Source organism: Leptonychotes weddellii, chromosome X (assembly GCF_054177405.1).
Source record: "Leptonychotes weddellii isolate Sample4059 chromosome X, ASM5417740v2, whole genome shotgun sequence".
In the NCBI taxonomy this organism is placed as follows: Eukaryota; Metazoa; Chordata; class Mammalia; order Carnivora; family Phocidae; genus Leptonychotes; species Leptonychotes weddellii.
Window position 1 is genome coordinate 90,599,878 of NC_138385.1, and position 71,865 is coordinate 90,671,742.

At 44.3% G+C, this 71,865-nt stretch overlaps 1 protein-coding gene, 1 long non-coding RNA gene and 1 other non-coding gene across 3 annotated transcripts in view; 1 reads left to right on the forward strand and 2 right to left on the reverse strand.

Annotated features, from left to right (window-relative positions):
- Positions 1–1,297: 1,297 nt before the first annotated feature.
- On the reverse strand, positions 1,298–50,911 carry SMS (spermine synthase). Its single transcript, XM_081809055.1, has 11 exons — positions 50,515–50,911; positions 29,633–29,753; positions 26,224–26,314; positions 25,263–25,327; positions 19,568–19,743; positions 18,219–18,375; positions 17,431–17,518; positions 9,515–9,629; positions 8,644–8,723; positions 3,264–3,379; positions 1,298–1,824 (listed from the first exon to the last, which is right to left on the reverse strand). Exons 1-11 carry the CDS (start codon positions 50,894–50,896, stop codon positions 1,785–1,787), a joined length of 1,431 nt encoding a protein of 476 aa, XP_081665181.1. The 5' UTR covers positions 50,897–50,911; the 3' UTR covers positions 1,298–1,784.
- On the forward strand, positions 10,086–10,192 carry LOC115939327 (U6 spliceosomal RNA). Its single transcript, XR_004074158.1, has one exon. It is a non-coding gene; the product is annotated as a U6 spliceosomal RNA (small nuclear RNA).
- An 18,431-nt stretch (positions 50,912–69,342) lies between the features above and the next one.
- Positions 69,343–71,865, reverse strand: part of LOC115939322 (uncharacterized) — a 13,630-nt gene continuing 11,107 nt past the window's right edge. Inside the window, exon 3 of the long non-coding RNA XR_004074154.2 lies at positions 69,343–71,492. This is a non-coding gene — a long non-coding RNA (uncharacterized LOC115939322). The remainder of the gene's footprint in view (positions 71,493–71,865) is intronic.

Genomic DNA, 71,865 nt, shown 5'->3' on the forward strand with positions numbered 1-71,865 from the left:
TCTCTCAAATAAATAAATAAAATCTTAAAAAAAAAAAAAATTAAAGAATATCCATTAGAGAGGCGCCTGGATGCCTCAGTAGGTAGAGCATGCAATTCTTTATCTTGGGGTCATGAGTTCAAGCCCCACGTTGGTGGAAATTACTTAAAAATAAAATCTTAGGGGCGCCTGGGTGGCTCAGTCGTTAGGCGTCTGCCTTCAGCTCAGGTCATGATCCCAGGGTCCTGGGATCGAGCCCCGAATCGGGCTCCCTGCTCAGCCGAGACCCTGCTTCTCCCTCTCCCACTCCCCCTGCTTGTGTTCCCTCTCTCTCTGTCAAATAAATAAATAAAATCTTAAAAAAAAAATCTTTAAATGAACAAACAAACAAAAGATACCCCACCGGGGCGCCTGGGTGGCTCAGTCGTTAAGCTTCTGCCTTCGGCTCAAGTCATGATCCCAGGGTCCTGGGATCGAGCCCCACATCGGGCTCCCTGCTCAGTGGGGAGCCTGCTTCTCTCTCTCCCACTCCCCCTGCTTGTGTTCCCTCTCTCGCTGTGTCTCTGTCAAATAAAAAATAAAATCTTTAAAAAATAAATAAAATAAAATCTTAAAAAAAAATGAAAACAATGATTAAAAAAAAGAACATCTGTCAGACAAACCTATCTTGGGAAGAAGGATGTTCTGGGTTGACTCTAATTCTATCTCAAAACACACACTATTTCCATTTTTAATGCTTTGCTTACTGCAAATTCACCATAAATGAACTCAATCCCTTGATACAGCATAAACCTATTATGAAAACAATATAAGCAGTGATGTCTACTAATCGGAGTCAGTTACATCTCCACCCACGAATACACTACACCAAGCCCTTCCTTAGGGGAGTTTACACTCTCTTGTTGCGTGTCTCTCCACAAACTAGCATCCTATCTCTGTGCATCTAAAAATCTTAAAAAGTTTCACTGCAGCAATCCAAAATGATCTTTATTTCCACATCTAATACACCACTAAGAGTGGGAATAGAAATAAGCTTCTGACTTTCAACTTTACAGTAAGGCCAAATCTTTTCCTATCCTCGGGTCAATTTTATAATGAAGAACTGATGAATGTAATAGGTTGTGTATCATTTACCACGGTGGTAAATGAAGTCATTACTACTGTTCAAAAAAGGCCGAAAGGCCATCCCGTTATAAAGAGATAAATGGCACTGAGTGATAGAATAGAACTAAAAAAAGACCAGTAGACACCTTTGTTCTGTGAGATCAGCAGTGAGAAAGTAGGGACCTGGCTGAAATAAAACAACAAACACATGAAATTTCTCATTTATAATTTTAATCGAAGCATTGCTATTCATTTTTTTCTTAACTCTTTCTTATAAGCACCAAATTTTAATAGCTAAGTCAATTTTGGGGGAAAGAAACACCATCCAAGAACTTCCCTCCAGAACAAAACAATGATGTTCATTCCTCCAAACAACCAAATTCAAAGTCTACCAAAACAAAAACAAAAAGCCCACACACACACACACAAAAGTAACAAAAATCACATTCTAGGGGTTCAGTGCATTTAGCAGCCTTCGCTGTGCTGTCTAATCATCCTTCAGCTGACTTTCAAAAAAATTAACACCCTAGCGCATCAAAATATACATTTTCCATTTGTTTTGTTTAAATTAAAAATAATAATTAAAAAAAGAAAACTTGAAGGAAATCACAATCAATTGCCTGACTCATTTCGATGTCATGTACAGCATGTGAAGGTCAGGAAGGCTATTTGCAGCACACGTGATTAGGAGAGATTGGTCTTCAAGGTTTAGCTTTCTTCCAAACAGTGTAAAATACCCACCTGGACAGGGAGTCAAGGAATAAGAGCAGGTAATTCAAAGAAGAACAGGCAGCACTTAAAATTTGTTTGCTGGCCTACAAATTGGAGGACGGATGAGTTTCATGGTTCGAAGCATTGCGGCAATGAGCATTAAGGCCTCTTAACAAGGCCACTTTACGGCCTGAACGCCTCTCACCTGCGACCAGGACGTCAGTGGGGTGAAGGGAGCAAAGTGGAGAAAAGGCTAAAGGCATACAAATATTCCCTCCGGTAATGCTACTGCGTCCTAGGTTTTAAGATGTTTTAGGGAATCAGTAGGACAAGGAAGGGTGGGAGGGAGGTGAGAGATTGGGAGGGTGGGGGAGGGCAAGAGGGGTGGGAAAATGAGAGGGAAGGTGAGAGAGGAGGAGAAAAAGACGGAAGGATGGAGGGGACCCAGAGGGCAGAAGCCTTTTCTCCAATTGTTATCAAATGATTTCTACAGTCTCTCAATATATAAACAGATCTGACTGTAAAAAATGCTCCAAAAGGAGGCCATGATGAAGGTGGACGGCTGGAGAGTGAGGGGGAGGTCAAGGATCTCCTCAGGCCATGGAAGAAAATGGCTGCCCCACAGACAGACCGCTCCCCTCCTTCCAGGGGGATCTAGGGGGCTTCCTAGGGCCTGTGTCTCTGTCAGAGGCTGCCGGGGGCTTGCAGGCAAGGACTTCCCTGAGGGCCTAGTAGTCACAGGATCCTAGACAGCAACGCAGACTGCCGTGACAGGAAACTGGACTTGGCCACCTCAGATAAGGAAGTTTTTATATCTGTTGACCAGAGTCCGCCTTTTAGGAGAAAGAAAAGCATTTTAAATTTCCACTGACAATCCTCATTCTGGTTTTTCTCTGGGTTCCTTTATTTCTCTGGACTAACTTCACTAAGGGGAACTAATGAAGAACACCAACATTAACTCTGCAATCCCCAGCATTATTTTTAGCTCGTGGTTTCTAGTGCAAATCAGGATCAAGTGAAGTGTAGAAACTAATATTAAAGTGGGGTTAATTTTAATATAAAAGCAGAATGAGCATATTCATTCTTTTTGCCTGCTGCAGCTCAGGGGTGCTTTCAACTAGGGCTTCAGAAGCTTTAGATGCACATCAGTCTCCAGGCAGGCCAGTTAAGATGGCTGCCCAAGCCTTGGCTCCAGCCTCTGATGGGTGGGGCTTGAGAACCAGCAGGGTTTACTCAGTAGAACTACCTGGGGAGCTATGGTAGGCCATGCCCCAGAAGCTGAGGGTGGGACCCAGGAATCAGTATTGTTTTAAAGTTTCAGGAAATTCCAATGTGCAGCCACATTGGAATACCATGGCCTTATGGAGTAAAGAGCGAATCCCATTTATTATTGGATTCAAATGTTGAAGTGGCATGGGATTTACTTGGGTGTTGTGATCTGACAACACAGTGTTTTGGTCTAAGGATACAATTCCAAGTATGAAGGAACACAGACGATCTCCTTTGAGAATTCCACAGGACAATACAGGCGCCCGAGCTGTTCTTCATAGAGCGACAAGGCTTCTGTCAAATTGACACAGTTACCCTAAATCAAAGAAAGAAAAGCAAACAATGGGATTCTCGAGTCTCACTGAGGGCCCCCCGCTCATTTGAAGGTCTCTAATAAACGAAAACAATTTTAGCTTTAGATGAAAGTTCATCTTTGAAAATGAGATAAGGCTTCTGTACTTTGACAAATTGCATCCAATTCTACTTATAGATCCATTAGCTCATTATTCTTCTACCTCATTTACCAAGCCATTTCAAATTATTCAGAGTATGAAGTGACAGAAAGCAGGGAGACCACTTTCTCACTAGTAACGCAGTCATTTTATCAACACCACACAATTAGCAAAGGTTCATACACATCGCCATTCAAAATGTTTGCCCAGTCGTCACCACGGTGTTGAGAATGAAGTATCAGAACGATAATGTTCTCGATTTCCAGAAGGGCTTAAAACTACAACCCTAATCTAAGACAATGACACAGAACTATATTCCCATCTCCATGCTTTCCCCCAGATATGTGATTTGCAGGCTTATGAGAACAAGTTTATTCAGAATATATGGACTAAGGCTAGCCCGCAATTCCACTCCTTATCAAACATCTTCTCCTGACTTCATTGTTCTAATTTTTCTCCCTTTCTTGCCACCACTTTTTCAGCTCCCCCCAGCAGCCAGGAGCGGTCAGGGAGAGACAGCGAAGTCAGGTGGGGGGGGGGGGGTGACCGGGAATGTTTCCGCTTCCGGACAACCAAGGATAAACAGAGTGACCCGCCTCTTCGCTTACTTCCTGCCTAGAACCTAGAGGGGACATTGGAAGCTGCAGCAGCCGCTCTGTGACCATGAAGGAAAAATGGGTTAATGAAATGCAGGCCAAGAACCGAGCAGAGCTATGGGTGCAGCATCGGCGTAGCTCCAGGGCAGTGGTGCTGCGGCTTTTTTATTTTTGTAAAGTCATCTCTCCGCCCAACGTGGGGCTCAAACTCAGGTCCCCAAGATCAAGAGTCCCACGTTCCACTGACTGAGCCAGCCGGGCGCCCCTAAAGCGAAGCTTCTTAATCTGTAATGTGCATGTGAATCACAAGTGATTTTCATTCCGTAGGTGTGGGGTAGGGCTTATCATTTTAGCACAATTTCCCCCAAGGGCTTTTCATAATGGGTACTTAATACCACCTATTTCCCTTTTAACCTCTGAAGTTCTTAACATTATGAAGACTACTGAATATATGTGCTGATTCTATTTCTTCTTAACAACTTCACTATCAATGAGCCTCAGAACAGCCAAGTACAATGTAAAATGAAAATCATTTACAAATGAAGGCATCCTGTGATGTAAGCATCCCCACGGAGGGCATTTCAAAACCAACCAACCAACCAGCCACAGGCAAGTGGGCAAAAAGAACTATTCTGAGAGCTACCCTCAGTGGTTTTAACTTAGCACATTCGCTCAGCATGACATCGTCCTTCAGTGCCAGCCTGTTTAGTAACCCATCATCTAGGGTCCTGCAGTGGGATTTGGCCAAAGTGCCCTTGGCCAGTATATAATTTCATTTCAAGATCAAGTTCACCATGAGAGTATATAAACACCACATGTGTAATTTAAGGTTCACAAATAGAAAACACTGCCTGGATGTTTTTAGAACACATCACCACTGGGGAAGCTATAGAATGGAAAATGCCACCTAGGTGCACAGTTCAATGGTTTCTCTTGCCATCTTAAAATTGACACCACACTCTCTTTATTGAGGTCATATGGGAGGACGTCATTACTGAGAATGTGGTAAGGATATAGGAAAGTTTCAATTTGTTCTTCCTCAACATTGTCAAAAAGCAGTTTAAGAAAAGAAAGGAAAACTCACCACAAATGGAGACCTACCCAAAAAAAGTAATGATACATTTTACTTTCCTGTGTTTTTAAATGGAAATACATTTCTTTCTTTTCTTAAGAAAGACATATTGGATCTTTGCTGCCGTAACGGTGCGCATGAATGTCCTGGCAGATGTTCTCAAGAGCACTAACAATGCCGAGAAGAGAGGCAAACGCCAGGTACTTAATAAGCCAGGCTCCAAAGTCAATGTCTGGTTTCTCACTGTGATGTGCATGTGAATCACAAGTGATTTTCATTCCGTAGGTGTGGGGTAGGGCTTATCATTTTAGCACGGTTACATTGGTGAATCTGAAATCACTGATGATCACAGAGCTGGGAACACTGTTGTGAACCTCACAGGCAGGTGAAACAAGTGTGGAGTCATCAGCCCCAGATCTGATGTACAACTCAAAGATCTAGAAAAATGGCAGAAGAATCTGTACTGACACCCTTAGCTGGTGAGAACACACAGGAGGGAAAATCCTGGGATTCTTTTTCTAGGGATGGAATACATACATGCAAATAAAATGTCTCAATGGACCAAAAAAAAAAAAAAAAAAGACACTGGAGATGCAGAACAAAAACCCAATAGCAGAGAATTAAATACCTCTTAAGGATGGGAAGGGAATCACTGGAGGGGAAGGCATTCTAAGAGGTGAATACCAATTCAGTAGTTTGGTCAAAGTTTTCCTTGCCCCATGTTACGTGTGGGTAGGTGACACTTGCTTTTTTACTTTATAGATTTCTGTACTGTTTTTATCTTTTATTATTATTTTTTTTAGAGAGAGCATGGGGGTGGATGGCGCAGAGGGAGAGGGAGGGAGAGAATCCCAAGTAGGTTCTACACCCATTGCGCAGCCCGACGTGGAGCTCAACCTGAGTCAAAATCAAGAGTAAGACACATGGGGTGCTTGGGTGGCACAGTCGGTTAAGCATCCGACTCTTGACTTAGGCTCAGGTCATGTTCTCAGGGTCGTAAAATCGAGCCCTGCGCCAGGCTCTGTGCGCAGCAGGGAGCCTGCTTGAGATTCTCTCCCTCTCCCTCTGCCCCTCCCACTCGTGCTCTTTCTCTCTCAAAAAATAAATCTTAAAAAAAAAAAAAAAAAAAAGAGTCGACACTTAACCGACTGAGCCACCCAGGCACCTGTTTTTATCTTTTAAATTTTACAGTTAGCAGCATAAGATTTCTGTAATGTAAAAAAAAAATAACAGGTCCAGAAGAATACATTCTTAACAAGTTCAAAAGCAAGGTAAACAATATGATGATTTAGGAAATTACACATATGTGAAACATCTATAAACAAAAGTACAGGGGCGCCTGGGTGGCTCAGTCGTTAAGTGTCTGCCTTCGGCTCAGGTCATGATCCCAGGGTCCTGGGATCGAGCCCCGCATCGGGCTCCCTGCTCCGCGGGAAGCTTGCTTCTCCCTCTTCCACTCCCCCCTGCTGTGTTTCTTCTCTCTCTGTGTCTCTCTCTGTCAAATAAATAAATAAAATCTTTAAAAAAAAAAGAAAAGTACAAGGGGGCTCCTGGCTGGCTCACTCAGGAGAGTGTGTGACTCTTGATCTTGCAGTCATGAGTTTGAGCCCCACATTGGGCACAGAGTTTACTTAAAAAAAAAAGAAAGAAAAAGAAGAATACGGGAATAAAAAAGAAATGGGTTACCTTCTGGAAGGTGAACAGGAATTAGGGAGGAATGTGGATATGCCAAGCGAGGGTACTAGTAACGTCCACTTCTCAAGTGAGGGGGGTTGGTATTTAGCATAATCATTTACAAGAATGCCACATACATAATTTTGTATCAAAGAACCTCTAGGGTTTTTTTAGTGGGAAGTGGGGAAGAGAAGGGAGGGAGGTCAAGTCCCAGGACTTGAATCTCTTGAAAGCCGATCTTCCTTGGATTCAAACCCACCGGGCCCACCAGAGCCAGCTCAATTCCCACCCGCTCCACAGCGCAGCTCTTCGAAGCCCTCCCCATATAGACTTCCTATAAAGCATGGGTCTGCAAACTTCTGTCAAGGACCAGACTGAAATTGTTTAGGCTATGCAGATCACACAGTCCCCACCACAACTACTCAATGCTGCCCCTATAGCATGAGAGCAGCCAAAGGTAAAATGTCATGAATGGGTGTGGTTGTCTGCCAAGAAAATCTTATCAAAACAAGCAGTAGGGGAGATTTGGCCCATAGTTTGCAGACCCCTGCTTTCTAGAATGTGTTAAAAAAAAAAATCATTTCTAAACATCAGGCCAAAAAAATCCATTCATAAACAGTTGTTGGTTTCCCTCGAAGCTTCCCAATATTTTCACCAAGTGCAAGGTCTAGGATTAATCACCATGGGGGGGGTGGTGTCTTCGTGCAGGGAGAAAAGAAGGAAAACAGGATGGACTGAAGACCAAATCAAGGTGTCTCTTAGAGTTGCCAAGTTGTTTTCAGCATTATTAATCTCAGATCCCATCAACTCCCCCGGGCCTGCATTAAAATGCCTCCTTGGAAGAATAAAGTTAAGACCTCTCTACTAGTTTTTGACATTAAATATACTAATGCTTTTTAAAGGGGTGGGGGAGGTCTACTGAAAGCACTTTAAGAATTACAGGGACCGGGCTGCCTGGGTGGCTCAGTCGTTGGCGTCTGCCTTGGCTCAGGTCATGATCCCAGGGTCCTGCGACTGAGCCCAGCATCGGGCTCCCTGCTCCACGGGAAGCCTGCTTCTCCCTCTCTCCCTCTGCCTGCCACTCTGCCTACTTGTGCTCTCTCTCTCTCTCTCTGTCAAATAAATAAATGAAATCTTTTAAAAAAAACAAAACAAGAAGAATTACAGGGACCATAGTGCAATACCACCCAAGTAAGTGTTTATCTTCTGCTTATGAATCAAGGGATTGTTGTACCAAGTAAAGAGACTCAGATCATCTTCAGAATTTTCTTCGGGCTTTAGTAGGTTATATATATGTAATATATATTTTACATAACAAGATATACAAACTTTAAGCTTTCTTTTAAATTTTAAGAATCCCATAGAGAATGAGAAAGAAACAATTTGCTTCCATCTGGTGGTAGGAGCTCATACTACAGGCAAAGCAGTTTATGAAACTTATGTTGATAAATTGGCTTTCCAATGAAGAATCTCCTAGAGGGTTAGAAGAGCGAGAAGTCAAAAAAAAAACCCCAATCCCAATCTGTGTCTCCATCTGGTGGCAGCAGCGCATACTACAGCCAGAGCCCAAGGTTGCTCAATTGGACAGTGGGCACGGGGGACACGCACGGACTCATGAATTCCCAAGAGATGACAGGTCAGCTATTTATAAACTACTGCTTGAAAGAACATAATTCAGTTACGACGTTCTATCCTTAACAGATATAAATTTCAATAAAATACATGCAAATTTCAAAATATGCAATTTTCATTGAGAGTTTTGGGAAAAAACAATTAAGTAGTCTACCTGTGTAAAGTATTTCCCATCCTGTTTCAGTACTTTCATTGAGAGGTCAAGAATCAGTCTGAGAAACTCCCATGTGGAATCTGGATGTTAAAAAAAAATTTTAAGTTATATAAAATATAGGTTTGCATTCATCAGAAACAACATCTAAAAAGTCAAATATACACAACAATACCCAAAAAAGAAAGAAATAGCCAAGAGCTTAAGACCCAATATTCAAGAGCTTATTCATGAAAATTTACTGTCGTTTTTGGGTGTCCTGCACACACGTGCACATAAGCAAGGTCAAAAGCAAATATTCATGTGCTTAGCACTGCTTTAACGATACCAATAAAGATTTGACCAAAAAGGCAGTGGTTGAAATCTGAAAGACAACAGCTTAAGGGGGAAGCAGCAACATCCCAAGAGAGAAACACCAAGAGTCATCACGTGGGGACTCAGTCTGCCAGCTCAGCAGGAAGGCAAGATTACAGAAAAAAACACTAACACCGAAATGCCACACCAGCAGTTGATTTGGAGCATGTGGTTTGAGAATGGGGAATTATCGCTGGTGTTGCAGAGAAAGCTCACCAGTTTGTCCCAGTACAGGTTAAAAATCACATAAAAGAAATAAATTCTCAAACAAGCTAATTTCTCAATGATGTAATTGTGAGTCATTTTATTTAATGTTTCTCTCCAACAACTGAGTAAATTTGCTCATTCAGTGACTGAAATCCAGCCATCTTTTCCACTGTGGGCCTCAGCTGACCGACCTTGAAAAAATTAAGGAACCAATTAAGGAGACAAGCTCTAAGATCCTTCCATTCTCACAATGCGCCAAGTAAAACATTTTCATGAACATTATCTTGGTTATATAAGAAAAAACAGAACCTACCTTCTTCTGGAGATGTGGAGATTGGAACGGCTGTCAAATCATTAATCACATAATCAAACTCTCTCCCTTCTTTGGCGTACCTCTTCAGTACTGGAATACAGTCTTCTATTAGAACCTTCCAAAGAGAAGAGGAATAGATGCACGTGAGCTGACGCATGTGGGTGGAAATATTTAAAGCCTCGTAGGGGAGGGAGGAAAATGCAAACTGCTGCTGGGATCCAAACAAAAATGACTTCCATCCATGCCTCTTAACAGCTACAATTCAGTGCCTGCTAGAGGCTTTGTCTGCCTTCTCATTTAATCTAAGCAACAAATCTACAGGTACTATCAGTATCCACAGTGTACAAATGGAAAAACCAAGTTGAGAGGTTACGTAGGGGCGCCTGGGTGGCTCAGTCGGTTGAGGGTCTGACTCTTGATTTCGGCTCAGGTAATGATCTCAGGGTTGTGGGATCGAGCCTCACCTCGGCCTCCGTGCTGAGAGAGGCATGAAGCCTGCTTAAGAGTCTCTCTCTTCCCTCTACCCCTCCACCCCTCCCCCTCTCTTAAAAAAAAAAAGAGAGATTATGTAGTGTTTTCTTTGGCTGCACACATACTAAAATTGGAATGATACAGGGAAGATGAGCATGGCCTCTGCACAAGGATGAAACACAAATTCCTGAAGCATTCCATACTTTTGAGAGACAGAGTGAGGGAGGGAGAAAGGGAGGGAAAGGGGGGAGGGGTTATGTAGCTTGCCCAAAGGCACCCAATAAGAAACAAAGCCAAGAAGTACGCCTAGATCTATATGAAGGCCAAGTTCACACTTTTAACTCTAATCTGTATTGCCTCTCCTACTACCATCTCTATTTTCCTCTACTTTTAGTTTTTCTTTTATGCTAGGCACTGAATGACTTCATTGTCTATTGATTTTTTGCATCTCACCTCGAACTATTAACCTACAGTTTTTCATTTTTTTAACCATTTTGAGTACTGTTGGTAATACAACCGTGTAAGAAATACCAACTCCCACAATCACAATTACTAACGAGTACAGCAGTTAAGAGTTGGAATTCTCGAACAGATCCTGTGCAGTAAACACATTTATCCTTGAACAACATGGGTTTGAACTGTCTGGGTCCACTTATTCGCAGTTGTTTTTTTTTTTTTTCTCCTAATACAGTACAACATTGTAAAAGTATTTTCTCTTCCTTATGATTTTCTTAATCACATTTTCTTTTCTCTAGCTTACTTTATTGTACGAATACAGTACATAACACATATAAAATACAAAATGTGTTAATTTGACTATGTTCTTGGTAACACCTCCAGTCAACACTATGTTACTAGTTAAGTTTTGGGGGAGTCAAAAGTTATATGCAGGTTTTTGACTGTGTGGGGGGTCAGCACCCCAAACCCCCATGTTGTTCAAGGGTCAACTGTATAGGAACTCAGTTTGGGGCTTGCCTTAATCTTTGAAGTACTGAAGCTACATGCTGGGGACCCATCTGGCTGTAGGCAACGAACTAGCAGGAGTTACTCTCCTTGTCTTTTACTTTTCTAGTTACAAAATACACTCATGAAAAACAAATTCATAGAAGTCAGAAGTTTGTCAAAATTCCCTAAAATAACCTATTCTAGAATTTTTCCTCTGAATGTTCTTACACAGATCCTCACTCACAATTTTAAGAACCTGATCTTACAGCCCTACTGTTTTAGAACCTGCTTCACTTAATGCATCATCTAAGTACAACCACAAAACGATCTAGAAGACACTAATCAATCCTGTGGGATATGCTCAGTGTTCTCCTATGCTCATATACTCTTACCAACACACATTCTCACATAAACACATATGCTGTTCTTTTTTAGAACTAGGATCACACACATTCTGAACTTAAAAATTTTCATCTAACATCGTTCTAGGTAAGGATAGATTTTTTTTGAAGGGTAATGGTATTTTTTTAAATTATATCATTCCATAAAAAATGTACTACTCTTTAGCCTCCTCATAGGCCAGACATTCAAACACTGGGTTGCTGAGACCAAAGGCATGTCCATTTTAGTTTTTATAGTTTAGATGGCAATTCACACTCCCAACTAGCAATGCATGCAAGCACCTGTTGCCTGGATATTGTCCCTCTTTCTATTTTGTCAGGTCCCTTGCTAATGTTTTCACACGAACTTGCTGGGCCACTAACAGGGGTGAGCATCTTGTTATAAGTTTATAGGATATTTGATTTTTGTCTTCTGAGAAATACCTTTATTTCCTTCATGTCCTTTATTATTTTTCTATATAGTTATCTTATTTTTTAAATCTTAAATTGTAGGGGCTCTCTGTATTATTAAAGGGATTAAATCCCTGTCGTGTTTGTTACCAGTTTTTCAGCTTCGTTTATGGGATTAGGTTGTTGTTGTAGTTTCTGGGTTTCTTGTCTTTAAAAGATTTTCCAACTCCAAGGTTAAATATGTTAAATTTACCTAAAATGTATTAGTTTTTGTATCCAGAGCTTAAGCCATCTGAGATTAATTTTTCTATGGCTTCTAGGGTCATGTTAACTTTGTTCTCATGGAGATGGACAGCCCATTGTGTTGGCATCACCTATGAAATCAACTCAATCTCCTTTTCCCAAGCAAACTGAAATATACCTTAGGCCATCTATTACTTGTACGAATACACACTCAGACATGTTCAAAATCTCTGTGCCATTCCTCTTATATGTGCATTCCTGTGTCAACATCACACTCCCTATTTGATTACTATGCTTTAACAGTAAATTACTAAACAACAGGGCAAATTTCCCTGCACTATGATTTTTAAAAAAAATTTTTTCTTGGAGGGGCACCTGGGTGGCTCAGTCGATTAAGTGTCTGCCTTTGGCTCAGGTCATGATCCCAGAGTTCCAGGATTGGAATCCCAGGATCCAGCCCTACATCAGGCTGCCCATTCAGCAGGGAGTCTGCTTCTCCCTCTGACCCTCCCGTCTCGTGCTCTCTCTCTCACCCTCTCAAATCAATAAAATCTTTTTTTTTAAGATTTTATTTGTCAGAAAGAGAGAGAGCACAAGCAGGGGGAGTGGCAGGCAGAGGGAGAAGCAGGCTCCCCCACTGAGCAGGGGGCCCGATGCGGGGCTCAATCCCAGGACCCCGGGATCATGACCTGAGATTAAGGCAGGTGTTTAACCGACTGAGCCACCCAGGTGTCCCAATAAATAAAATATTAAAAAAATTTTTTTTCTTGGCTATTCTTAAGTATTTATTGTTACAAATGAAACTGAAAATCATTTGATCTAATTCTAAAAACCTCCTTGGGATTCTGACTGGAATTACTTGTAATTAGGAAGTTATAGACATTGTTCTGGTATTCTCATCCTAGAAATGTAACATGTCTCTCCATATATTCCAACTATAGTTGTGGTCTTTCAGTAAGATCTCGACATAATTCTTGTAAGATCTTGACATAATTCTTATCAGTCCCACAATACCATTCTTACTTAAATATATTCCTAGGTATTTAACAATTGGTCATTTTATTCCTAAATGTGAAGCCTGAAAGTACAAAAATCCTAGAAGAGAACACAGGCAGTAACATCTCTGACATCAGTCATAGCAACATTTTTCTGGATATGTCTCCCAAGGCAAGGGAAATAAAAGCAAAAATAAACTACTGGGACTACATCAAAATAAAAAGCTTCTGTACAGCAAAGGAAACAATCAACAAAACTAAAAGACAACCTACGGAATGGGAGAAGATATATTTGCAAATGACATATCTGATAAAGGGTTAGTATCCAAAATATATAAACGTCTTACACAACTCAACACCCAAAATACAAATAATCCAACTTAAAAATGGGCAGAAGACATGAACAGACATTTTTCCAAAGACGACATCCAGACGGCCAACAGAGATAGCCAAGAGACACATGGAAAGATGCTCAACATCACTCATCATCAGGGAAATGCAAATCAAAGCTACAATGAGGTATCACCTCACACCTGTCAGAATGGCTAAAATCAACAGAAGAAACAACAGATGTTGGCAAGGATGCAGAGAAAGGGGAACTCTCTTACGCTATTGGTGGGAATGCAAACAGCAGCAGCCACTATGGAAAACAGTATGGAAGTTCCTCAAAAAGTTAAAAATAGAACTACCCTATGACCCAGCAATTGCGCTACCGGGTATTTACCCAAAGAATACAAGAACATTACTAATTCAAAGGGATACGTGCACCCCAATGTTTATGGCAGCATTACTTACAATAGCCAAGATATGGAAGCAGCCCAAGTGTCCATCAACTGATGAATGGATAAAGAAGTGGCGTTTATGTGTGCGTGCGTGCGTGCACACACACACACACACCGGAATATTATTCAGCCATTAAAAAAGAATGAAATCTTGCCATTTGTAACGACGTGGATGGAGCTAGAGAGTATTATGCTAAGTGAAATAGTAAGTGAGAGAAAGACAAATACCGTAAGATTTCACTCATACTTGAACAATCAGATGGTTGTCAGAGGGGAGGTGGGGTGAGGGGATGGGTGAAATAGGTGATGGGGATTAAGAGTGCACTTATTGTGATGAGCACTGAGTAATGTAGAGAATCGTTGAATCACTGTATTGGACATCTGAAACTAATATAATACTCTGGTTAACTACACTGGAATTAAAATTAATAACTTAAAAAAACAACTGGTCATTATTCTTGGTCATTCTTCTGAATAGGATCTCTAGCCCACTCTCTACCTCCAATTTCCATTCAAACTGTTTTGCATTTAGCATAGCTTAAAAAACATTTTTTTAGACTATCTCCATCCAATCACTTCACCAAATTCTCATGAACTCGACTAATTTTCTAGGCGAGTTTCCTAGATTTTCTAAGCATTCGTATCATCTGCAAATAATGATTCTTTCTATGTTTATACTGTTTTCATTTTCCTACCTTACTGTATTAGCTAATGCCTCAAAAACAATGTTGAATAAAATTAACAAGCATCTTCGACCTTATTTCCAGTTTTACTGGAAATGCCTTAATGTATTTTGCCTTTTTATATAACATTAAGTTTCTGACAGTTTGTTACGTTTGGGTAGTTTCCCTTCTATTGCAATTTTATCTTACTTAAAAGACTTTTTATTAAGAATGACTGCTAAATATCCCCCAAATGCTCTGTCATCTGTTAGTACACTATTTTCTCTTTTAAATAATTCATATAATAAATCATGTAGACAGACTTCTTAAGATTCCCATCTTTATGTTTCTGAATTAAATCTTTCTTGGGTCTAATAGAGTTCTTTAAATAAACTGCTAGATTTAATTTACTCTTTACTTGAAAATCTTGTATACTCATCAAAACCAATCTTTAGTTTTCTTTTTGTACTACCTTAAGGATTTTAGTATTAAAGTTACTCAATCATTATAAAAGGAATAGGGAGCACTTTGGAACATTTTCTACTTTTCTAAACATGGTCAACAGAGTAACTATGTGTTTTTGAAATAAACATTTGCAAAGACCTGGTGTTTTTTTAATGGTAGTATTTTAATGGCTAAGGGGCTTGCCTGTGAATACCCCCAGACGAGGAACCCCCCACCCCTTGAGAGCACTCAGAAAACCCTCAACCTCAGAAGAATTTTCCAGGCTCCCCCAATGGTTGTTCTAATCCAGCAAGAAGACGGAAGGGGTGGGCGGATGTATTCAGACACCCAACTTCCTCAGAAGCAGAGCCATTTCAAATAAAATACTACTTTTCCATTCCCTAGACTGTCCCACTGTCAATGTCACCACCTGCCTTTGGTGCTCTGCTTTCAGACAGACGTGCAAGAGTTTTTTCCAAAGCCATTAGTAAATCGTCCCACGTACATCCAGCCTCTAATTACAACAATCTACAACTCCACGGTACTGCAGGTTTGGGTTTGCAGTTCTGCTTATGCTTCAATTGTTTTTCTGAATCCATATAAGGAAGTTACAGAAGGAGCCAGGGAGCCGGGTATCGGAGTGAAATCACTCTTCTGAAGTTACCCTATAACCTTGAATAAATGTCCTTCGAACTCTCTAAGTTGAATCTTCTTCAACCATAAAAGAGAAATAATAGCTGCTTGGTGCAGGGTTGAGGATTACAGGTTAAAACACCTTAGGCAGAGAGTCTGGCTAACAATGCGAACATTATTTGACAACAATGGTAACTTTTAGCTCCATGAAACAAATGAGTGAAACAAACCTGTCATGCTCTGATGAACCTAACTCCCCTTCCCCGCGTCCCTTATTAAAACTCTCAAACAGTACATGTGAAATACATATATCCTTCTTTCTCTTTTGCCCACAAAACAATCACACCTACATGTCAATATAGACAGAATTCTCTTTCAGCTTAAAAAATTAACATGCATGCACCATGAAATCAAATTTGGATGCAAACACATTAGGGAAGATGGGGTAGGGATAAGCAATTTATAGATCAACAAATGAAAGCACTCGTCTAAATTGTTTATAAATCTAGAGTAATACTTTTTTTTTTGAAGACACACATTTAAGATTCTGTTCAAATAAAATGTATTTGCTTGGTTATCTTGTTCTAACAAGTATTGTAGATGTAAGCACTGAACACGTGCATGTTCAAAATACAATACAAAACATCCAACAAACTGTAATGATTGGTCAACTTGGAAGTACAGTACAATTTAGGACAGAAACGAATTTGCTTAGCAAGAAGCAACTGTTGAGATGTACACGTAACTCACACAGAGTCTGAAGAGTAGCAGAAGATGCCACCTCAAAGTATGCCACTTTGGTGTATTATTTTGAGCTGTATAGGCACTTGAAAAACAGCAAATGCAGAAGGCAGCTTTCTCCGAACTCCCCTTCAATCTACCTAAGATAGATCCTCCGAAAGAAACTCAATTGTCCGAGATCCCCTCCCTAGTGGGTTCAACCAAGGACGGATGACCTCTATCACAAGACAGGAAATGGATACCACATCCAGACAAACTTAGTCACAAGTATCATACCTACCCCATCTATTCTTCCAAGGGCCCATTATCTTTCCTTAAAAGTCACTCACTCTCCCCAAGACACCTATGACGCCTTTCCCTATTAAGTTGGTATTTAAGCCTAAATTTTAAAGCTACCTCTGAGTTACTCACTGATCTCTGGGTCTCTCCCAAGTACACATGAGGTATATATGTTACTCGACTTCTGTATTTCTCTTGTTAATCTGTCTTTTATTACAGGAGTCTTAGCCAAGAACTAGAAGGGCAGAGGGTAAGGGTGCTGATAATACTGAGTCCATCTTTGGCCCTCTTATCTTGTTCATGTTTGCTCAATGACCTCTCTTGGGACTACGTGTTCTGGCACCTTAGAGATTAATATACGTACGTCAAAAATGCCTGCCAAGAAAGGCTGGCATTTTGGTTTCCCATGAATCTGTTAGAGATAACGGTCTTTCCCCATCCTCATACACAGGTCGTGCCATAAAAGCTAATGAAAGGTTAGCTTGATTAAAGGTCAATTAGTGCACGCATACCCTCTGAGGTACATGGGAATGGTATGATCTCACTCCAGTGCCCTTCCTGCATGTCCTCTCCCTCTATAAAATCCGTGGACTACAGTCTGGACTTTGCAGAGAGTAACTACGCAGCTGCCACGGACCATCCTCCGCCCAATCCCGCCTGTCAGTTAGGTGTCCCTGAGTAAAACTCGGTGTAAACTCTATGGAGTGGCCCACTTTGCTTTCCGGTCACCAAGTGCCTTCTCAGTTTGGGGGGATACTTTACTGTCCCTCCTCCACCTTCTAACAGTAGAGGGAAAAATTATCCTTCCCTCCAAGATGATCTATTTATCTTCTTAACCAACTACCCTTAGAGCTGTTTTAGGAAGGTACAATTCAAGTCAATAACATATTATTAGTTGACTTCAAAATGTTATCTAGAAAACATAATTACCTGATAGCAGTCTCCTTTAAGATTGTCTAAGACGTTGCCACATGTTTTTCGCATGTATTTCTTACATCCATCAATCACCATTTGGTCAATGTTCAAACAGGTCAAGGAGAAATTGATCCTGAATTTGATCTATCAAAGAATTCTGAAATAGTAATACTTTAAAGAAAAGGTAGGGGCACCTGGGTGGTTCAGTCGGTGAAGCGTCTGACTCTTGATTTCAGTTCAGGTCATGATCTCAGGGTTGTGAGATGGGAGCCCAGCATCCAGCTGTGTGTGGAGTCTGTCTGAAATTCCCTATCCCTCTGTCCCTCCCCGTGCTCTCTTTCTCAAATAAATAAATAAAATCTTAATAAAGTAAAATTAAAATCTTAATAAAGTAAAATAAAATCTTAAAAAAAAATAAAGGTAAGACAAACATGAATTTTATAACACAAACTTGGGTATCAGATTTACCAAAAAAAAAAAAAAAAAAGATGAATGAGACAATGATTTCATTGTTGTACCAAGGTCACTCAAAAAAAGAACTGAATTTTCCCTTTTCATGAAGAAGCCCTTTCACAAAGTGCTAAGCAGTAGACACAGTACCAAGGTTGCTTTCTCGTTTTCTCAACTAGAGGATCTCTGCTGCTTTGTTTGTAGCCACATGAAAAGGCTATTGGTCCTAAATGGAAATGTTTGTTCAAGGCAGTATTTAAAAGGCATTTGCCTCATAACATTAGCTGGAGTCTTAAGACAAAAAAAGAGGAACAAAACAGAAGCCAATTGAACTTGATCTCCAAACAAAGGATATCTCTACCATAGTGACCATCTTTGGTTTCAGTTTGACTATTTCACATAATATGCCCCCATCTCCACCCCCAAGAATCAGCACGTCTTTGCCACTGTAGTCTTCTTTTCCACTGCCCATGATGGCCTGGGTATACGCCAAATCACTCTCTGCCAGATCTAGGGAGGAAAAACACAGGTACAAAATGGTGATTCTACCCAAACCCACACAGAGACCTGACTTGCCATGCTAGAAAGTGCTGGAATCTAGTCTAAAATTCAAATTTTTTTCATTTTTGATCTTTAAAAACTATCAACAATGTGCAGAGGTACTTTTTTTTTCATCAACCCTACTCATCTGACACCTAATATATTACATACACATATACCATGGTCAGTGGGAAAAAAAAATTCAGTCTTAAGAATGTTCTGATATGCTAATTAAAAGCAATCATATCGGGCGCCTGGGTGGCTCAGTTGGTTGGGCGACTGCCTTCGGCTCAGGTCGTGATCCTGGAGTCCCGGGATCGAGTCCCGCATCAGGCTCCCTGCTCAGCGGGGAGTCTGCTTCTCCCTCTGACCCTCCCCCCTCTCGTGCTCTCTCTCCCATTCTCTCTCTCAAATGAATAAATAAAATCTTTAAAAAAAAAAAAAAAAGCAATCATATCTTTTATTACATGAAATACGGCATCTGAGAGTTGTTCCAAGTAATAGGAGAGAGACAAAGTAAACCAGGGTTTAGGGGAAACAAGATTGGCCAGGAGTTTCTAATTGTTAGCACTCAATGGTGAGTATACATGGGTTCATCATACTATTTTGTCTACTCAGATTTGAAATTTTCCGAAACAAAAAAATTTCTTAAAAAATAAGGAATCATATTTTCTTTATATGAGTATAATCCAAATACTCAACACTAAGAATACTAAGAAAAAGGAACATCAAGACAATGTTTTCATGGCTCTGCTATAAAACATGAAAGCCTAAGGGCGCCTGGGTAGCTCAGTTGGTTAAGTGTCTGGCTCTTGGTTTCAGCTCAGGTCATGATCTCAGGGTCATGGGTTGGATGGAACCCCGGGTCCTGGTCGGGCTCTGTCCTGAGTGGTGTCTGCTTCCCTTCTCCCTCTGCCCCTCCCCCCGCTCACACATTCTCTCTAAAATAAGTAAAATAAAATCTTTAAAATAAAAAATAAAAATAAAACAGGAAAGCCCAGACAATCCACAGGTTAATATGACATAAATATTCCTTTCAAAAAAATAGCACTGCCAAGGACAAACTAGGACAAATCCACAATGGTGCTATTTGTCAGAAAAGCACCATTATCTAAAACACTGTCACTCTGCTATGCAACTGGGGTAGGGATGGAATACTTACTAACATCCCCACTAAGGATGAGAATATTTCCAAATTGCTTCGAGTGTAGAATTTTAATGTTCTGATAAGGTGAATCTTCATCATACACCACTTCATCTATGTCATACTCAACCAGGCGACCATCAGCAGTGGGCCAGTATCTGTCGATAGCTCCTCCTCGAATTATGGGTGGTAATCTGGAAAAAGGGAAAACAAGAATGAGCCTTTACAGGAACACTGCTTATGGTGCCGCTGCCTTAAAAGTGAACCTGCAGGGGCGCCTGGGTGGCTCAGTCGTTAAGCGTCTGCCTTCGGCTCAGGTCATGGTCCCAGGGTCCTGGGATCGAGCCCCGCATTGGGCTCCCTGCTCCGCGGGAAGCCTGCTTCTCCGTCTCCCGCTCCCCCTGCTTGTGTTCCCTCTCTTGCTGTGTCTCTCTCTCTCAAATAAATAAATAAAATCTGGGCGCCTGGGTATGCTCAGTTGGTTAAGCGACTGCCTTCGGCTCAGGTCATGATCCTGGAGTCCCTGGATCGAGTCCCACGTCGGGCTCCCTGCTCAGCAGGGAGTCTGCCTCTCTCTCTGACCCTCCCCCTTCTCATGCTCTCTGTCTCATTCTCTCTCTCAAATAAATAAATAAAATCTTTATAAAAAAATAAATAAATAAATAAAATCTTAAAAAAAGAAAAAAGTGAACCTGGAGCGGCGCCTGGTTGACTTAGTCAGCAGACGATGCCACTACTGATCTTGGGGTCGTGAGTTCGAGCCCCACGTTGGGTGTACTGATTACTTAAAAAAAAAAAAAAAAAAGTGAACCCGGAAGTGTGAGTGTACAAAAGCAAGCGACGTGCCCTCCAGCCAATTCCAGAAGAGTATACAAATCTAAAGCTTGGTCTTTCAGCTTTATATACAAATATGGCCACTACCAAATCTCAGCAACTGTTGTACATTAAGAGGTTACTTTTTTAATAAACCTTTCTGGCATGCCTCCAATTTTTCCTAAAAAAACGTTGGAGAAGGGGCGCCTGAGTGGCTCAGTGGGTTAAGCGTCTGCCTTCGGCTCAGGTCGTGATCCCAGGGTCCTGGGATGGAGCCCCGCATCGGGCTCCCTGCTCGGCGGGAAGTCTGCTTCTCGCTCTCCCGTTCCTGCTCCCCCTGCTTGTGTTCCCTCTCTCGCTATGTCTCTGTCAAAAAAATAAATAAAATCGTTTAAAAAAAAAAAAAAAGTTGGAGAAAATGGCCACCTCAGACATCACACTCACCCCAAATACTTCAACAGGAATCTCTTAAGACCGCCTACCCCACCACACTTCCACACCACGTTCATTCAAGTGCACGGGGGTGTAATACCATCATCTGGTACACAATCCACATTCAAATGCCCCAAGACCGTCCCAATCATGTCATGTACAGCTGTTCTGCTTTTGAATGAAGGATCATATGCTGTATTTTCTTTTCCTTTTTTACCCTCATTTCGTCTATTTTAGTTAAGTTTTTTTTTTTTTTTTTAAAGATTTTATTTATTTATTTGACACAGAGAGAGAGGGAACACAAGCAGGGGGAACAGCAGAGGGAGAGGGAGAAGCAGGCCTCCCGCAGAGCAAGGAGCCCGATGCGGGGCTCGATCCCAGGACCCTGGGATCATGACCTGAGCCGAAGGCAGACGCTTAACCGACTGAGCCACCCAGGCGCCCCTTTAGTTAAGTTTTTCCACCCAATGTGTTTCATAACATCTCAGGGAAATGCAGACCAGGTGTTCTGCAGAAAATCCCTAAGGTGCCTAAAGACCTCTTTCTTCATTAAAGTCAGGGTGGTAGATATTTACAGAAGCATCACATCAGGGGCAAAAGATGTGTGCTTGTCCTATTATTAGAGATGCTAAGTGTGACCAGTTGGTTCAAGTGAATGGCACCAGATCCCTCCATTTACAAAGGTACCTTTTTTCCCTTTGAAATTACTAAGCAGGCTGTGGGGTAGCCCTCTCAAACTGGGTGAAGCCCCTGAGCTCTCAACAAACCTCCAGTAGTGGTTTTGGCATCTAGAAGATTCTTGCCTGTATCAATTATTATTACTAGAAGGATTGCAAACTGAGGATTTTCCCATTCCATTCTTTTGCAAATGCTCAGTATTTCAGAAAACGTGAATGTACTAGAAACTACCAGCAGAGGACACTAAATGACAATGAAAACCAGAGCCAGAAAAGGGGCTTGGCAAATCTAACAGAAACACAAAGTGAGAACTCGCTGCATACTAACACAACTGTGTGCAAGTCATGTGTTCTCAAACACAGTGGTATTCAACAGTAAAACAGCTGGATGATGGGGTATGCTACTTTTTTTTTTTTTTTTTAAAGATTTTATTTATTTATTTGAGAGCAAGAATGAGAGAGAGAGCACGAGAGGGGGAGGGTCAGAGGGAGAAGCAGACTCCCTGCCGAGCAGGGAGCCCGATGCGGGACTCGATCCCGGGACTCCAGGATCATGACCTGAGCTGAAGGCAGTCGCTTAACCAACTGAGCCACCCAGGCGCCCCAAGGGTATGCTACCTCTTGACTTGCTCTGGTGAGTCTCTGCCCTCCCACTCACCTGTTACCAGGAATACAGTCTGAACCTCTTTTAATGAAGCTTCCTCTGAGCAAACACTAACAACCATAAAGAACACTAAGATTGGGGCGCCTGGATGGCTTAGTCGGTTAAGCGTCCGACTTTTGATTTCAGCTCAGGACATGATCTCAGGGTCGTGGGATCTAGCCCTGCATCGGGCTCCGTGCTGGGTGTGCAGTCTGCTGGACATTCTCTCTCTCCTCTGCCTCTGCCCCTCCCCCTGCTTGCACGCACTCTCTGTCCCTCAATAAATAAATAAAATCTATATATAAAAAAAAGAACACTGAGATTTACAAAGCAAATTCCCATGAACTCTCATTTAATCCTAGCAACTCCTGATTTAACCACTTCTTGCACCGTTCAAGTGAACAAATGCAGCTGCTGGAATGTCTGCAGACCAGGTTTGTCTTGTAAAATGTGCAGCCCCAAACAAGACAATACCACCACCACCACCTCCCCCCGTCCCCTGCCCGGCCCGGCCTGGCCCAGAGCAGGCAAACAGGACTTGGGGGAAGCCTCTTCCACCCTTGGCTGATGGCTGGTGGGTAGACGGAGGTGGGAGAGTAAACCACCTGTGACATTAGATGAAGGTGACAAATATCAAGTCATGGGTTTTCAGGAGAGGAAACCCACCCCCCGGCTGACAGCCAGCCAGCTACACGAAATTACGAAACTGCACAAACCCGATGAAAATAAATGTCCATTCTCAAGTGTGTCACTAAGTGCCTTGGCTAAAGTAAAGAGCTCTTTCCTCAATTGCAACACAATGGTTTTCATTTTTCTTTTATTTTTTTTTAAAGATTTAAGTAATCTCTACACCCAAAATGGGGCTCAAACTCACGACCCGGAGATCAAGAGTCACACGCTCCACTGACTTGAGGCAGCCAGGCACCCCAAAACACAATGGTTTTTAAAGACTGGCAAAGAAACAACAAGGATCTCTAACAGGATGAGGAAGCCATTTATCTTGATGAAATACTCATCCTAGCATGAAGTGCATCTCCTTGTAATGGGCTACAGGAGATATTCTGGAGCCCAGCACAACTCTTCTTTCAACTTTCACTGCTGAAAATTGAAAATGGATCGTAGAGAGAAAGTCAGACAGAGTATGTCCTGGGTCTCCGGTACACTGGGTCTACTGCAATATCTCCCTCACCCCTAACCCCCAACAAAACTTAACGGATGTAAGCTTGTTTTCCTGTTCCTTTTCTTTGGAAAGGTAGAATATAAAAATAAATTATCTAATACATCCCATGGCTTCTTAGTTAAAAATTCAGATTCAACTCACTGGCCACAGGGGAATAATGATTTCAGATAATGTTATGAGTTACTTGTTAATGACTAAATTTCTAACCATGTCATCACCAGACAGAAAAATGGCGCCATCCTTCTCCTTTTGAGGCCAATTAAAAAAGCCTGCCACCAAGTACTCCCAGTAACTTCTGGACTCCTCTACCCTGATTTTACGAAAAGCTGTAAGAGCAGTGACGAGCAAAAGCAAGGTCTGTATTTTGAACTGAAAATACGAAGCTTAACTCCACTCTCACTTAGCTCCTATATCCAAAACAAAGACTTCTCATGAATGCCGAAACCCATAAATGTATTCCATCTATTCCCTTAGTCCTAGAAGTAACCCTAATAAAAGTGAGACCAATAAAACTCAGAGGCATTTCGATGTTGGCCAATTCATTATCACGGAGTTAACACATTTTAGAACAGAGTGGGAACCCGCTGAATTCAGGTTGGTGCAGATAGGTCTGCAGCAGTCGAAGGAATGCTGAAAACCTCTGCAAGCAGGGAAAGGTGGAAAGTCCAGAAAAGTGCGTGGGTGTGGACATGCTTTTAAGGACTGGGAAGAGGGAAATATGGCTGAGGAGATGTACACTGAACTTAGATGGGGTAAACAAATCTAGGTGCTCTGACAGATTTCAACCACATGGGCAAGTTGTACACGGTTATGTTCATTTACCAGCAGTTCCCTGCTTTCTACCCTACCAGAGATTAACCAACCTTCTAGTTAACCTTACACCAGCCCTGGAGCTTTCCTATGGGCTGATGAAATTTAGCATGCTGAGCTAGTAAGTCCCTCACATCCTAGGTCTTGCCAAAATGAATGCATGCTTCTACAAAGTGCTGTCAACTAGAGACATCTGTATTCTGGTCGCTTCCATCAGTGATGGCGTGACCTTGATAAAGTCCCTCTAGGTCTCTCTGTGTTTGCTGTTGTAAGGGACAGGCCTCCTACTTTTGGGGGCCTGATAAGGATCCACCCAGACAGGACAGGAGCAAACTGGTGAGAATTACCTGTTGGGCATCCATGATTAACTCCTATTCTTAATTCCCAGGACCCACACAAGACTCTATCCATTCCAACAAATGTCAAAGCTGTTACATCTATCAAGGCTCTTTTAACATCTGTTACCATGGACAAATACTGCTGCACTGTTCAAAAGAAATGTTCCATATCTGCATGGTACACTGTGATAGTCACTAGCCATTAGCTACTGACAGGAGGCTAGTGAAACTGAGGAATGGAACTATCTTTATTTACTGAAGTTTAAATAGCCACAGTCAGGACAGGGGAAGCTTAACTGTCTTTAGTATCATTTGAAAAGAACCAACCGGTGGCTGCTCAAGGTAGGTGGCCTCTCAGTTCTTAGTATCTTGCAAAGTCACCTTACTTGAAAGCTTTGAGGCAAATTTTCTATCACCCCATCTTGTCATAAATCTTAGAAGTGAATTCCACTTTGGAGCCCAGAGCTCTGAGCAGAGACAGCAACCTTTTCACTTTACTGGACCAGGTTGGGGAGTTCTCTCACTCTCTTTTGACTGAGACGGAAGCCCCCCCCAGCTCTCTGCTTTATACAGTTCCAGCTCCTGAGATTCGCTCCATTATCTCCTTTCTACCTTTGTTCCATTTTACACAGCATGCACGCGTGTGTGTGTGTGTGTGTGTGTGTGTGTGTGTGTTCACACATTTTGTCTTGTTTGGATGTGAGGCATCCATTAGCTCAGTCTACCCATGTTGCCAGAAGCAGACACTACTCGGGACAACACCACCATTCCAATTTTACCAGTTAAACAAATATAAAAGGACATTCGGGAGTGGACTCACCGCTTCACCCGCACAGCACTGTCCTGACTCAATTCTTTCATTCTTTCTTCTACTTTGTTCAAGAGCTACAATTAAAAGAAAAGCTACAATTAAAAGAAAAGAAGTCAACGGGCTTATAGAATAAGGTGAGTGCAACAGCTAAGTTTCCAGGAGGCTGAGGCCGTGGTGACAGAGCTGGGCGATATTCCTGACCTCCCCCATCCCTTCGGCAGCCTCCAGGCCTGGCCCAGTTCCACACACCCACACCAACCAGCCCTCATGGTGCTACCCTCAGTGCAAGTCACCAGCAAGATAATGGGAAAGGGGAGAGCACATGGATAATGCAGATATAACATCCTGCTCAAAGGTTTACATTTCATCATGGAAAGTAAAACTCTCAGTTTTTAAGCAGTCAAGGGAATGAGGACAAGCCAGGTTCCTAACAACAATTGAGAAACCACTATTTTTCTTCTAAAATCACTTATCTGGAGGGAGGAAATTTAAAGTTAACTGGGAGATCAGCAATTACATAAAATAATTTTATCATTAAAAATATGAGATTTTCATATGGTTTCACTTATTTGTGGAACATAAGGAATAACATGGAGGACATTAGGAGAAGGAAGGGAAAAATGGGCGGGGGGAATTGGAGGGAGAGATGAACCATGAGAGACTATGGACTCTGAGAAACAAACAGGGTTTTAGAGGGGACGGGGGTGGGGGGATGGGTTAGCCCGGTGATGGGTATTAAGGAGGGCACGTACTGCATGGAGCACTGGGTGTTATACAAAAACAATGGATCGTGGATCACTACATCAAAAACTAATGATGTACTGTATGGTGACTAACATAACATAATAACATTTTAAAAATAAATAAATAAATAAAAATAAAAATATGAGATTTGATGATCCTCAAATACTTGTAATTACAATAAGCAAAACAATAATTAAATAAAAGTAAATAAAAGCGAAAAACCAACACTGTCAACTTCTTGGCCTTGCGAATCACCGTCATAACTCTGAAGATCCAACAACACCAATCCATGTGGGTAAATTCTCAAACTGGCAAAGCTACAAAGGAAAGCATAATTTTAAGGTTAGGAATTGTATCATGGCATTCAAAAGAAGAAAAGACACCAACCCACCCAACTAAAAGCAAAAACCATTGCTCCTTTTTTCCTAAGTTACATGGTTAACCCTTTTGCTTTCTTATGAGAACCTCTTCTTGGGGGTGGGAAGCCCACCAATCATTTAGGGAAGATTTAGACAGTCACCAGATGCTAACGTTTTCAGATAACGGGTTCTTGGGCCCAGAAAGTGATTCAGTAGCAGTTCTGTGAACCGGATTTTTTTTTTTTTTTTTAAGTAAACTCCACCCAACTCACGACCCCGAAATCAAGAGTCGCATACTCTACCAACTGAGCCAGCCAGGTGCCCCTGTGAACCTGATTTTTAAGAAGGTTCCCTGGCACGTGATTCGGCCAAGTTTAGTGACCATGGCCCTCAAATGAAGGGAGGGTAGGAAGGACAAACTGGGTCCTCCCAATTAACCTTCAGAGTTCAAAACAGAGCCGCGGTTTTCCGACTGCAAGCGGGTGGTGGTTAAACTGATTTAGTTCGGGGTTGGCACACTCCAGCCTACACACTGCAAACCACCAGATCCAGCCTGCAAGAGTTTTTTTTGTAGAGCCTGCAGACTAAGAATGGTTTTTACATTTTTAAGGAGTTGTTTAAAAAAAAAGGAGAGAGAGAATGTGACAGAGACTCTATGTGGCTCCTTACGGAACAAGCTTTCTGACCCCTAATTTAGGGGATCTGCTCATTTTTCTTAAAATATCAGTGTATCACATGCAATAAAAGTCAATTATGTGGAGAAATTTCTGTTTTGATCATACGTGTATCTGTACTGTATAGACACAGATGACTATGTATGGGGTTATGACATAGAACTACTTCTTGGGGCGCCTGGGTGGCTCAGTTGTTAAGTGTCTGCCTTCGGCTCAGGTCATGATCCCAGGGTCCTGGGAGCGAGCCCCGCATCGGGCTCTCTGCTCAGCGGAAAGCCTGCTTCTCCCTCTCCCACTCCCCCTGCTTGTGTTCCTGCCCTTGCTATCTCTCTGTCAAATAAATAAATAAAATCTTTAAAAAAATAAATAAAATAAAAAATAAAACTACTATTTACTAAAAGTCGTGGTTAAAGAAACATTGGATTAAAAACTAAACACTACTAGTTAATTTCACCTTCAGCCTTTAAATGGTCCCCAAATCAAGTTCAGGTCCAGGAAACCACAAATCATTTACACCTGAATGCGCCTATCATTTTTTTCCCCCTCCACCACCCACAGCACAAAGGAGAGGGGCTGGAGAAGGGAAAGGGTAGAAAAACATCACCCCTAACCAGCTGGGTGGTTCTAGTGCAGTCCTCTGCCAATGGAACTGCAGGAACACAGGAGCACAGACAATGCTGGAAGTTAGTACAAAAAGCTCAAGGGATTAAAACCAGGCTGAGGACCAGGACTTCAGCATCACTAAGTGGCTATTAACCAGAAGTCAGGCCAGAAGCTGGGTATGGTCCCCCTGAGCTGGTGCCTGGTCGCCCAGGCATGGGTGGGAGTAGTGAGGTTTCAAGACAGGCACCATGGGGATGGGTCCCAGTAGAGCAAGTGAGAGAAGAGGGAGACCAATGTTGAAAATACGTTTTTAAACTAAGCATGTCAATTTTCATTTTTTCTGCTTTCAGAAGCAATTTCTACACAGCTCTTGCCATTCAAAATTCCCTTCTGGGAAGAATTCTAGGCCCCCCAGACAACTGGAAATGGTGTGTATGGTAGAAGATTCAAGAAGTGAGGCAGAGAAGTGCCTGGATGCAAAGGCAGTTAGGAGATTCTAAGAGAATCAAGGCTTCAAAGAACTTACGGGGTGGCAAGGCGACATGGTTCCATTTGCTGTGGTCCCCAAAGGATGGACCACATCCAGGATAGCAAGAGACCATGGCAGGGAAGGTGGAGAAAAGAGGCTAGGACAGAGAGAGGCTGAACCCAAGCCTGCAGGAGCTGAAAGGATCAAGGACAGCTGCAAATCTCTACTTGCAGGAAACGGGCTATTAACTGGGCCAGGGCACGGAGGAGGGAAGGTAGGAGAGTTTGGTGGTGGTGTTGATTTGGGATCAGCCTTGAGAAGAGATGATTTTAGATACATCTGAGGTATCTGCTAAACACTTATGTGGAGATTTGCTACATAGTTAGAAATACAAATCTGGGCTTAGGGAGAGAGGAGCTGGGAAGTCCTTGAGAGGCATCAAGAGAGGGAAGACCAGTAACCCCCATGGGGTGGAGCATGTTGACTTAGAAAGAGTAACGGAAGGGGGCACTCAGAAATCAAAGTTTCCTGATCTCCCAGCATTGCCTTCTGGGCCTCTGAGGTCGTGGGGGTGGTTATTTTTCCTTTTAATAGAGAAACAAGGGACAGAATGTGGGACATTAATGAAACCATGTGGAATTCTAGTACTTTGTACCCATTGGGTGAAATGGAATTAAAGCCATTGAAAACACCCAGGAGTTCACATTTTAAAATTAATAGTGCAAATTACGAAGACTCTTACTAGTTTTGCATACTAAACCAGTCTAGATAGGATACAAACCTAGACTTAGGAAAGCACAAAGAGCTCAACATGCTGGGGTCTTCTGTTCTCGGTCAGTTCTTAATTTAGGTTTCCTTCCCTATTCCCAGCACATATTGGCTCTCATCTACATATTGATTAGGTAAAGTCTGGATAGTCTATAAAGGTCTTAAGGAAAAGAAAAAAAACCCCAACTTGAAATCTTGGGTCCCCTCAGCTTCCTGTCAACCTCCCCGTAGACATTCTCATTCCTCATTTGATGATGGTCTGCATTAATTGCTAGTAACTTCTAACAGTGCTACTCACAGTGGGGTCAGCCGACCAACAGCATCGGTGTCCCCTGGGAGCTTGCTGAAAATGGGATTTCCGGTGCTACCCCAGAGCGGCTACATCAGAAACTCTTGGAGCGGGGCCCGGGAATCTGCTTTAACCACGTCTGAATCGTGGCCTGCAGTTCACACTGCTTCTGCTTCCCAGGGGTTCTGGGTCCTGGCCACACAGCAGAATCACCCGGCCGGGGGGGGACTTTGGAAAAATACTGATGCCCACTGGCCTCAATCTCTGGGAGAGTGACTGGGGTCATGGCGTCTTGTGAAAGCACTCCCGGGCGATTCTCCTGGGCAGCTAGGGCTGTGAAGCACTGAATTCTAGCCCCCCTAACAAGATGTCACAGGAGGAAATAAAAAATACCTGGACGCTACCCCTCCCCACTTTGTCATCCGCCCCCAACCTCCACCAGCTGAAGTGCTCAGATCTGAAGGCCAGCTCACCTGCCGTTTTTGTTGATGTAGGTCGCTAGATAACCGCGGTCCTGCCAGTTGTGCACCGACTCCGTCATCCCTTGCTCCTGGAAAACGGACCGCAGGCCTTTTAGAATGGTCTCGCCATCAGCTGCAGAACAAGGGAGAGAAGGCAAGGTGGTCAGGATGAAACACATTCCAAAGGAAAGCCGGCGAGGCGCAGTTTGACGACTGAACTTCGTAAGAAAACCTGAACGAAGATTTGCCAGCGTCACGCCCGTTGTCAGGAGCTACGAAGGTTCTCAACCCCACGAGGAGAGGCTACACGGATCACCAGGTAACACAAGACAGACACAAAAACACCAACCACAAAGTCATTGCACCAAGGATGCAGACAGGTCTTCAGCCAACCAGAGAGGACACAACACAATGTTGAGCCTAACCAGAAATCAAAGAGATGCAAATAAATGAGCTTCCATTTTAGGGTATATAAATTAATGAGCCTATCCAGTGCTAGAAAGGGGATGTCCACCCACTCCTGATGGGTATCATAAAGGACTTCAAAACTTTTGCCTTTATGTTCCAGGTGTCTCACAATAAGCATGGGTTGCTATTATAATAGGGAAAAAGAAATTAAATGGGGCCACTCAGTAACATCTTTCTATACAGAAGCGACTGAACAATTCCTTATGGAACAACCTGCTATGTACTGTGACCCTATCCTTGGCCAGGGGCCCATCTTCCCCTCTCCCTCCCCACCCACTTCCCAAGTGGTAGCCCCGGGTAGGACTTCGGTCAAGGTTATAGAAATTGCATTAATCTCTGCAGGTTCACTTGATGCCACAATCTTCAGGAACATCCAACAGTATGACGCCTAAGAGAAAAGGCAAAATACAATTTATTCTCCTCTAGTTCGATCTGCTAACCACTCATTGCCTGAGAAGGGTAAGGTAAAGCACCGAGATGAGACCAAAGGAATTACTCTGTACTGTCCCACGAGCCCTCCATGGGCTGGTGCTTTTTCCACATGACAGAAAAAACAGTGTAGGCTGCAAAGCGTCAAAACAGTATGTACAAAGAGTATGTCTGCGACCTGAACCAAGGCAAAAGAAAAAAACAAAAAGATTCACAGCTGAAAAGTTTTCACCAGAAAAATCACACTAGAATTCCTTCCATAAACTAAGTAGTGCCAACGTTTGGACTAGACGTTAAGGATTTTTTTCACCCTACTTAGAATCCATCTCCAGCCATGTCTGGAACTATGTTCCCAAGACCTTCCAGAGCACAGTTAAGAATGAAGACCACAAACTGGGTTCAGAGGCCAAATTGGGCAGCAAATGTGTCTTATTCTAGCAGGCACAGACTTTTCAAAAAATTTAAAGTCAGTTGCCACTTAAAAACCAGATTTCAGGGCACCTGGGTGGCTCAGTCGGTTAAGCGTCTGCCTTCGGCTCAGGTCATGGTCCCAGAGTCCCAGGATCAGACTGAGCCCTGCATCAGGTTCCCTGCTCAGCGGGGAATCGGCTTCTCCCTTTCCCTCTGTCCCTCTCCGTGCTCGTTCTCTCTCTTTCAAATAAATAAAATCTTAAAAAAAAAAAAAAAAAAGATTTCACCTACCCACACTGTAGTGGGTGGAATGGTGGCCCCCAAAAAGATATGTCCACATCCTAACCCCCAGAACCTGGAAGGGTGACCTGATTCGGAAAAAGGTCTTTGCAGGGGCGCCTGGGTGGCTCAGTCGTTAAGCGTCTGCCTTCAGCTCAGGTCGTGGTCCCAGGGTCCTGGGATCGAGCCCCGCATCAGGCTCCCTGCTCCGCGGGGGGCCTGCTTCTCCCTCTTCCACTCCCCCTGCTTGTGTTCCTGCTCTCGCTCTCTCTGTCAAATAAATAAATAAAATCTTTAAAAAAAAAAAAAAAGAAGAAGAAGAAAAAGGTCTTTGCAGATGTAATTATGGGTCTAGAGATGAGATCATCCTGGATTATGCAGGTGGGACCTAAATCCAAGGACAAGTGCCCTCATGACAGACGGAAGAGGAGAGACGGGGATAAAGAGGAGCAGGTGATACTGCCAAGAACACCAGGAGCCGCCCGCAGCTGGAAGAGGCAAGCAAGGGCTGTCCCCTAGAGCCTTTAGAAGGTCCACGGCCCTGCCAACACAGTTTTGAACTTCTGGCCTCCAGAACTGGGAAAGAATGTGTCTGTTGTTTTAAACTGCCCTATCTGTAGCACTTTGCTAGGGCAGCTCTGGCAGACGGATACACCCACCAAAACAGGTACTTTCAACTTCACTTAACAAACGAAAGCAAATAGCACAGCAAAAATGGCCGTGAGGGCATCCACTTTCTAATCTTTTGAGTTCCCGAACACAGACAGAGCTATTAGGATAGCACAACCAAAACTCACGGACAGCATTTAAAAACACAACTACAGGGCGCCTGGGTGGCTCAGATGGTTAAGCGTCTGCCTTCAGCTCAGGTCATGATCCCAGGGTCCTGGGATCGAGCCTCACGTCGGGCTCCTGGCTCAGCGGGGAGCCTGCTTCTCCCTCTCCCTCTGCCTCTCTCCCTGCTCATGCTCTCTCTCTCCCTCTCTGGGTCTCTGTGTGTCAAATGAATAAATAAAATCTTTAGGAAAAAAAAAAAACACAACTACATGAGTGTGCAGCCCCAAGCCCCCAAACAGGAGCAGGTGGGCACAAGTGTGTCCACCAGCAACGGTGTGAGAGGAAATCAGAAAGCAAAGGGACTTCACACTTCTCATAAAAATACCAGCTGGGGTTCACCCACAAGGAAGGCGTCTCCTCCTCTGAGACGGCAGCACCCAGGAGGGAGCAGGGACCTGGGTAGAGCCAGAGAATGTCAGCGTGGCCAAGCCCGATGAGAGCCAGCAGAACTGAGGCTGCATCCAGGAAAAAGCCCCTCATCAGGGAAAGACTCCTGGAGCAGAAAGCACACCACACACCCATCGCAACACAAGCATCAAGCAACACGGGTGGTGACCTCCTGTCTCATTAGTCTCGCTCATTCCCAGCAAAAACTGTGCCTTTGGGAAACTCGTTTGGAAGAAAATAGCTGGCTTCACTATTCTGAAATTGGAAATTAAAAGGGGGAAGCCTGAATTATATTCTCTGAATGATATTCGGTTTTAAGACTGAAATCCACCCCCTAAAAAAATTCCGATTTCAAACTTCATCAAAAGAAGGGCCCTCGTTCAGTCTGTTTGTCACTGAAGCCTGGTGGGGTCAAGCTACCGCGGAAGTGACTGAGCTGCAGGGCGGGAAGGACAGTGTGCCCAGCACGGCCCCGAGGCCCGCATAGCCCAGCACTACTTGCCCTCAACAGGAGAGCCACTATGTCATTATTCAATCCCTCCTTGGCTAGAATACACGTTTTCTGTTTTGAAAGTGCATAAAACAAATCATCACTCCTGGTAAATGGCCTCAAGACTGGGTTCTGTTGGCACATTACAAAACAGAACACAAATCCCCTATATGCTGGTGAAGGGGACGATCCAGACAGGGCCACCCTGCGCGTCACTGGCCAGGCTGCGCAGGATAGGAGGACCTCGGCCCCAGGGCTGAGCCGGGGCAAACTCTCTCTTGGGCTAGGGAAAGGGGTGTCTTTGTCTAAAACTCCTAAAACCCTTGACTGCCGGCCAAATGCAGCACGGCAACTTCCCCCCTTTTTCTAGCTGGCACCATCAGTGGAAAGGTACTGAGGGGGCTAATGGAGGCCCTCCAACCAGGTTTCAAACTGAAGGAAAACATATTACGAAAGAAACCCAATGGTGAGTGTTACTTATGTCTATACTATGGGCTTGCCCCTCAGTTTAGAAGAAATCTGCCAGGTCTGAATGTTATTTCTGGCTGTCACCACCGCCTGGTCTCTTGTGGGCACCGAATGTGCTGGCCCTGCGGGGGATCCACGGACCGTGCGCCTTTCTGCACTTTCCTCCTGTCTTCTCGTCCTCCACATTGCTCCCAGCCCTTGGAGACGATTCCAGAAAGGGGCTCCAGAGCTGAAACAACTGCCCAGCAACTCTTTTCCAGAACCAAGGTTTGAAAATGAAAACAAAGCCAAAGACGTGAGCTCCACTAGGTTCAACGATGAGGCTCGCTTGGTCATCTTGATCTCAGGGGCTCAATAAATGTTTTGTGGGTAAATAATTTATTTCAGTTGTCTAAATTAATCATCTATATTGCTGTATCTTTGCAGAGTTTCTAGAATATCTAAACCAGTGGTTTTCAATCCCAGCAGTGCATTATAATTACCTGGGGAGTTTTTTTTTTTTTTAAAGATTTTATTTATTTATTTGCGAGAGAGAATGAGAGACAGAGAGCACGAGAGGGAGGAGGGTCAGAGGGAGAAGCAGACTCCCCGCTGAGCAGGGAGCCCGATGCGGGACTCGATCCCGGGACTCCAGGATCATGACCTGAGCCGAAGGCAGTCGCTTAACCGACTGAACCACCCAGGCGCCCTCCTGGGGAGTTTTTAAAAGTGGTACGTCACATCCTAGACCAATTAAATAAAAATCTACGGGTGAGAACCAGGCATCGGTATTTTTCAGGGCTCCCTGGGAAATTCCAATACACAGCCATGGTTGAGAACCACCGAGCTAAACCACTAGATAAAAGAAAGAACAAGAAAACCCCACTATTTCCAAACTAACTAGTCAAGTCACCACAAGGTTATAGAAAATGTTGAAAAAGGTCTGAAAAAAGCCTGAACTCCTTACTAACAGGCAGCCTAGGACATGCCCCAGAAAATGCTTTGCAGTTATCCAATTTCAACCTTCATGCCTGTCTAGTAAGATACATGTAATATGACCAAGCAAAATGTACTTGGCCGTATCGGGGTTCCTCAACTGGGGTTGACAGCATATGGTGTGAAGGACAGTCTTGTCCCTCACAGGACTTTGGCAATCCCAGTCATACACATTACACGTGGGTAGTCCCCCACTTTGTCTGAAGAGAAAAAAAAAAAAAGACCCCACACTCCCACTGCCCAGGCATAGAAGTGGGGCAGGCAATACAGTCCCTTGAGAACTACTAGATGCTCCATAGGAGTGAAAATAAGCCTGGGGTCAGAGCATGCCCAAATGTGGGAACACAAGACTGCAATGTCCTAAGTGGCTACAAAATCAGAAAATTTGAAAGCAAATTCAAATGCTAAAAGAGATATAATCACACGGCTTTCAAGTACGCATGGTAATACAAACTAGGCTAACAAAATGTTTGGCAGAAGTTCTTAGAAAACTCTGGCCAGGCAAGAATGATGTGCAACTCGTAGACGACTCAGCACTCCAAAGTGCACAGCAACACAGTGACCTGTCCCAGGGCAAAATGTGTCCCTTGTCCACTAGACAACTCAATGTCCCCGTTTCCAGACCACTGCCCACTTTGTGTTTATTCAACAATAACTTAGAAAGAATCAACTTGGAGGTCTGGTCCAAATTAAATACATCACTACCAAAAGAAAGGAAGAGAGGATGAAAAGTGGGGTGGGGGGGCAGGGGCAAGGCATGAAGGCCCAAGTTTCATCTCCCTGCCTCATTTTCTCCCAGAGATCCATTTTTAGAGGCCGCTCTTGGAGCACTCTGACTCTGACCGTCAGCTCCATCCAGATGGCTGAATCCCAAATCCTTATACCCAAATGGAAACTGCTTCCTGCCTAACTGCTCAACACACTGTCCCAGTCAAGTCTGAAATAAGGCTTGGACTTCTCTATTCCCTCCCCCAGATGTTAATACCCTTGTCACTTAAAATCCCGCAGGATGCTCCCCTTGAAGCTTCTTACACAAATCACCCACCGCAGCCTCTCTGTCCCTCCAAACTCACTGGCCAGGCACCGCCCCCAACAGGCATCACGCCTTCAACCCTCAAGATGGGGACACCACTTTGCAGTGTTCCTTCCCTCCATCCCTCGTGGTCTGGGGCTGCCCTGTAATCGGCGCTCCATAAGGTGGGCAGCCCCAAGTGGACGTTCAGTTGAGCAACTGCACTCACCCAGGCTGACCAGCCCAAGAAGTTGAGGGACTTATGCTGAATAAACACCTAAGACACCCAGCACCCTAGCAAAAAGGGGGGAAAACATCCTTCAGTTAGACCCATTCCCACTTTCTTCCATTTTAAGTATCGGCTAAGATCCTGTAACCTCCTCAACAAGGTGAATTCCAGTAGCGGCTGCCCTGAGGGAATAAGCAGTTCTCTTACTTCCAGAAAACACCTGCAGACCTCACCTTGCATCTTTAAGTCCTTTCAACTTCGAACACCTGAGCAAAGAAAACTCGGGACAGAGTGTGTGGCAGCCGCCCCTCGTGCAGGACCTTCAGCCTGCCCGGCCTCGGGCCAGAGCCGCCCTGGCCTCCTCCGCAAAGTCAGGGGGCTGGACCGGGCAAGTCGCTCCCATGCTAGCAGCATCCGGCTCGTGAAATTAGGAGACGAACTGCTATCCTTGCCAAGCGTATCTTTAATTACGAGCCCTGGAAATTCCACACCTCCCCATCAAGCCCCTGTCCCGTTACTTTGCGCTTCCTAGTTCTCCCCCGTGATGGCTCAAGCTAGTCTGTCGCCAGGGGTTGATGATCGCCGTCATGGCACCGTGCCCAAGTGGTGGGGCCTAACGCCCGGCCTCCTCCCACCTCGCCCCTCCTCCACAGAGCCTGGCATCTCCAGAGCCCGGTGCCCTTAACTCTCCTCCATTCTCTGATCCCACCAGCTGCCTCCCCCTCCCACTTCCACGTTCCATCCAGGTCAAGGGTCACCCCCACACCCCCCTCCTCCTGAGAGCTGGACCCCCCTAAAGGGGGGGGAGTGGCAGCACCTACACCAGCAGCTCACAGCAAGGGGAAGCATCAAGGCGGGCATCCTTTCCCCCAAACCTGAGACACCCTGGTGTCAGAGAAGCGAAGAGCCAGGTTTGGGTTGTGCGGTTTCCCTTCACACACAGACCAGCTTTCGGGTTACCCTGATAGGCTCTTAGGCTTCCTCTAAACCTAAAGAAGAAAAGAAAACTGGACTCCAACACAGTTTGAAGCCATTCAAGTACCTGCTTTAAGCATCCACTCAGATGTCCTAATCTTGACAGTGGTGGTGCTTACATGACTGTATGCACTGGTCGAAACTCAGAACTGTACACAAAATTTCCTCGATGTAAATTATATCAAGTTTTTAAAAATCTATTCCAGGGGCGCCTGGGTGGCTCAGTCGCTAGGCGTCTGCCTTCGGCTCAGGTCACGATCCCAGGGTCCTGGGATGGAGCCCCGCATCGGGCTCCCTGCTCCGCGGGGAGCCTGCTTCTCCCTCTCCCACTCCCCCTGCTTGTGTTCCCTCTCTCAACTCTCTGTCAAATAAATAAATAAAATCTTTAAAAAAAAAAAAAAATCAATGTTGATAGGCAGCAAGTCCAGATTACCGAAATCAAGTGATATACAGAGAAAGCCTTCATATTTCACAATTTAAAAGAGCTTAGCACTTACAATTATTTAAAAATTTGTTTTATTTTTAAATGTTAACAAAGAGGGTCTGTGTATCAGGAGACATCTCAGACATACAGAAGCCTAATAAATTCCCAGAGATTAAAGTGAAGGTCAAGCAGGTGGTTGCCTGGGCTATCTTACTTCGACAGCTTTGTCTTCAATTCCCGTGTCCAGTTCTTTTTACAACAGCTGCAAGATGATTAATCTCATCACACAACACCCAAGACAACGGCAACGTTCAGAGCAGCAGGTTTCACATTAATCAAAAAGTGGAAACCCAAATTGTCCGTGAAACTCTAACTGGATAAGCAAGCTGTGGTCTATCCATACCATGGACTATTTATTCAGCCATAAAAGGAATGCAGTACTGATATATGCTGGGACATGGATGGCATAATGCTAAATGAAAGAAGCCAGTCACAAAGGGTCACATGTTGCAGGATTCCATTTGTATGACAGAGCCAGAAAAGGCAAATCCCTAGACATAAAAAGCAAATTAGTGTATGCCAGGGACTGGGAGCAACTGGAGGCTAGGAGGAATGGGGATGATGGCTAAGGGGTAGAGGTTTCTTTCCGGGGTGATGAAAATGTTCTAAAATTGTGGTGATGGTCACCCAACTCTGAATGTACTGAAAATTATTTAAGTGTATACTTTAAATGGGGGAACGGTGTGGCATAGAAGTCATCTCAATAAATCTGTCCCCCAAAATCCAAACATACAAGCTCCACTTTTAGATTCTCAGCTACTGTGAGGTAATCAAGGCAACAGAAAGTTCCAGAAGTGGGTTGCTCCCTTTCAACCAACCATAAGCCAGGCCCGAGGCAGCAGATTAAAAGGGCTGGGAGGGGCGGTCTCCTCTGCCCTCCCCCCCCCCTCCCTGCCACAGACGTGTCACAGAAAAAGGAGTATCCGAGCAGCTGCTGTGTGCAGGCACTGTCCCGGGCATTGGACGGATGCACCCCTGCAGCCAGGCTCAGCCTCAGTTCATTCACGGTTAGGAACTGCAGCATATATTTGAAAGTTGCCAGGAGATTGAATCTTAAAAGTTCTCGTCACAAGGAAAAAAATTATTTAACTATGTGTGGCGACGGATCTTAACTAGCCTTCCTGTGGTGATCATTTCACAAGATATACAAATATCAAATCATTATGTTGTACACCTACATCTAATGCTTTATGTCCATTATATATTTCAACGAAAAAATTCTTTTAAATTTTTTGAATTTAAAAATCATAGCACTGAGATGGGGCCACAAAACATAGAGAGGGACAAATGACAATTTGGTGGGCTTGTTTTCAGAGCACAGCTCCTCTTCTTTCTCTTTTGAGAGCACGCGGGCGCGCGAACGCAGGTGTGCGTGACAGCGAGAAGAGGGGCAGAGGGAGAGAGAGAATCCCAGGCAGACCCCCGCCGGGCACCGAGCCAGATAAAGGGCTCGATCTCACGACCCTGAGAAATCAGACCCACGCTGAAATCGAGTCAGACGCTTAACCAACCGAGCCACGCAGGCACCCCCCAGAGCAGTTTCTGATGTTCATACAGAAGAACAACCAAACCAGGAAAAATTAGAAAGAAAGAAAAAGACCTGCTGAATTGGATTGACAGCCATACAACACAACACAGAAATAACACCCAAGCTCTTTTCATGCAAGTGTGCATTAAAGAAAACCACATGGGGCTGTTTACAGTACCAACCACAGGGACTATTTCTTAAAACTCACATTACAGTACCCTAGGCATACTGTAAATGTGTTGCTAATTATTTCATTGCCCTGCCTTCCCTTTCCCACTGCAAGAGAACAGTTAGAAAGGCATTTCCCATCACCCCCAACAGCTACTGAAAAGGGGGAAGAGCCTCACTCTACTCTAATATAACCACCTAGGTCTCTCCATGAGCCAATCTCCTTATGACATTAAAGAAGGGCTCACAAAAAGAGAATTTATGAGACAGAATCCTAACCCCTCTTTAGTCTGGAACCCAAACAGTAATGCAATATTGTACCCTCTTCTTCCTGGTAAACCCGTCACCCCCACAAGGCTACGGGAGTCTTCAAAGCAGCCACAACCCACAAGCCTCAGTCAGCACAGAGAGGGAGGCACCTCCACGGAGTGCTCATGTAGCTCAAACTATCCAGTCCTCACATTCTGACCTAGTCCACATGGGAGGCTAACCAAGAATTATAAAGAAAGGCACAGAAAGGGGAGATCATGCAAGAAGCCTGGCTTTCGCTTGGGGAGAAGATAACGAATTGTGGCCCTGAGAAGCTGGACATCTGGCCATCTGAACTCTCCCAGAAGGCATCTTCTGAGCAACATAAGGTGTGCCTACATAAGGGTTCAAGATCCATGTTTCCAGAAGAGGAAGTAGTAAACTCGGGCTAGAGCTGTGGAAGAGAGCAGAAGACCACCAACGCAGAGGACACTGTAGAGGCCAGGACCACAAAAAGCCCTCTCTGGGCGCTGTACTCAACCCAATAGAAAGAAGCCCAAGAAATGAGGTGAAACCAGACCCAGCAGCTGCAAAAAAGGGATGAGCAAAGTGGTAAGAGGGAACTGATAGGGTCTGAGGTGAGGGGAAAGGAGAAGACCTAAGGCACCTGGACCAGGAAAACTAACCAGCCCTTACACCTTTAGTTCACAACTGCCCTCCACTGTCCACTGTGAGGAGTGAAAAGCATCCCAGCTGCCGACTGCCACCTCCCCTTCATCTCACAAAGCAGTGGGATGAAACCAGGTTACAGGCTGGCCCAAGGTCAGACGGCAATGGCTTCCTTCAGCTCCATGCAGAAGAAAACCAGGTTTCTTTCCCAAAGTAGAAACTGTGGGATCGCCACTTTTACTGTCCAGGAGCGCTTAACCAGTATCATGAACATCCAGCTCTCTTCCCACTGCCTTTAGGTGGGCAGAATACCCTACGGGTTCAGATCTATTAACCATTTGTGTTTCTGCAAACAATTCTAGGGTTTGTGCCCAAGCTTCTCTGCCAGGCTGCAAATCAACAATGAAATAATATTTCCAGAGATAAAACAGTTTGGACTTTGTGTCGTCAAAAGTCACATTTTTATCAGGCCATCCCTGAGGTGACCCCCTGCACCTTCTCTTCTTCCAGCTTTGGCGAAGGCAGACTCAGCGAAGTCAACATTCAGGACTGTGCCCTTCAGAATGAACCTCCAAGGAGATTACTCAGCACCCAGGAAGTATTGGAAAAGTTAAGTGCCACAGAGATGAAAGTCAAAGGACACAAGTCAAAACTCCCCGTACAGAGGGAGGAATGTATACTATGATGGATTCCAGATGAGAAAAAGGCCATGTGGGGGGCCTGGGAATCTGTACTTGAATGTCTTTCCAGATGGCTCTAAAGCAAGCCACTGGACTTAGACAGTCTGAAGGCATGGGTGGACAAACTTGTTCCTTAAAGGGCCACACAGTAAAGATTTCAGGATTTGGCAGGCCAAATCAGGGCCCTGTCAGCTACCAGAAGGCCATACAAAGGAGGCCGGAAGAACAGGATGTGGCCCAAGGGCCCAAGTTTGTTGACCCCTGGGGTCTAAGGTCTTTTCCAGCTCTAAATTCCTAACCAAGAGGCACAGGGACGCTCAGCTGTAATTCTACAACCTGAATTTCCAGAAGTGACATTCTTAGCATTTGGGACTAGAATAATCTGAGGAATACTTCCTCCATTCAAGTTAGCAATTTATTAAATGCGGGGGGACAAAATAACAGCTAATAACCCATATAACCAGGACCCCAGTAGACACCAAAAAGATAATAAAGGAATTCTACAAACAACTCTACACATAAATTTAGCGACTTAAAAGGAAATAGGCCAATTCCTCAAAAAACACAAACTACCACAACTCACCAATAAGAAGTAATCTGAAGAGCCCTATAACTACCAAAGAAATTGAATCCATAATTTAAAAACTCCCCAAACAGAAATCTTGAGGGCCAGATGGGTTTCACTGGAGAGTTCTATCAAACATTTAAAGAAGAATAACACACTTCTATACAAAATCTCTTGCAGAAAACAGAAAAGGAATGCCTAATTCATTTTATGAAACCATTGTCCTAATACCAAAACCAGAAAAAGTCAACAAAGAGAAACCTACAGACCAGTATCCCTCGTGAATATATAAACACAAAAGTCCTTTGCAAATCCTTAACAAATAAGAATTCAGCAATAGGGGCGCCTGGGTGGCTCAGTCCGTTAAGCCTCTGCCTTCGGTTAAGCCTCTTGCCTTCGGCTCAGGTCAGGATCCCAGTGTCCTGGGATGGAGCCCCGCCTCAGACTCCCTGCTCTGCTCCCTGCTCAGCGGGGAGTCTGCTTCTCCCTCTCCCTCTGCTGTTTCCCTGCTTGTGCTCTCTCTCCGTCAAATAAAGTCTTTAAAAAAAAAAAAAATTCTGCTTTCACTTAAAGAGCTCCTTTAAATAAAGGAAGACCAACCTTCAAATCACATGCCATTGCATTATTTTCTGCCTCTTCTTTTGCCAGCAGAACTTTCCTTATCTTTCAGTAAGTTAAATTCACCCCTCTTTATAACTGAGCGTCTTTATCCACTGGCACAATCTCAAAGTACTCAGCCCTAAGTACTGCAATTAGTGCTAAGTGTTTTATGTATCATTTGACACTCTTCCAAACATTTTATTGGACATCCCACCCAACAACACAGTGTGTGGGATCTGGGGATCATTAGCACCTTCATGCAGAGGGAGAAAGTAAGGCGCATGTGAAACTACCCGGAGGGTCATCTAGAAGATGCTACCGGTTCTTAGCAGCTCCTTTTGGGTTTGCTGCTTAGCACATAAACACATCTGATCCCAAGTATGGCCACTAGCTCAGTGGCTCCTTCCGGAACACAGATGACAGTATCAGTTTAATGAAATCCAGGCCAACCACAACTTAGGGCCCCAGAGTTGTTTTTCCTGGGGTCTGGATAAGTGCCTAGTCGTAAGGGTTTCAAAGAGCATTCGTGCAATGGTTTACATACTTGCTTTAAAGATTCAATTGAGGAGGCTTCCTGACTCTTCACAAGAACTGGGCCTGGAAGCAAAGTCCCATGAAATGGTGGCCGGCACGGCCCGGGTTACAACCACTGGAGGCAAACGCCTGCCGTGTGCGGGACTCCAGAAACTCAACTCACTCACAGCTTTCCTGAACACGCTTTTCAACAGATGCCCAACCACAGCCCAGGCCACTTCCGAACCGATCTAGGAGTAGTACAACCGTGCCGGTCTCAATTCACATTACAAAGCCCGTCATTCCAAACTGTACCGGGTACCACGCCTGACGCCAGCAGCTCTAACTTTCCCAAGCTCGGAGCCCCTGCACCTCGGTCGTCTCCCAACAAGGTAACAAAGGCCTGGGCGGCCATTCAGATACAGCCCATTTCATGACACAATTAAGATGCAAAGAAGAGGGGCGCCTGGGTGGCTCGGTTGTTAAGCGTCTGCCTTCGGCTCGGGTCATGATCCCAGAGTCCTGGGATCGAGCCCCACATTGGGCTCCTTTCTCTGCGGGAAGCCTGCTTCTCCCTCTCCCACTCCCCCTGCTTGTGTTCCCTCTCTCGCTGTGTCTCTCTCTGTCAAATAAATAAAATCTTTAAAAAAAAAAAGATGCAAAGAAGATTTCAAAAGTGGTTTAACTCCTCCACTGCAAAACCTTCCATTATGTGTAGACGATTTCCTCACGCTCTAAATATCGCTTAGTATCTTAAGTACTTTTTCAGTTTCCAATCTGAGAAGTTAAGACCATTCTATTTTTATTTGCTTCTCTCCTTGTTAGGTTGAAGACCTTTATGTATACCTCTATTGCTGCAGCTGGTATGTTTTTCTCTCCTACATTACCTAATCATAAGCTTTTGTTTTTAAGGGTATACCGGTTTCTATTCATAAGACCTTCTGGCTTGCTGTTAAAAATACTAAATTGTTGCCACACATGATACATACATTTTCTATCTTGTCTTTTTAATTTTAGCCAACTTAAAAGCACCTTCCCCCCGCCCCAAAACACACACACATACACACACACGGCAAAGTGTCTACTAGCTGGTTATGCAGTTGGAAAATGCTATCCTGAAGAAATGTCACATGCAGGGCTTCAGATTACTTGAAAATGCACCTCTCTCATTAGCTGGGGTAGAGATTGTTCTTAATGCCTGGATGATGGAGTCAATTTCTTAAACAGCTGTTATCCCTTCCACAGCACTTAAAATAACGACAGAGAACGACCAAATAACTAGATGAGGCTTCTTGAGATAAAGCACAAACTCATTTTACCATACGCTACCTCCACAGGTTTAAAGAAATGGGTGTAACTTTGGGACTACACTCTTAAAAAGATTATGGTTTATACAATTTTTTAATGGCAAGCTCACAAAACTAATTCCCAGCAATGTGCAATTACTCAGGCTGCAGTCAAATGCAGCCTGATTCGTGCAATTAAGAATCTTTTGCAGAGTTGGGGGAAAGAGTTAAAAAAAAAAAAAAAGCAAAAGAGTGTGCCAAATGAAGGGAGATTCCATTGAGACCTCCCCCAAACAGCCCATAAAACATTTGCAAACAGCATTCAAGTACGAGAGAATACCTAAAGGACGAAAAATGCCTGCCCCAGAGCTGTTAAATTCTGAGTCTGGGTGCCTCCCAGCTACTTGGAAGCACAGGGAGTGTGAAACTCGAATGTGCGCAAGGGTAGGGACAGCTGGGCAGAAATGGCCCCAGGAGGGGCTGACAAGGTGATGAGGACACACAGGAGGCTTTTTAAATGAGAAAAGGGACAGGAGGAATCTATTGAGTTTGTGGTGATCAAGCCCTTCCCCAAAATGGAGACACTGGGAGACTGTGGCCAAGAAGTGTAGCCAGGAAAAAGGTGAGCAAGGAATCTGAGAGCGTAGCAGGCACAATGTGCAGGACTTAAGGACTGGCTGCCTGGTACTTGGGGTAGGGGGACGCCCCACGTTCCTGATACAAGGGCTTTTTGTTTTTAATGAGGATCCTACAATACTGATTCTCGTACTTAATTAGCATCAGAATTACTGGGAGGAAGCTGGTTAAAAATGCAAATTCCAGAAACTCCTCCAGCCCAGACCGTGATTCAGTCCATCTAGAAAAGGACCCAAGCATGCATTTCCCCCTTCCCAGGCATCCGCCCCCTTAAGGCTACATTGTTAAAGCGGGTATGTGGGGGCAGGGGGTGTTGTTATCACAATGGTAAAGTGTTACGACAAGGGATGATAATGCTAAGACAAAGGGGAAAGCTTTTTCTCCTCTTGAACAACAAAACACTAGATGCGATCAAAACTGGATTTTTTTAGGTTTTGTGCTTATAGCTATGAATCGCACAAAGACGATATGCTTCTACCAGAAAGCAGCTCAACAAATAACACGGAAACAGTGGGAGCTCTGAGGATGGGAGGAAGGCTCAGGAAATCAGGGAGGGAGGGTCACCAGAAGCCAGTGCTGGCCAAGGCCTCTGATCCTAACCGACCCCAGGGCAAACCTAGGAGGAAGGTAAGGCCCACCCTCCCTCTATGACTATTGATTTATGCATAATGGAGACTTCCAAAAAGAACCAGGGAAATTTCGCTGATGATCTGTCATCTGCTTTAGGGCATCGGCTTAGCTAGAACTTACCCCGGGGATTCTCTGCCCCAGCACTATTGACATCTAGGGCTGTCAACGCTGTGGGGGGCCTGTCCTGTGCAATGGAGGGTGTTGAGCAAGCACCCCTGACCTACGAAATGCTAGTAGCACCTCCCCACTTATGATAACCAAAAATGTCCCCAGATACTGCCAAATGTCCCCAGGAAGGGGGAGGAAGGGAGACAGAGTTGTTGAGAATCACTGCCTTAAACTAAGAGGCTTCGCAGTTGTGGAATTAACAAAGGCCTTGGAATCAAATAGACAAAGCTTTGAATCCCAGCTACCCCATTTATTAGGTGAAAAGCTTCAATGGGCCTATTTATTCATCTTTAAAATGGGGATAACAGGACCTACCACGGGGTTGTTGTGAGGATTACGTAAAATAACGTGTAATGCGCTTAGGGCAATGCCTAGCCCAGGAGGCAACTAATAAATACCGGCTTTCATGTTTTCAAAGAGATGTCTGTCTTGAAGAGGAACCAGAGACATTTGCTTACAGCTCTGGCCTTGAGTGGAAACCTACTGGGCCTAAAAGAAACAATATACAGAAATGGCACTCTCCCTTCCCTGTCCAGGTAGGGGGTCTGAACCAGGGGTCCATGGGCTTCCCAGGGGCCAGTGATTCCCAGGGGCCAGTGGATACAATTCAGGGGGGTCTGTGAACTCAGATGGGGAAAAAAAAATACACATCCTTATTTTCACTAATTGAAATTTAGCATTTTCTTCAGTTATGCTTGTAAAACCACACATCAACTATGGTGGCTATCGTCACCAATAAAATCTCACAGCTTTTTCTCACAACACAGCTGAAATACGATTTTCTCAGCTCTACTTCGAAATTATGGAAGTTATTAGGCCTGATGCTAGATCATGTTATTTAATGTGCTACTGAAGAAGCACATATTACTATGCTACATATTTGGGACTTTTTTGTTTATTTTGAAAATTGTGTTTTAAAGTAATTGGGTTACTTTATGCATTTAAAATTCTTACTCTGAGGGGCACCTGCGTGGCTCAGTTGGTTAAGCGTCCGACTCGACTTCGGCTCAAGTCATGACCTCAGGGTTGTGAGATGAGCCCGCTTCGGGCTCACGTGCTGGGCTTGAAGCCTGCTTAAAATTCTCTCCCCCTCTTCCCCTCACCGACTCCACTCCAAAAAAAAAAAAAGTAAAATTCTTACTTTGAGGCTCCACAATCTTCCTTGATAAGGGTCAAAGGCACAAAATTAGAACCCCTATCCTAAACCTTTTTGGTTAAGCCCAATTCCTAAGCAGCCTTCTATTAATTTATTAAACAAGATCTTTGTTAGAAAACTACTTTCTGGGGGTGCCTCAGTTGTTTGGCGTCTGCCTTCGGCTGAGGTCACGATCTCAGGGTCCTGGGACCGAGCCCTGCATCGAGCCCCGGGCTCCGCATCGGGCTCCCTGCTCAGTGGGAAGCCTGCTTCTCCCTCTCCCGCTCCCCCTGCTTGTGTTCCCTCTCTGGCTGTCTCTCTCTCTAATAAATAAAAATCTTAAAAAAAAAAAAAAAGAAAGAAAGAAAAGAAAAAAGAAAACTACTTTCTGAATTGGAGTAACATAAGTCATTTTGTTTCCCTACATCAACTATAGATCAGCGGTCCAGAACCCGAACGTAAGAGCATCAGGCAGGTTTCCTCACTCAGGACCCGTAAATGTGTGTCTCATTTTCCCCGTAGGGTACTTGAACTAGTTTTCCATCTTGACCATAACATCAATCAGGTGCATTTTAACCAGCACTTATCAAACATCTATGAGGTACCAGAACTGTGTCCAGGATACAGACACTGGAGGCCGGCCTTCGCAGATACTCCCAGCCCGGGGGAAGAAATGAGACAGGGAGAGGAGGACTGCTCGAGCTTTGGAGGGCTGACTAGCCAGAGGCTTGTTTGCTCTAACAGGGCAGGCAGAGGCGGTGCGTACCACACCACACTCCCCTCTGGATACCCAGCCCGCTTGCTGCCTAGTGTATATGACTAGGAACAAATCGTGTGTCCTCCACCAGCCCAGAGATGCTCAAACCATACAAACAAGGGACATGTTTATTCTTGTTAGCCTCAGCTGAGAAATCACAAAATGTTTTCTGGGTTCGGGAGTCCTCAGAATCCAATACAAGTCACTTGCACAATGACCAAAGATGAGGTTTTGTTTTTTAGCAAAAATTAAAATTTCCCAAGTTATGTCATCAGCCACAACACTAAACAGGCACCACCAGGCCCAACCTATAATTGCCCTTAGTGGCCCAGTGGCTGCTGGGTACTAGCTCACTTGCACTGGTAACTAAGCTATATGGAATCGCAACATAATAACATAACTAAGTGGTTCAAGTTTAATTCCATTAAAATCACATCATGGAACTGGAGCATTAGTAAGGATTACTGACAAATGGGAAAAAGAACATGAATCCAGGCTCCACAGGCATTTGACTCACCCCTGAGTCACATCCAGTACTCACCATGCCAAGACTAATGCCTTTTGACTCATTATTATCAATTAAAATAAATGTTTTTGGAGACCTCACACACAGGTGGTAGATTTCTCACCAAGTGCCCCTAACTGAAACTTCGAAGAACTTACAAGATCCCAGTCTAGCCAGATTCCCTTATTTTCCAAGTGCAGACACCTACTGACAGCAAGGGTAACATGTCTCCCCAAATTAAGTAATGGGGGAACACAGTAAGAATCAGAGTTCTCGGGGTGCCTGGGTGGCTCAGTCGATTTAAGCGTCTGCCTTCGGCTCAGGTCGTGATCCCAGGGTCCTGGTATCGAGCCCCACCTGGAGTTCCCTGCTCAGCGGGGAGCCTCCCTCTCCCTCTACCCCTGCTCGTGCTCTCTCTCTAATAAATAAAATCTTTTTTAAAAAAAATAAATACTAAAATAAATACTAAAAAAAAAATCTTACTCCCAAAACACTTTTGTAGGGTCTCAAGAACTAACAAAGATGAATATATACACATCCCCCTCCTTAGTATTATTTCTTCCTAGAATGTTCCTCAGCTCACCATCAAAATTTTCTCATCTTTAAGGTTAACAGGCTGAAAGGGGCGCCTGGGTGGCTCAGTCGGTGAAGCATCTGCCTTCAGCTCAGATCGTGATCCCGGGGTCCTGCGATCCAGTCCCGCACCGGGCTCCCCACTCAGCAAAGGAGTCTGCTTCTCCCTCTACCGCTCCTCTCTGCTCATAATCTCTCTCAAATAAATAAAATCATAAAAAGTTTTAAAAAAAGATTAACAGGCTGAGAATTAAGGATAATTGGCTGGGAATGTTTGTTTTTTTATTTTCTCCTTGCCCAACTGAATTATTTAGATACCACTTCCACACCTTGCCAGCTTAGAATCTGCCAGTTTCTCCTGCTCTCCTCTAAACTGTGTGTCTATGGTTCTCTCCCTCTCTGGCCAATGTCAGCCCCAAGTGTTAAAGTTCTCTTGCTTGGGGCACCTGGCTGGCTCAGTCTGAAAAGCATGTGACTCTTGATCTCCCCGACGTGAGTTCAAGCCCTGCGCTGAGCACAGAGATTACTTAATTAAAGAAAAAAAAAATTAGGGGCGCCTGGGTGGCTCAGTCGCTTAAGCGTCGGCCTTCGGCTCAGATCATGATCCTGGGGTTCTGGAACAGAGCCCCGCGCCAGGCTCCTTGCTCAGCAGGGAGCCCCCTTCTCTCCCTCTGCGCTTGTGTGCGCTCTCTCAAATAAAGATTTTTTTTTAAAGATTTTATTTATTTATTTGCCAGAGAGAGAGAGAGGGAGAGTATAAGCAGGGGGAGCGGCAGGCAGAGGGAGAAGCAGGCTCCTCGCTGAGCAAGGAGCCCGATGTGGGACTAAGGATCCCAGGACCCTGAGATCATGACCTGAGCCGAAGGCAGACGCCCAACCATCTGAGCCACCCAGGTGCCCCATCAAATTAATAAATCTTTTTTAAAATTTAAAAAATAAAGTTCTCTCTCCTTTTCTTCATAAAGTGAAGGTTGCCCCGCACTTTTACAACAGAACACAGAAGCCTATTGTGAGCCATCATTTCAACATACCACACCTGAATTAAGCTGAAAGCTGTTTAAGGCTTCAGGCACCAACACAGACTGAGAGAAGTGCCAGAATCTTCCAAGCCTCATCCTGATACTACCCTCCTTAGAGCCTAGAAAACCCATGTTCAATAAGTACAGGTCAATGTTCACACATGCTTCCACCAAGGACACTTCCTAGACTCACCTCTTAGCAGCTAGGTGACCCTGAACCACTAGTTCTTCCTCAAGCCTCATCCTCCTCACCTCTAAATTCAGTATGCAAGAACCTTCACTAAGCACTAATCCCTAAAGTTGGCAGGATAATTATTCAACAAAACCTTAGCCATCTCACACCCAACACTAGCTGCACGCCCCAATCACCATTTTATTTCCTGACTCTCCCAGTCATCTCCCTTCTCTCTATCCTCAACTAAGAAATGTGGGAACTAAAAAATGCTTTGTTTTCTCAGTCACTTCCCAACCACCGAATACACCGACATTACTTAAGAACCTTTTGGTGTTTTAGGGCAACTCCCTTAAAATTAAGCCCTATGAAGTGTGCACCGTCCTTCCTTCTTTTTTTTTTTTTTAACCACCGGGAGGATAATAGTCAGAAAGGTTGAGACGTTAAGGCCAAAGTCCCATGCAGAGCCAATGAAGAAAGACAAGATGCAAACCTAGGTCTTGCTTCAAATCCTCAAGGTTTTGTTTTGTTTTTAATTAAATCTTTGCCTTCGGAGAGCCTTTAAGCTTGGGGGAGAAAAATGCAAAATGAGATTTCAGAACTTCAAGAAAGGAGAAGAGAAAGACAGAAAGTGAAAAACTCATGGTTTTAAGTGGGAACAGAAAAGGTTGCTCCATCCAATTCAAGGAAAACGGTGAAAAGGCAAGATATGGATGAGATGCTCCAAGTGGGATGTACAGGAAGCGCAGATTCAAGTCTGCAGCACTTATAGGTTTAAAAGCCACCAGAAAAAAGGCTGGCAGCCCTACCCCTCCCCCCCCCCACGTTAGAAACACCCAAAGAAAAACATGCAAAATACCCTTCCCCTTCGTAATTCCTGCACACAGTTCCGACTTTCCAGCCCTCTGTTGTGGCCGGCTGTGTTCCGAGCCTCCAAGACTCGGGGAATTTTAGTTCCCGCGCCCAGACCTCACCTCCCCCCCCTCCATAATCATCGTTTCCTTTCCCGCCCCCCGTCCCTTTCCGCGGGACCCGTCTCCTACGCAGTCGGCTAAGAATTCTGCAAGCGCGGCGCGCTCCTGCCCCAGCCCCGGCTCCCACGAGGGGAGCCCCCGCCCCAGGGTGGAGGGAATTTACCCGCCTCCGAGAACAGGAAAAGGTCACGCGGGCGGCCCCGCGCGGCGCACGCCCCCCGCCCCTGCACTCCCGCCCTACGGGGGGGCCCGCGGACGTGGGGGGGGTGTTCCTCCCGAGCCGCGCGGCGCGAAGGGGACCCTCGCGGGGGCGGCCACGCCCGCACAGGGCGCGGGTGGGCGACCCGGGCCTCGAAGGGCGGCGCCGCCGGAGGAGGGCTGTGGGGGAAAGCGGCCCCTCCAGGCCCCGCGCTGCGGCGGGGACCGACTGGAGCGCGGCCTCCGCCCCGGCCGCCGGTGCACGCGGCCCCGCAGCGCGCTCGGCGCGGCAGCCGGAGAGACGCCGGGGCCGCGCGGGCCGTCCGCATTGTTCGGCCCGCGGCGCGCGCCCCGCCCGGTCCCCGCTGGCCCCAGCCCGGCGGGCGGCGCGGGCGGCCGGGCAGGTGGCGGCCGCGCGCCCTCACCTTTGGCGCCGAGCTTGAAGTCGAGCGTGCTGTGCCGTACTGCTGCCATAGTGAGGCGAGGCCCTGTGCCATGCCTGGGGGAGGCGGCCGCGGGAGACTGGGGGGCCGCACGGCGTGTCGGGCTGCGGCCGGCGGGGAGTGAGACGCGCCGGGGAGGCCGAGGGTAGGAGGTGGGAGGGACCGCCGGGAGCGATCCGGGGCGCGGGGGCGGGGTCGGGCCCGCCTCCGGGAGGGAGGAAGCGAGGACGCCCGCAGCCCCGAACTTAGAGCGCAGGGTGTGGGGCCTCGCTAATGTAATGGTGGAAACGTGGGCGCCGTGCTCCCCGCCGTGCGTCACCAATGGCCGTTCCCGCGCCGAGGATCGGGCGGGCGCTCCCGCCATCCGTTAGGTCACCTTAGGTTTGAACAGCGCAGCACGACTTCCGGGGGGCCCACCCCCTACACATCCACACGTCCCCAGACCATCCCCCAAGCCAGGGCCCCTCTTATTTCCTGGCTAAGTCAAGAAAATCAAATGCTAGGATCCACCCTGTAGTCCAAAAGTACTGCCGCCTTTTCCTTAACTCTTCAAATGCTACAGTTAAACCCATCAGAATTATTGCCATTATTATTAGCAAGGGTCGGCTTGCATTTCGGGACCAAATAAAAACCTCTTGCGTATTTAAGTTACCTACGTTTGCATGAAAAATGGGAATGGTGGAGAAGCAAGTCAGAGGATAAGGTTAATGTTGATTTGGGAAATTACAGATTCCAGAGTTGCTCCTCCATTACAGATGCCCCTGTTCGAGGCGGTGAACCTTTCCGCTGTGGGCTTCTCTTGGACTTTGGGCTTATGGCTGCTATTCAACACGATGTGGCAAAGGAGAGAACATCAGTGCGCCCTAAAGCCCTCCTTTATTCCACTGACAGTCTCACTAGGCAAATGCTTCCATCATCCCGTCAGTCTTCTGTGCGTCTCTCAGGGTCCGGAAGCTCCGCAGGAATCGCTATAATGGCCGGACAAAGTTTAAATCTGACCTTCTGTACCCTCATAAAAGCATGAAGAAAGTACATATTAAACTCGCCTCTCCCAAGAGCAGTCCCCACTGGCTGTTTTCCTGAGTCCTTCACCATTCTACAAGAACTGGGCAGTATCTTCACAAGTGTTCTTTAACAGGCCATCCTGTTAAGAACGGGATCTCCTTTTTAGCACTTGCTCTGCGTGTTTTCCTTTCTTCCGGGATCCCAGAGTCTCAATTTCACGAGCTATTCTGTTATCTCAGCCTTCGGTCCAGCTACCTTAGATTGCAGTGCCTGCTCTCGTCCTTGGACATTCTCCAGTTCTTGCCACTCCTCCGGAGTCCGGTCAGGGGGACACAGTTGTCCCTTGTTGCACTACATGGACAGCAGGACTCCAGAGGTCTCAAGTGTCGCAGGGTGGGCCTCTAGGGCATGTGACCTGCGCAATGGCACAGGGCCCCCGGGCTCAGAATGGCCCTGAACTTGGTTTCTCGGCTCTTTCTTGAAATTCTTAACCATTTTGAACAAGGGACCCCAGGTTTTCATTTTGCACTGAGCCTGAAAATTATGTAGCCAGTCCTGCTCAGCAGCTCGTGTCCTGCAGTGCAGGCAGCAGTGGCCTGTGAAAGTGCCTCCCCTTACTTCTGCAAGGTGGAAAATAGAGGTGGAATTCCTTAAGAGGCTTTGTCATTAGCTAATCAGATAGCAGTAACAAAAGTGGAGTATAACAAAAAGGCTTCATGACATCAGCACAACATCAGAGATCAATGGGCCTCGAAATGGAGCCCACACGTTGAGGTAATTTTAGGAGTTACTGTAAAGGTGTTCGCAGTATTGTGCATTACCTACCAAGGACGGAATCCTGGCAAAATTGTTAAAGGTAAGTCATGGACAGGAACCAAGGTCCTGAGGCCTCTTTAAACACCTCCAGCTGGGCTGTGAATACCTGTTTGGATTCTGGAATGTGTTCTCATTGTCTGGGTTTTATAATCCAGGCCCCTGGCTTCAAGGCCTGTTACAGGATGAATAATCATTTTGTTTGTGGGAATTGCTTGTGTTACAGTTGACCAGTGTACCCTGTGCAGCTTTTGTCACACCAGATAATTCAGCGACGTATCCTGCAACAGAGAAGCAGGAGAAATTTACCCAACTACAGCCTGCACTCTTGAAACAACCTCCTAATCAACAGAATCTTGGCAATGGTGAAAATGTGGATATTCATGGATTCACATCCTGACCTTGTCTGCTCTTGGCCAAAAGTGAGGCCTGAGACAGAAAAGCAGCCCCTGCCATCTGGGAACTGGCCGGGCAGGCTTCCACTGAACATAAATAATTCCCCAGGACACCAACATCAGACAAGGCCACTCTGTGGCCAGCATGGGACAAGACAAAAACAAGACCACTCTGTAATCCTGGCTGAACACGGAGAACAAGTGAACCTTGTCCAAATCACAAACGGCCCCACACATCCCCGCATCCCGGCTAACAGGAGGGACTGCGGCTTCGTTACCAATCACAGCCTCTGTCTGGTCTTCCCTGCTTCTAGGTAAGATTGATGAGGACCCCCAGTCATGGAATTACGTCGCTTCCGGCCAGCATCCAATCCAGAGCAACACCCAGCTTCCTTAAACGCTCCCCTAAAGCCCCTGCCACAGGCGCGGTCCTCCGTGGGGTCCGTCGCTGTCACGAGAGGAGAACCGCCTGTTCCACACCCCGTGTGGGCCTGGGGGCGGGGAGGGGCCGTGGCGGGAGGGTGGTAACAATAGTGACAATAACATGAAGTCAGTGCTTAGAGTGAAAAACCGTAGGTGATCCTCTATAGCAAAATGTTACTGATGTTACGTATTACTCTTACTGGAAACTCACCTTCACGTGGGCCCACCTGTTTCTTCGCAGTCGGGCCAACTTGGACGTCTGCAACAGAGTTTTTATAAATCCAGAGGAATAGGGGCGCCTGGGTGGCTCAGTTGGCTGAGCTTCTGACTCTCGATTTCGGCTCAGGTCATGATCTCAGGGACGTGAGATTGAGCCCCACGCTGGGCTCTGCGCTCGGCTAGGAGTCTGCTTATCCCTCTCCTCTCCCTCCCACCCCCCCACCCCCACCCCGCTAGCTCTCCCTCTCTCTCTCAAATAGATAAATAAAATCTTTATAAACTCAGAGACTGAAATGTCTGTCCAGCTCAGCAACAGTAACTACCTAGTGGGAAGAAGGAAGTAGAAAATGGAAAAAGGCTGTCTGTCAGAGAGGGGAAGGTGGTGGCAGGGAGGCAAGGTGCTACTTGGAAACCTCCCCAGGGTGTAAGAACCCAGAGGCCACCAACAGTGCTGCTTTTCCAAACCTTCCTTGTGAAGGGAGGTGGTGGGCGGGGTGGGGACCAGCAGCCCTTAGCAGCTGCACCTGCCATCAAAGCCAGTGGCCTTTTGTTTTACTGTTTTGTTTTTTCTGTTTTCAGCAGTTCACTTGGACCCTTGGAGACACTCCGCCTCCCTGTCCCCTGTGTGCAGCTGTGGTGAAATCACTTCCTATCTTAAAAAAAAAACAAAAAAAACTGGCCTTAGCTATTAGGGTTGGGATGGCTGACAGAAATCTGTATCACTCCCCTGCCATTTTTCAGATAAATGTGGGCCTGGCCCAGTAAGTTAAACATGATTTGAATTTCTGAGTAAAAAGACCATGTAACTGAGAACATCCCGGAATCTTTGACACAGTGATTCTCAACTTTGCCCGCGTAGTGGAGTCACCTCGGGAGCTTTAAATCCTGCTGCCAGGGGTGCAGCCCTAACATTGGGATTGTTACCAAAAATAAAAACCCAGGAGATTCCAACATAAAACCAAGTGTGCCACTGCAGAGCCAAAAAGCAGTGTGAACTACGAGAGATACAACTCCACACCCCCAAGGCTAGCTCTGATATAAGTAAATAGATTTTGAAAGCCGGAAAATAACAAGGGTCAGCAAGGATGTGGAGAAATTGCTGGTGGAAATGTAAAATGGTGCCGCCACTGTGGAAAACAGTTTGGCGATTCCTCAAACACTTAGACAGTTACCATATGACCCAGCAATTCCACTCTTGGGTATGTGCCTCAAAGAATGGAAAACAGGTGTCCAAACAAAAACTTGTACACAATTGTATTTATAATCGCCAAAAAGTAGAAACAACCAAATTTCCATTGATCAATGAATGGATAAACAAAAGATTATTCAGCCATAAAAAGGAATGCAGTACTGACTCATGCTCCAACATAAATGAATCTCAAAAACTTTATGCTGAGTGCAAGAGGCCAGACAAAAGGACAAATATTGTATGATTCCACTTGAAATGTCTAGAATAGGCAACTCCATAGAGGTAGAAATCAGGTTAATATTTGAGTGGGAGGTGTGACTGATTAATAGGTATGGGGTTTCCTTTTGGGGTGATGCAGTATCTTGGAATTAGATGCAAGTGGTGGTTGCCCAACACAGCAAATGTACTAAGTGCCAGTAAGTTTTTCACTGTAAGATAGCTAATTCTATGTTATGTAAATTTTACCTCAACTGAAAAAAAAAAAAAAAGACTTGTAGCTGAACCAAGTTTATAAGGTAAAACTATACAGAAAAAATTTTTTTAAAGATTTTTTTATTTATTTTTTGACAGAGAGAGACAGAGAGAGAGGGAACACAAGCAGGGGGAGTGGGAGAGGAAGAAGCAGGCTTCTGCTGAGCAGGGAGCTGGACGTGGGGCTTGATCCCAGGACCCTGGGATCATGACCTGAGCCGAAGGCAGATGCTTAATGACTGAGCCACCCAGGTGCTCCTATACAGAAAATTTTTTAAAAGACTTTATTTTTATTTATTTGAGAGACAGAGATAGCAAGAGAGAGCACAAGTGGGGAGGAGAGGGAGAAGCAGGCTCCCCGCTGAGCAGGGAGCCTGACACGGGGCTCGATCCCAGGACCCCGGGATCATGATCCGAGCCAAAGGCAGATGCCCAACCAACTGCGCCACCCAGGCGCCCCATACAGAAATTTTTAAATTTTTTTTTAAGTAGGCTCCATGCCCAATGTGGGGCTTGAACTCAAGACCCTAAGATCAAGAGTCGCCAACTCTCTGGACTGAGCCAGCCAGGCACCCCTGCTGTAAAGGAATTTTTAAGTGAACGTCATTACCTGAGGCAAATTTCTAGTACACGCCTAATCAGATGGAGTTGAAGTGAGGTGTTTACAAAAAAAGAGCAAAATTGAAGGCTGCTAGGAAACCATCCTCATGGTTGTGGTTTTCCCACAGAAAAACATTCTTCAGCCTCAGATGCTAACTTACTTAATCCTTACAACAGCCCTAAGAAGTAGGTGTAATTATTGCTATTTTACAAACAAGTTAACTGAGGCATGAAGAGGTTCAAGGGCTAGAAAATGGTAAAGCCAAGACTAGAAGCCAGGCAGGTGGCTCCAGAGTCTGGCTGTTCACCCCTCCATGGTACTGCCTGTGACTGCGCTGCCTGCGGGCTCGAGGTGTCTGTGCTTCCTTACAGCTCCCCAAAGCCAAGGTGTTTGAGTCTGCCTGCCTCCCCAGCAGGGTGTGTATGTAACTGAGAGGGTGTTCTGCCTCTCTGCAGCTACTGCCTATCTCCACCAAACAATGTCTGGGGTGAATTCCTAGCCCACCTCTTACTAGCTATGTGACCGTCAACAGGTTCATCAAGTTCTCTGTGCCTCCTTCCCCACCTCTGTAAAATGAGCTAATAATAGTACCCACCTCATAGAGCTGTTGTGAAAATTAAATGAGTAAATATATGACAAGCACAGAGGGCAATATCGGACACATAGCGAGCATTCAGTAAATGGTAGGTAGCAGTGATGAGGAGGATGTTGATATCATTTTTTTTAAAGATTTTATTTATTTATTTGAGAGAGAGTGCACAAGCAGGGGGAGCGGAAGAGGGAGAAGCAGGCTCCCCACTAAGCAGGGAGCCCGATGCTGAGATGCGGGGCTCGATCCCAGGACCCTGGGATCATGACCTGAGCCGTAGACAGTCACTTAACCAACTGAGCCACCCAGGCGCCCCTGTTGATATCATTATTAAGGCACAGTCTTAATAAGGCACCATGCTCCTTCGGGATGCCTGAGTTTTCACCTCTACGCTCCCAGTGCTTGGCACAGTGCCTGCATACAGTAGGCCTTCAACATCTGTGTCTTTGAAATGAACTGAGGAATAGAACGTCATGATTGCCACCCCAAAGGACTCCCAGCAGGGACCAGGTTCTCCGAGTTCAGATGCTGGAGAAGGGAGATGAGGATGACAGGCAACCCGTGCGATTTCCCCACTCTGTTCCCCATCATTTGACTCATATTCCCAACCCCCAGGGTGCCAGGTAGTCCACTGCCCATTCAGAAGCCTCTAAAAGTTTGTTGGTAGAACTCTCTGGATAATTATTTAAGAAAGGTAAATGACAAAATAGGTTTTCCTCAAGACATTTCAAGCCAGCACTCTGGGTATCAGCCATAATCCTTATTTGTGTCCTTGCTGACCCTTTTATTTTTTATTTATTCATTTATTTTTAATTTATTATTTATTATTTTTTAAGATTTTATCTATTTGACAGAGAGCAAGCACAAGCAGGGGGATCAGCAGGCAGAGAGAGAGAGAGAGAGAGAGAGAGAGAGAGACAAGCAGGCTCCCCGCTGAGCAGGGAGCCCGATGCAGGACTCGATCATAGGACCCCGGGATCATGACCTGAGCCGAAGGCAGATGCTTAACTGACTGAGCCACCCAGGCGCCCCTTTTTATTTATTTCTTAAACACATCTCTTTTTTCTAAGATTTTATTTATTTGAGAGAGAGAGAGAGAGCAGAAGCAGGGGTAGTGGCGGAGGGAGAGGGATAAGCAGGCTCCTCCTGATGCAGGGCTCGATCCCAGGACCCTGGGATCACGACCTGAACCGAAGGCAGATGCTTAAGCAACTGAGCCACCCAGGCGCCCCTCTGCTGACCCTTTCAGAACTAGCATGTAGAACACAGACATGAAGAGTCACTTCTTACTATTACCCTGCAACCACTTTCTTGACTCCTGCGACTCACAGTGCCCTGAGATGTGTCCGAACACCCAGTTCCTCCAGTTTGAGAAAGCCTGACTTAGATGGAAAACTGCCAACCTGAGCCTCCGTCATACAGCCCCAAGAAGACACACTGGGCCAGCCTTTTTAAGAGAACCTCCACATGAGGGATGCCTGGCTGGCTCAGTTGGAAGAGCTTGTGACTCTTGATCTTGGGGTTGTGAGTTTGAGCCCCATGTTGGATGTAGAGATTACTTAAATAAAAGAGAGAGAGAGGGAGAACCTCCACTTGACACAAAGCCCCCACGTGAAACGCTGTCCAACCCATTCCACTTCCTCCTTTCCTCTCACTTCCAGCAAAGAACAGCATTAGGGGGAGGGGAGACTAAATTATTGCAATGTGTTGCTTAAGTGCCTATGCCCAAATAATGACATAATCAAAAGTGTTAATAAAATAATAGAGTGTTTTTGGGTCCAAAAAGTAATGCCTGGCTTCTTGGCTGAATACAGCACCTCCTACAGCTGTACTTGAAGATGTGACTAAATTTTCAATTATTAATGCTACTTAAATATATATTTTTTCTGTAAGAATGACTCCTTACTGCCTAAAGTCTCTAGAGAAGCAGTTCAGAGAATAGTTAGGGTCAGGGCCTTTGTCAGCCAGCCTGGATCCTAACCTTGATTCTTCCGTTAGCTTGCAGGTGATCTTTGACAAATGCTCTCATCTTTCTGTGAAGGGCGTACCGTAACAGCACCTCTTTTACACAATTATGCCTGAGAATTAAGTGAATTCATAGAAGTACAGCACTTAGAACAGTGCCTAGTGTGTAAAAAGCCCCCCAGAAGGATTAGTTACTAATTACTAATGAGTTACGATTGATGTTTAATTGGTAGTTTCCTTTGGCTCGGTCCAAATGGTGAGTGCCTGGGCATGTACAGAGCACTCCCGTTTCAGCTGCCATTTCCCTGCAGCAGAGCTAAAAGATTTCCAAAGCCCGCAGAGGGGCCACCTGTCTTAAAATGTATTTGATATAATTCAACAGCCAGAGGTAGTCCCAGAAGCCAGTTGCAGTGGGATTGGAGTGAAGCTGCCATTTTGTAGCATGGTAGCCCCTTCCCGCCCTGCCCCCACCTTTTTTGAAGTACGCTCCACGCTCAGCATGAGCCCAGGGCGGCACTTGAACTCACGACCCTGCAATCAAGACCTGAGCTGAGATCTAGAGTCGGATGCTTCACCGACTGAACCACCCAGGTGCCCCTGGGCCTTGCCCTTTCACCTACTGGATCTTTGGGTCTTTGTCCTCACCTGAAACACCTCCTTTGTCCAGTGGAGAAGCCCACCCATGAGCATTCGTGGCCCAGATCGAGTGCCAACCACAGCCTGCTCATTTGCTAAGCTGGGTTCCCACAGCACAGCAGTCAGCTCTCCAATGAAGAACTTTCCACCTTGCATTAGTGGCAGCAGGCTAGTGCCCCTCGTACTTGACCTGTGTCTCTCCAACCAACACTCCTTCCTTATTGGGACTAAAATCCAGAAAGTCTGAGTGACCAGCCCAAGGTCAGGTGCTTGTTAGTGAAATGAAGGCTCAAGGACCAGGATCCTGGTGCCCTAGTTTGCAGGCCAGGGCTCTTTTCTTTAAACTATAATGCACTTGGGACGCCTGGGTGGCTCAGTCAGTTAAGCGTCTGCCTTCAGCTCAGGTCATGATCCCAGGGTCCTGGGATCGAGCCCCGCATCGGGCTCCCTGCTCGGCTTGGAGCCTGTTTCTCCCTCTCCCTCTGCTTGGGCTGTTTCTGTGTCAAATAAATAAATAAATCTTTAAGAAAAAATAAAATTAAATTAAAAATGGTCTTAAAAAAATAAACAAAAACTATATTGCTCTTATGTCCAACTTCTATTATTGAATGTTGTTCACTATGGACCACAGTATTCGTAAAGTATGTTATTTCTAATCCTTCCAATCCAGCAAAATTTATTCCCTGTTTAAAGACATAGTGGGGCGCCTGGCTGGCTCAGTCGGTAGAGCATGCAACTCTTGATCTCGGGGGTTGTAAGTTCTGAGCCCCACATTGGGTATAGAGATTACTTAAAAATAAAATCTTTAAAGACATAGACACTGAGGCCAAGGGAACTGCTCAAGGCCACATGTCAATCTGTGGCAGAGCGAGGTTTGGAATGTGGGTCAGTTTGAGTCCAAAGTCAGGAGAATTTCTCATCTATCATGTTGCCCTCAGTACTAAAAATGAGAGCACATAAAAGCACTGAATGGTTCATTTAAAATATACTCGTTTTACATGCAGACAATTGTTGTTTTAAGGAAAGGGTAGAAGAAAAAGAGAGATTACATTTTGGCATGCAATGGCGAAACAATAAATATTCTTTTTCCTGTTCCTGGATCCCACTGCAGCTTCTTCAAAGCAAGTGAATTTATGCATGTTGACACAGCTCTTATTTTTAAAATCTTCTTTGGCTCCGCATTCAGCTTCTTCCCTTTGGCACAAGCAGTCCCATGACTCCCCTCTGTCAGGCTCTGAGAATCTACCTAAATCCTTATGCAGCAATTACTGTTAAGATCCACACTGCAAATGATACTTCACTCCTCCCCACTAAGCCATAAGTTTCTTTTGGTTTCATACTATATTGCCTGGCACATCAACATGTTACTCACAGAAGTCTTGCACTTTAAGGATATACTAACATTACTATTTAAAAAATAAGTTCATTGTGTCAGGAAGTTTTTTTTTTTTAAAGATGTTATTTATTTATTTGACAGAGAGACACAGTGAGAGAGGGAACACAAGTAGGGGGAGTAGGAGGGGGAGAAGCAGACTCCTCACTGAGCAGGGAGCCCGATGTGGGGCTTGATCCCAGGACCCAGGGATCATGACCCGAGCCGAAGGCAGACGCCTAACAACTGAGCCACCCAGGCGCCCCAGGAAGTTTTTTTTTCTTAATCTTAACTGGCACATTTTCAAAATTATTTACAAATACGTAGTTTTCTCATTTTTGTCCGAAATAGATTTTGTTTCAATCTGTGTATACCAGTTGACATTAAAACTCCACAAGTAAAAATTAACATGTTATTTTAAACATGCTTCCTTAAAAAATGCCAGTTTATTGCATTTTGGTTATTTGCAATTAATTAAAAATAGTTCAGAAACTTCGCATTATCATGCCTGTGCAAAAAAGAAAATTGTATTGCAATGCAAGATGTCTGCCAAATGGGAAAAATACAGCTAAAAGAACATTCCATTGCTGTTACAAAGCAAAAGTAAGATCGGCAATTGGGCCAAACTGACCTCATGTGCCTCCCACTGTGAGACACTGAGAAGGACCCAATGTCCCTTCTGTGGTCTTCTTGCCACAACTGCACAACCTGAATCTAATCATGAAGAACCATCAGACCAACTCAAACTAAGGGACCTTCCACAAAATGAATGGCCCATGTTCTTCAAAAAATGTCAAGGTCAAAAAATACAATGAAAAGTGGAGGAACTGTTCCAGATGAAAAGAAACTAAGAAGATATGACAATTAAATCACAACGTGTGATTCTGGATTGGATCCTGGACCAGGAAAGGAAAATAGCCATAGGAAACATTATTGGGACAAATGACAAAGTGGAACAGGGACTGTGGATTGAACAATCGCTCTGTAGCAATGTTAAATTTCCTGACTTTGATCAGTGTACTGTGGTTGCATAACCGAATGCCCTTGTTCTTAGGAATTACACCTTGAGGCATTTTGGGTAAAGGGGCATAATGTCTCTAATTAACTCATGGTTTGGAAAAAATTATAGATGCATGTGTAAATACATATATGCATATTTGCATGTAGGGAGAGAGAGAGAGAGAGACGATCATGCCAATGGGATAAAATGTCAATGATGGTTGAAACTGAGTAAAGATAAACAAGAGCTCCTTGTACTCTCTTTGCAACTTTTCTGTGCAGGCATTTAAAATTATTATCAGGGGCGCCTGGATGGCTCAGTCAGTTAAGCGTCTGCTTCCGGCTCTGGTCAGTTGTGATCCCGGGGTCCTGGGATGGAGCCCCACATTGGGCTCCCGCTCAGCTGGGAGTTTGCTTCTCCTTCTCCTCTCTCCCTCTGCCCCTCCCCCACACTTGTGCACATGCGAGCTCTCTCTCTCTCTCTCTCTCAAATAAAAGTCTTTAAAATAAAATAAAATAATCATCAAAATAAGGTTTCCAAAGGGGTGCCCTGGATGTCTCAGTCAGTTAAGCCCTGGCTCTTGGTTTCAGCTCAGGTCATGATCTCAGGGTCTTGGGATCGAGCCGGAGTTGGGCTGCCTGTTCAGTGGGGAGTCAGCTTGAAGGTTCTCTTCTTCTTCCTCTGCCCCCCCCAACCCTCTCTCTAAAGTAAATAAAGTAAATAAATAAATCTTAAAAAAAATAGAGTTACCCAAAACAGTGACTATATAGAAAACATAAGAATGTTACAAAGAAGGAAAAGAACCTCTAAGGCTCCTGAAGTGTAGATGACATAGCAGTGTCTAAGACACGCTTGAATCTCTTGGTAACAGGCAAGCTTGACTTAAGGGAAACAGCCTGCCTTTTAAAGTGCAGGGTTGAGGGGCGCCTGGGTGGCTCAGGGGCTTCTGGGTGGAAGATTTCGGCCAAGGCCCTGTTGTCAGTTCCTTGATCACCTGAGCTCCAGTAATTCTGGGTCCCTGGGGCGGGGTGAAGGAGGAGGCAGCTCCAGGAACAGGCCAAGGGCCACTCAGATATGTGTGCTGTCCCCGATCTTTGATCACACCAGGACCTTCAGTCCCTGGACCCCACACTATTCCTGCTCCCTCTCTCACTCACCTCGTCTCCATTCCCTCCCTATGGTTGGTCCTCACATCCCCAACCCCTCAAGCCCTAGTTCTTTGTCCCTGTGCACTCCCAGCCCTGGATCAATCCAGCTTCGGGCCTCCTCCTGTCCTTTCCACTTGTTGCTCAGGATAACGAGGCAAACCTCACAATGGTGCTGACTGGTACACACACACACATATGTGTAGGTGTGCGTGTGTGTGCGTGTGTGCGTGTGTGTGTGTTCCTTTACCCCCAACGCTGGGCTCTCACCACATTTGGCAATCTTGGCTTTTTTTTGGTTCTTTTGTCATTTGATCTTTTCTTTGCTATTTTGTGTCTTTGAAACCTCTTTTTCCTGTGGCTGCTAAGACATCACTGTCTTCGGACTCCTGCTACTTCTCTGACTTGACAGCTCTTTCACTAACTTCTTCATAGGTTCCTCTGTCTTCTCTCTCAGTGCTGAGCTTCTGCAGGATTCCATCCTTGCCTTGTCTGCTCTTCTTATCATGTACCAATGGTTCTCAAACCTGGCTGCATATTAGAATCACCTGGGAAACTTTAAAAAAAGGGTCATTCCTGAGTCCTCGTCCCTGATTTGATTGGTCAGTGGTATGGCCTGGGCATTGGGCTTTTTCAATCCCTCCAAGGGACTGTACGGTGCAGCAAAGGTGGAGAACTTCTTTGTCCAGGTGATCTCATCTACTCCTACAATTCTAGCCACCTATATGCAGAAGATTCCCATATCTCTGTCCCTGGCTCCCCCCTCTTCCCCTGAGTTTTGCACCTGTCTCTGGTTATATTTACCCCTACAGAGTCAAAGTCAAATGACCAAACTGAACGCTTTACCTTCCTCCCCAACATGATCGTTCTCATGTAATCCCAAACCTAGGATATTTACATGTTAGTAAATGGAGAATAAAAACAGACTGTACCACCATCACTGAGCTGACCACATCAGAAACTTTGGACTCATTCTTGAGTCTTTCCCTTCCCTTCCCACTCTACCAAACATCAAATCTTTTTTTTTTTTAAGATTTATTTATTTATTTTAGAGAGAGAGAGAAAGAGAGAGAGTGCACAGGGGGAGGGGCAGAGGAAGAGGGAGAAAATCCTCAAGCAGACTCCGTGCTGAGTGTCGAGGCCAAAGCAGAACTTGATCCCAGGGCCCTAAGATCATGACCTGAGCAGACACCAAGAGCTGGACGCTTAACCAACTGAGCCACCCAGGCGCTCCCCCCCATCAAATCTTTCTTAAATCTGTCTCATCATTTCCCCCATCCCCTATCTCCCATTACCTAAATTTAGGACTTTATTCCTACTATCTTGCACAGTAATAAGTGGATCCCTGCAATTCATGCCCCACTGGCTTCAATTGTTATCTTTCCAGAATACAAATCTAATGATACAATAACCCTCTTGCTAAAACCCTTCGATGGCTGCTAAATGCCTACAGAATAAAGATCAAGTGCCACCTATAATTTAAAGATACACCACAATCTGGTCTTAGCCTTTGTGTCAGCTACTGCATGGTCTTTCAGGAGCCAGTAATGTAAAGAAACATTATCCAAAATTTGGTAATAAGATTACTTATCAAATAATAAAAAGATTAGTCCATGCTCTTTCAATGCCATACTAGACCTGTGTTACCTGATGCAGAGCAGTACTGTCCAGTGGAGCCACATAGGCAATTTTAAATGTTCCAGTAGCCACATTAAAAAAGGAAATAAAAAGAAACTGGAGAAATTGATGCTACTAGTGCATATTATTTTACCCAATATATTCAAAATATTATCCTTTCAGTGTATAACAAAATTATTGTTTTTAATTAAAAAAATTTTTTTTTAAGTAATCTCTGCACCCAATGTGGGGCTTGAACTTACAACCTCAAGACTAAGAGTCGCGTGCTCTACTGACTGGGCCAGCCAGGCTCCCCAACAAAATTGTTAATGAGATATTTTATTTTATTTTATTTTTTAAAAGATTTTATTTATTTATTTGACAGAGAGAGCGTGCCAGCGCACAAGCAGGGGGAGCGGGAGAGGGAGAAGCAGGCTCCCCACTGAGCTGGGATCCCGATGCGGGGCTCGATCCCAGGACCCTAGGATCATGACCTGAGCTGAAGGTAGACGCCTAACAACTGAGCCACCCAGGTGCTCCTTAATGAGATATTTTAGATTCTCTTTTTTACCTTAAGTTTCTGAAATTCAGTATGTATTTTACTCTTACAGCACATCTTTGCATGCTATGTTTGCAAGAGAAGTGTTTAATTTACACTTAGATTTCATACAATTTACAGCTGAAAAAAGTTCATAGAAGAACTTGTTTTAAGATATCTAAAAATTTTCCAGTAACTAAATTGAGTACCAAAAATCATTTTCCTTTAATATTTACATCCACATTTACAAAACTGGTTGATTTTTTGGAAGAAGTGATTTGACTTTGAAGTAAAAGGGATGTCAGTTTCAAAACTATGTCTGTCTGGGGCGCCTGGGTGGCTCAGTTGGTTAAGCGACTGCATTCAGCTCAGGTCATGATCCTGGAGTCCCAGAATCGAGTCCCACATCGGGCTCCCTGCTCAGCAGGGAGTCTGCTTCTCCCTCTAACCCTCCCCCTTCTCATGCTCTCTCTCATTCTCTCTCTCAAATAAATAAAAATCTATTAAAAAAAAAACTACGTCTGTCCAAGCAATGTAAATTCATTAATTTGTGTCAACTCAGTATTAGTTTCAAAGGGGTATTTGAAAAGCAATGCTAAATTTATCAATATAAACAAAGGATTCTTCAATTTTTTTCTTAGTTTTTACAACCAATGTACATAACACTGTCTATTACAATTAAAATCTTCCCCATGTTGATTCATGTTAGAAAAAGGTATAATATTATTATTATTGATTTGAATCATGAAAAGTGTCAATTTTAACATAAATTCTTATACCTCTCTAGTTAAATCACAAATAAGCTTTCTCTTCCTTGGAGCTTCAAACTCATCCATGAGAAAACATGTAAATCACAATGCCATTTTTAAAATTAATTAATATTTAGCAAGCATTCTTTTTGTTTCAAGAAAATCTTGAATTGCAGTCAACAGCACAGTAAAACTTGGTAAAACTTTTTGTGGCTCAACCAAAGAGCACTGGCAACAAACACAAGATCATTAAAATCATTGTCTACTTCTTTCAATGGTTCCATAACCACTGGTGATGAGTCACAGCATTTGCACGTATCTGCTGAACAGTTTTAACAACTGTATCCATGACGGTTTCATAGTTTGTTTCAGGGAACTGAGCAATCTGAAACTGGTTTTCTTTTGTGTGCAGAAATCCAAGCCATGATCAAGCAGCCAAAGTTGCAAGTTCAGAACCTGTTATCATTTTTGAAACAATTTTTGTTGCACATTCAATTTTGAATGCAGGCAACTGATTTTATCGATTTTTTTTCTTGACTATTCTCATCAAATTCACTCTGTATCTGCCAAAAATGTCCCTTATTAATTGTCCACTTTATTATCTTTACTCAATGTTTACACAACAAACAGCTTTTCTGTTTTGGTCGGCTGCAGCAAATTGTATGACACAACATACTTCTAATCTCTGTTTTTTCCTTCTTCTGGCACAATACTAGTAGCTGTATCTCCACTCAATTCTGCCTCATTTTAAACTTAAAAATTAGTCCATACTTATTTCTTATTTTTAATTCTATTATAATTTAAAGCATAAGAAGTATTTCAGTTTAGGGACGCCTGGGTGGCTCAGTCGGTTAAGTGTCCAACTCTTGATTTCAGCTCAGGTCATGATCTTGGGGTTGTGAGATTGAGCTCCTTGTCAGCGTGGAGCCTGTTTAAGATTCTCCCTCTCCCTCTTCCTCTGCCCCTCCCCTCCCCTCTCTCTCTCTCCCTCTCTTAAAAAAAAAAATTCAGTTTAGTTATAAAATATGATTCATATAGGTATGCCTGTAAATGGTACAATCTGTACAAAAGGTTCAAGTAAACACATTTCAGTGTTAAATTAGTGCATAGAAATTTACTGAATTATTGAATTGAATCCATCTTTGATACTAACTAGAGTGATAATGTCTTTATGTGTAATACTGAAGATGACTCATGTACTCAGTGCAGGCCTACAGTGCAGCAATATCTGTGAGTTGCAACAGTTAAAGTGAAATATAGTCCTACTTAAACAATACAGTTAAGTTTAATGGAAAAATGTTTTACACCGTTTCAGTTTTAAAATAAAATTTAAAAAACTTCCTGAACACACTGTAAGAAAAGCTAAGAAGGGACACCTGGGTGGCTCAGTTGGTTAAGCATCTGCTTTTGGCTCAGGTCATGATCCCAGGGTCCTGGGATTGAGGCCTGCATCAGGCTCCCTGCTCAGTGGGGAGTCTGCTTCTCCCTCTCCCTCTGCCTGCCTCTCCCCCTGCTTGTGCTCTCTCTTTCTCTGTCAAATGCATAAATAAAATCTTGAAAAAAAAAAAGAATGAAATCTTGCCATGTGTAACACCATGGATCTAGAGGGTATAATTCTAAGTGAAGTAAGTCAGTCAGAGAAAGACAACATGTAATTTCACTCATATGTGGAATTTAAGAAACAAAACAAATGAACAAAGAAAAAAAGAGAGAAACCAAAACCAAAACCAAACCAACCAACAAACAAAACCCCAGACTGTTAACTACAGAGAACAAACTGGTGGTTGCCAGAGGAGAGGTGGTGGTTGCCAGAGGAGAGGTATGGATGAAATAGATAAAGGGGATTAAGAGTACACTTACCATGGGGGCGCCTGGGTGGCTCAGTTGGTTAAGCGACTGCCTTCGGCTCAGGTCATGATCCTGGAGTCCCGGGATCGAGTCCCACGTCGGGCTCCCTGCTCAGCGGGGAGTCTGCTTCTCCCTCTGACCCTCCCCCCTCTCATGCTCTCTGTCTCTCATTCTCTCTCTCTCAAATAAATAAATAAAATCTTTAAAAAAAAAAAAAAAAAAAAAAAGAGTACACTTACCATGATGAGCACTGAGAAATGTATAGAATTGTCGAATCATATTGTACACCTATAACTAATAAAACACTGTATGTTAATTATATTTGAATAAAAATAAATAAATCATTTATGGTGAGAGGCACATGCATGATATAAAAAAAAACTCAAAAACCAAAAACCAAAAAACTTCAGATTCTCAGTCACACTAGCCTTTCAAGTGCTCAGTAGCCACATGTGGCCAGTGGCTATCATACTGGATAGTGTACATCTAGAGAAATGTAACTTTAACTTAATGATTACTATTGATTGAGGCCCAGACTCCCTGAAGTTACATATATACATGTTAACTTGTAGAAAAGATTGATAAGATAGGGCGCCTGGGTGGCTCAGTCGGTTAAGCGTCTGCCTTCGGCTCAGGTCATAATCCCAGGGTCCTGGGATCAAGCCCTGAGTTGGGCTTCCTGCTCAGCGGGGACCCTGCTTCTCCCTCTCCCTCTGCTGCTCCCCCTGCTTGTGCTCTCTCTGTTTCTCTCTCTCTCTCAAATAAATAAATAAAATCTTTAAAAAAAAAGAAAAGATTGATAAGATTGTGCATGATTTCTTCTGTCTGGTAGAACTGCAAATGATTTCTACCTGGTAAAAATGACAACACTAATAGTTGCATTTGCATCTAACTCTGTAGCTTAGTCAGCAATTATATTCCAACATTCTCTCTTTCCAAATAGTACTGCCCTTAACTTTGAGATCACAGGAGAATATTTGTGGATGTGGAAAAATATTCACAGAGTATTGTTAAGTGAGAAAGAGCAGGTCACAAAAGAGAATATACAGATTAGTTCTATTTTTGTTTATTTTAAAGTATATATGTTCTAGAAAAATAAAGGTGTTTATTATTACCTATGGGTCACTTATGCATAATTTTTAAATATTTTCCCTTTTCTGACTTTTCATTTTTAATATTTTTAAAACTTAAAAAAAATTTTTTTTTTAAGATTTTATTTATTCATGAGAGAGAGAGAAGGAGACAGAGGGAGAAGCAGGCTCCCCTGGAGCAGGGAGCCCAATGCAAGACTCAATCCCAGGACCCTGGGATAATGGCCTGAGTTGAAGGCAGATGCTAAACGACTGAGCCACCCAGGTACCCTTTAATTTTTTTTTTTTTTTAAAGATTTTATTTATTTATTTGTGAGAGAGAGAATGAGAGAGAGCACATGAGAGGGGGGAGGGTCAGAGGGAGAAGCAGACTCCCTGCCGAGCAGGGAGCCCGATGCGGGACTCGATCCAGGGACTCCGGGATCATGACCTGAGCCGAAGGCAGTCGCCCAACCAACTGAGCCACCCAGGCGCCCCTAATTTTTTTTTTAAGTAAACTCTGGGCCCAATGTGGGTCCTGAACTCATGACCCCGAGATCAAGAGTTGCGTGCTCTACGGACTGAGTCAGCCAGCACCCTGATTGTCTTCATTTTTCTCCCCAACTATCTTCATTTTTATTTATTTTTTAATTTATTTTTAAAGATTTTATTTATCCATTTGACAGAGAGAGACACAGCGAGAGAGGGGACACAAGCAGGGGAGTGGGAGAGGGAGAAGCAGGCCTCCTGCAGAGCAGGGAGCCCGATGCGGGGCTCGATCCCAGGACCCTGGGACCATGACCTGAGCCGAAGGCAGACGCTTAACGACTGAGCCACCCAGTCGCCCCCTATCTTCATTTTTAAAAGTATAATTTATACTAAGAAAAATCTCATGAAAGTATTTTATAATTTTACCTCAGGTTAAGTGCAGGAGGGCTTTTCTTACCACCCTCTTCTCTGTTGCTATAAAACTCAGGGCAATATTCTGAAACAGTTGAGCAACTCTGGTTATCCCAGGTACTTGTCAGCTAATTCAACTGATACTTTTAAAAAATGATGATGATGGTGATGACTTTGATAAATATGTATACAAGACTGTGCGGTCTTCCACCCATTTCTATAACTGCGATATGTTCTTTGCACTGCTTACTGAGACGCTGTGGGTTTTTTGCACTTCCCTGTGAACAATACTTCAATGTGCCTAAATTATGAATAAATTGACTGACAATGCCTTATAAATACAACAACAAACTCAGTGCATATTTCTTTCAGTGCCTGCCCCCTCCCAAATTTTATAATTTACTGTTGATGTTCCTCTCTTGTCCTCTAGTCTGTGAGCCCTTGAAGCAGGGGCTCTGTTTTATTAACCTCTGTGGTTCAATGCCTAGGATAATTCCTGGCATATAACAGGAGAGTGGGCAGGCTATAATCTGTGAGGAATGAGTGGACGAATGAGAATCCCCATGTATTCATTTATGCATGCATGCACACAGCCCCTACTATGTGCCAACCTAGGCACCAGGGATAAAGCCATGGACATTTGTAAGTTTGGAATATAAAAGTACCATGATCAGACAATATACTTAAAAGCAGAAATCAAAAGACATAACCAAGAAGGCAACATAGACCAGACTAGCTTTATAAAGTGGGACCTTCATCCTATCTAGGAAACAACTGCATCACTCTGAAAGTGAGAAGTAGTGTCCTTAATAGACTTCTTTCTCAGTGGGCATCCGATCCGAACTCCTTATGAAAAGCCTAAAATAAAAGGACAGCTCTTTGCTGCTTTTCTTTCTCCAGATCTTGTGATTTGGGATCAGAATCACAAGTTGGCAAACCTACACAGAGTTTGTAGCATTCTGTTTCAAGCACAGACTCTGTTGAACTACAAATAGAATCAAGTGTTTTCATCACAGCTGGACTTCCACCTTCTCTGCAAGCTGTGGAGTCCACCTGCTGGGTAATCAGCCAATAGGTGCTCGCTTTCTCTCTGTATTCCTGTGGCATCAAGGCAGCTATTTCCACAGAGAAAAATGTAACTCTGAAGTAGGGTCCCTTGATCGTAGTTATGGTGGTCTTATGTTCATGGAGCAGGATGAGACACCCCACAGATAACTTATTAATTATAATGGAGTGATCTGGGAGATGAGACCTTAACCAAATGATCCAACTTTTCAACACTGATAACAGGACAAACTGACATCACGTGCCTCATGGTGTGATGCCATGGTGTCTGGTTATCCATTGTTGCGACATAAACCACTTCAGAATTTAGTGGCTTAAGATAACAATTTAGGGGATCTTCAAGTTGAATACAAACAAATGAACAGAAGCATTTTTCAAATGCATAACACAGTCACATCAGGGAAGGGGGCATTAGTCCAAGTAATTTTGATATCCAGAATTTGGACTACATGCTCTCAAGCTAAATTAAGAAAGCTTTTTTAGCATAGGCATGAGATCACAATTCTGAAACTACTTTCTATGCATTCTAGGATTAATCGAGTAAGTCAATATATTGTGAATGGTGGGATCCAGATTTTCATTGCTGGAGAAGGTAGTTACAATTATGGAAAGGGGGAGGAATAGATTGAATACTGCTGTGTTGGACTGGAACCAAGGTATAGGTTTTAATATGTAGAGACAGCTAGATACAGAAATGGTACAGATATGTGTGAGTGTTACGTATGTATTCAATACACATGTGTGTGCATGTATATATACACACATATGTATATATACATCTATACGTCTATTTCCCAGCTCTGTCTGCTGAGAGGGTCTAGAAGTAATGAAACCACAGTAATGATAAGTATACCCAGGACTCAGATCTTGGTTTCTAAATAACATTCTCCACTAAAAGGAACCAGGGATCCTTGGAGAAATGGCTGACTTTAGGACAGGATAAGCCTGGATCATCTTGCGCTAAAAAGGAAGGGAGTGCTCAAGAAATGGTGGGGACATGGTAAAAGGTCACAGAAGCCAGGTTGAAAAACCCTGGAACAATTTGAGCATAAACATAAATAACATTAAGGGTTATATTTTATTGAATAATGTAAGAATATATGAATCCACATTAAAATGACTGAACAGAAAAACCGCAAGTAAATAAATATGTGTGTGATAAGTTCCAAGCAAAAATATGTTTCTTACTGGAGCGCCTGGGTGGCTCAGTCGTTAAGCGTCTGCCTTCGGCTCCCGTCAAGATCAGGGTCCTGGGATCCAGCCCCGCATCTGGCTCCCTGCTCCGTGGGAGGCCTGCTTTCCCTCTCCCACTCCCCTCTGCTTGTGTTCCCTCTCTCGCTGTGTCTCTCTCTGTCAAATAAATAAATAAAATCTTTAAAAAAATAAAAATATATTTCTTACTGTTGGTGGTACTCAAAAAGGTTTGAAAGATACAGCTGCTCAGGATCTCTGGATGACAACAGTTCAGTTTAAGGTTAGGCATTCTGTTCTTTAACAGGGCATTTTTGAACACTTCTTTTTAAATATTATTATTATTTTATTGTTATTTTTATTGTTCAAATGTCCAAAATTTCAGAGATGTAATTAGATGGGTCTATGTATAGCACAAGAGTGGAGTGGCACAAGAATAAAAGAATTATGTACTCAAGAAGTAGATACTAGTACATTTAATAATCTAATACATGATAAAGGAGATATCATAAATCAATGGTAGAGACGTGAA

Coding starts and splice junctions, on each gene's coding strand:
- SMS (XM_081809055.1), bottom strand. CDS start 50,896: ATGGCGGGAGCGCCCGCCCGATCCTCGGCGCGGGAACGGCCATTGGTG. Junction 25,328..26,223: donor AAGGCCAAGAAGTTGACAGT/GTTGGTTTTTCG, acceptor TTTTAATTGTAG/CTCTTGAACAAAGTAGAAGA. Junction 1,825..3,263: donor GTTCCTTCATACTTGGAATT/GTATCCTTAGAC, acceptor CTCCCTGTCCAG/GTGGGTATTTTACACTGTTT.